General features: G+C 41.4%; 2 protein-coding genes across 4 annotated transcripts; both read left to right on the top strand.

Annotated features, from left to right (window-relative positions):
- Positions 1–956: 956 nt before the first annotated feature.
- CCL20 (C-C motif chemokine ligand 20) lies at positions 957–4,318 on the top strand. 2 transcript variants are annotated; one of them, XM_060151252.1, is made up of 4 exons: positions 957–1,035; positions 2,203–2,314; positions 3,267–3,344; positions 4,297–4,318. In XM_060151252.1, exons 1-4 carry the CDS (start codon positions 957–959, stop codon positions 4,316–4,318), a joined length of 291 nt encoding a protein of 96 aa, XP_060007235.1. The 2 variants fall into 2 exon arrangements, with proteins under 2 accessions (XP_060007235.1, XP_060007233.1); XM_060151250.1 differs by having other exon boundaries at positions 2,200–2,314.
- Positions 4,319–40,109: 35,791 nt separating this feature from the next.
- DAW1 (dynein assembly factor with WD repeats 1) lies at positions 40,110–71,466 on the top strand. Of its 2 annotated transcripts, XM_060151249.1 has the most exons (13): positions 40,132–40,176; positions 45,179–45,251; positions 47,007–47,151; positions 48,511–48,569; positions 50,887–51,009; positions 51,636–51,735; positions 55,548–55,655; positions 57,181–57,287; positions 58,197–58,299; positions 59,099–59,213; positions 66,583–66,659; positions 68,737–68,899; positions 71,087–71,466. In XM_060151249.1, the coding sequence occupies exons 1-13, from the start codon at positions 40,137–40,139 to the stop codon at positions 71,119–71,121; spliced, it is 1,248 nt and encodes a 415-aa protein (XP_060007232.1). In that variant the 5' UTR covers positions 40,132–40,136; the 3' UTR covers positions 71,122–71,466. The 2 variants fall into 2 exon arrangements, with proteins under 2 accessions (XP_060007231.1, XP_060007232.1); XM_060151248.1 differs by lacking the exon at positions 71,087–71,466 and having other exon boundaries at positions 40,110–40,176; positions 68,737–69,226.
- The last annotated feature ends 426 nt before the right edge of the window (positions 71,467–71,892 follow it).

The raw sequence follows: 71,892 nt of genomic DNA, 5'->3' as shown, positions 1-71,892 counted from the left end.
AACCATTCCCATAATAGGATAGAAAATAACTTCGTCACCCCCCCAAAACTCCCTTGTGGTGTTTCTTTATAGTCATACCCTTCCTGCAAACCCAGTTCCTAGCATACAATGATATTCTTCCTACTTTTTTCCTCTTTCTTTTTTTTCTTCTGAGGCTTTGTATTGAGTTATGTAACCACATTAGCATGAAGAGTTATGGGCAGATGAGGGTCATTTTCTGGGCTGCAATGTTGATTAGAGTCATGTAAAATGTAGAAGATTTAGAAGAGTGAGACTGAAACTAAGATAAAGCTGAAACTTGAGGCTCACTTAAGAGCTGGTATTTTCCACTAAAACTGGGGACACTACTAAGCATTGCTATATTACCTGCTCTGCATAATAGCCCAGAAATTCAAGGTCTTTGGTGACAGCTGAGCAGCAACGATGAAATTGTAAATGCCTGAGTACGCTTGGTGTCCTGCCTCATCCTCTCCCTCCCCTATTGGCTCTGGAAAGCAATCAGAGTGTAACAATAGGAGTTCTGGAATGTTCCCGAGTGGGGCTTATCTTTGTGTCATTGTTAATCCTTGTCCTCTCTTTTCAGAGACAAGAGATTAAGTTAAAACAGGACAGACATCTTTTCTGGGACTCAGGGCTGAGCTGCGTTTCCTTCTTTGCAAATTCAAAGGATTTTACAGGATTTTCCCCTTCTTAATCCTCCCTCCCCCTCCATCCTGCCCTTCACACCTTCCCAACATTAGGGAAAGGCAGGAAGTTTTCCCTGTGGTTTCTTCTTTGTGACGACATGATGGGGCAGGTTAGTCAATGGGGAAAACCCCATGTGAGAACACGCCTTCTATGTGCATTCAAATATTTGCTATAAGTAGGGCCATCCCAGACCCAGGCTGCTATCAAGCATAACAGCTCTCCCAGGCACTAGGTACCCAGCACTGAGACATCTATTCTTTGAGCTGAAAATGATGTGCAGTAGCAAGAGTTTGCTCCTGGCTGCTTTGATGTCACTGCTGCTACTCCACCTCTGCAGCAAGTCAGAAGGTAAGTGTCAATCTTTCTGCTAGCACAGGATGAAGAACTATTTTCATTTTTCTCTAAGCCTTGAGCTCATTTAGGGGTCCCCAAGGGTTGGAAGCCTGTTAGAAAATCTTCAAAAGGAAGTGATAGGGGTTGTCATCTCATTGGTGAGTGGAAGAGGGAAAGGTTACTGCTGCCTATCAGGATTTTTTCTCTGCTGTCAATCCCAGCAAATTTGGGGGGCGGTGGTGGTGGGCTCTTAGAGACCCTCGAACTCCAGAACAACCCAAAGTGCTATTCTGGGAGAGATGTAAATTGTGTAACATTACCAGTGAATGGGGCTATTTTGAAATGTAGAAAATTCTCCCATTTCCCTAGCTTTCTCATTTCCCAACTGAATAGTTTTAGCAGAGTTCAAAACTCATCCTTTAGGGGTAGATTATGGCACCTGAATTCATCCTTGCAAGGCCTTGGGGACATCACTTGCCAACTTCGGGATTACATTTATCACTTACAGCAGGTCAAAGATACAGTAGGTTGTAATTTAACTCAGGGGAGTGCCCAAGAATTGCTTTATTACTAAGAGGACATCACTTTTAGCAACAGGTGCATTCCTGAAAATACACGTGTTGAAATTTTATGAACAAAATTAAAAATTCCCATTAACTAATATTACAATTTCAAAGTGTTTTAATTGTAGCTCTTATTAACAGCTCCTATAAATCACATTTTTCTTTGTAACTTCTTGTCCTTCCCCTCCTCTCAATATTCAGTAGCCAGATAATAGATTAAAACTTGCCAATTTACTTTTTTTTCTGAATTTAGAAGGTTATTTATAAGGGTTTCTTCAAGTGGAAGGTACTCATATTCTTGAGTGACTATAGTGAATGAAATAAAATACTGTCAGTTTGTGTTTCTTACTAAAGATATTCCTTTTATGAGACTGATGTCTCATGTGCTTCTAAACTGTATAATTGAACCAAAATTTCCCAGTACACAAACTATTTTTTTTAAGAGAACTGGAAACTATGTTAAAATGGGTCTCAAAGATATTGGAGGTGTTCCTCTAAATAGTTTATTTACCATATAAATCAGATTCTAGGTTTTCCACAACTTCAGATAGTTCCACGATACCTATCACAGAATAAGTTCATTCATGTGGACTCAATATCTTTCATTTCTTTTCAGCAGCAAGCAGCTTTGACTGCTGCCTCCAATATACAGAAAAAATCCTTCATCCCAAATTTATCGTGGGGTTCACACAGCAGCTGGCCAATGAAGCTTGTGACATCAATGCAGTCATGTAAGTTATTAAGGGATTCTAATTCATTTGTCTTAGGAGTACATGAGAATTTCAAGTAGAAAAAGCTTTGCCTTTTTGGAGTTTCATTCAGAAATAACTCATGTGGCAAAAAGCTAGCTGTGTTTTAGTAGTACATTTATTCTTCAAAATTCACTTTAAATGGAACTGGAATAAGGCAAAACTTAGTTTAAAAAAAATGAACATAGTTGAGGGCAAAATCACTTTTGAAGATAAACTTATAAGCTAGTAAGATACTATCTCAGGAAAATATGAAAAACCTAAACTTTGAAATGAGCATCTTCTACCAGAAAGTGGTTGAGCTATAAGCTAAAGCTCAGAGTAGTTACACTATCTCATCTAATATTCTTTTGTGTTTTTTGCGGTACGCGGGCCTCTCACTGTTGCGGCCTCTCCCGTTGCGGAGCACAGGCTCCGGACGCGCAGGCTCAGCGGCCATGGCTCACGGGCCCAGCCGCTCCACGGCATGTGGGATCTTCCCGGACGAGGGCACGAACCCGTGTCCCCTGCATTAGCAGGCGGACTCTCAACCACTGCGCCACCAGGGAAGCCCCTCATATAATATTCTTGATTTATATAGGGTATTATATTTTCAATGAAATAAGTTATTGATCAGATGTATACATATTTCATGTAGCCACCACCAACAAAATTAAATAATTCTGGGACTTGATCTTCCTATTACTGCACAACCTTTTGTTAGATTGCAGAGAAAGTCAGGGAGAATCACTTTTATTTCTTGCATCAAACTTTCTAAGAAGAAATTTTTTTTTTGCAATTTTTTTCACCTCTGAAACAAATAGAATGTTTAGGGCGTAGAGCCACCAATTGGAATATGAAATTTCCACTGCATGTCCTGTGGAAAAAAAGAAAAAAAAACATTTAAACAATAAATGAAATTGAAACATAAATCAAATTCTCTGACTTTTTTCAGCTTATACACAAAGAGAAGATTAGCTGTGTGTGCAGATCCAAAGAAGAGTTGGGTGAAACATGTAGTGCATATCCTCAGGTATGGAATGTTTACAATCCACCAGCCTCTCTCCAGATGTTTGGGAAAGAGTGGTGTTCAGAGTGTTGCATCACAGGCTTGCTGGAATGCTTTAGCCTAAGCACTATGACGTTTTTAAAGGGTAGTGTGAATCGGACAATGAAAACAAAAAGTTCATTTTTTCAACCACTTACAGATCATTTTCATTTTTTTATTATACATTTATTTATTTGTGGCTGCGTTAGGTCTTTGTTGCTGTGCACAGGCTTTCTCTAATTGTGGTGAGCTGGGGCTACTCTTCATTGTGGTATGCGGGTTTCTCGTTGCGGTGGCTTTTCTTTTTGCAGAGCACGGGCTCTAGGGCGCAGGCTCAGTCGTTGCGGCACACGGGCTTAGTTGCTCCACGGCATGTGGGATCTTCCTGGACCAGGGCTTGAACCCGTGTCCCCTGCATTGGCAGGTGGATTCTTAACCACTGCGCCACCAGGGAAGCCCCATTTTTATTTTAATTGTTTTTAATTTAATGATCTTTCACAAGATGTATGAGATTCCTCTATGCATTTGATTCTTGTTGCAAAGATGCCTCTTATTTATATAATTTAAAGACTACATGACATTCGTTTGTTAAAAGCTAAAAAATAAACAGTTAAAAAGAGATCAATGGCTCTGCTTTACACTGATGATAATGGAGTGACATTTTATCAATGGACAGAATCATCTCACACCAGGGTGCCAGACACTGAATATGAAGACACAACCTTAGTGTTCATATCCTGTTTCTGTCCTTAGCTAGCTGGGTTATGTTGGGCAGGGTCCATCCTCTCTGAACCCTGATTTCCTCATATGGCCTCTGAGCTGCCTGGTATCCTGAGATGAGATTGGAGTGTCTGAGGCAATCTGTAGGCACCAAAGACATTCCCACACACCAGGCACCCCATCTTTGCTTATTTTTTTCTTCTTTTTCTCTTTATAGTCAAAGAGTCAAGAAGATGTAAAAATGGATACTCCCTGGACTGGAACTGGACACAGCCCAAGAACAAAAGGAACCTAGCTGAGCTGGCAGTTTCACTTACACACTGTTGCAGGTTCAGAGCTTATCTGATTTGTGTCTCATTGGACTTGTCCAATTAGTGAAGTTGATTCATATTGCATCACAGTTTGCTTTGTTAAGCATCACATTATACTCTATTTTATGTTATGTTATTTATATATGTGGTTTTGTTTGTGTTTTGCTATTTAATACTAGTTTTCTATAAGCTATTTGGTTTAGTATGCAGTATAAAGTTATACTTGGAGGAATAAGATATATGGACTTTCTTGCAAGCAGAAGGCTATTAAAAAAAAACACTTAACATTCTTCTGTTCATATAGTTCTGTTTCCTAAACTGTTGTAATTACCTTGTTAAAGAGGAAAATGATAAGAAGAATAAATATTGAACATAAAAGAACCAAAACTTGTTTGTGGATTGAGTTAAATAGCGTTTATTAAGAGGTGTATTAAGAATAGTTAAGAGTTTAGTAAATACGAAAATGTTGTGAAAATTGTATTCCCCATTTACTTCTTCCTGGTTTTTCCCTTTATCTCTACCCCTTGTGGTCCTGGACTTCATTCTATATGAATTATAATGGAAAGGTTTTTTTGAATTAAAAAAAAATTCAAAGTCATTTAAACCAAAAATTAGAAAGATTCTATCTGTGACATAGGTCAATATTTCTTGATATAAAACTTTTCAAAATAAAAAAAGTATGCCCATCTATTTTGTGACTCCAGGGACACAACAACTATTTAGAAAATTCCTTGAGCAATCACTTAGTCCATCATTCTGTCACCAGCCATGGTTCTAGGAATGGGCATCTCAGCAGAGGAACATTTCTCTACTTTATAAGTCCTCCTGAGTCATCTTTAAGCACTTTCCAAAAAGAAAATGATTATGCAGAGGGTTTATTTTTTAAAATTTATTTGTTTTATTTTTGGCTGCGTTGGGTCTTCATTGCTGCACATGGGCTTTCTCTAGTTGTGGTGAGCGGTGGCTACTCTTCATTGCGGTGCGCGGGCTTCTCATTGCGGTGGCTCTTGTTGCGGAGCACAGGCTCTAGGCACTCTGCTTCAGTAGTTGTGGCACGTGGGCTCGGTAGTTGCAGCTCATGGGCTCTAGAGCGCAGGCTCATTAGTTGTGGTACACAAGCTTAGTTGCTCCGTGGCATATGGGATCTTCCCAGACCAGGGCTAGATCCCATGTCCCCTGCATTGGCAGGATTCTTAACCACTGTGCCACCAGGGAAGTCCTATGCAGAGGGTTTTTAGAAACCGATTGCCTCAGTAACCAGAAGAGAGACAACAAATGTGTGAAACCTAGCAAGAACCCAGAAATAAGATGAAAAGACCCTGTACCAGGGTAGTTCTTGTCACAATAGTCATGTACTTAAGTTCACAGAGTGCCCAACACGGCACTCTGGACAGTCTGCTTCAGATTCCAAAAGCCACGCAGGATGAGTGGAAGAAGACACACTGATGATAGGATTTAAAATCCAGACACGCACATCCATAATGTGGGCAATGGTGGGTCATTTGGTGTAGAGCCAAACGCTCAGTAGGCTCTGAAGGCATCTCTGTACTCATAAATAACAACACTGAGCCATCAGGGAAAGTATGCTCAATATCCTGTTTGACTATTCATCAAACATGAGTTAGCACCTATTATGAGCCAGGCACCGAGCCAAGTGAAGCTGGAGACGCCAAGAAATTAAGTTAGCACTTGGTGCTCACTCTCAGGTAATTAGTGCTGAGCAGTGTGGGAAGAGAGAGGGGCTGGCTAGAAAATCAGCTATGACAACACAGGGTGGTAAGCATTTGGATAAAGGAAGGCATGGGACAGGGCATTAGTAGTGAGGGTTTCCAGAAGAAAAGAATATTCAGTTGAACCTTATTAAATAGCCGATATTCGATGCTCTTGAACTATGAAGATGGCAATTGTGTATGGTTCAGCCCTTGTTTGAGTCGAGGTATGAAGGGCCAGTAGGAGACACCCAACTGGAAAAGGAGCAGCAGGGGGTGTTTGGAAATATCTGGGGGCATATTTTAGTTGTCACAATGTCTAAAGGTGGGATACTAAGGTATTCAGTGGGCAGGAGACAGGGATGCTAAACCCACTGGAATGCACAAGATAGCCTGGCACAATGAAGAATTTTCTTACCTAGGTATCAATTATGCCACCAGTTGGGTAACACTGGATGAAGCGGGACGTATGCAAGGAGTGGCTGTAGGATGGAGCCGCTGCAGATTAAGTAAAACTGTTACCTCAACTAAGCATAGTGGTTTGAACTTGAACATGGAAACACGGGGGAACCATGGAAGAAGTCAAAGCAGGAGGAAAGGGAGGTGGGATGGAAGATGGATACAGAGATACAGAGAGAGCCGCAATGAGTAAGGTGAGAAATGGTGGGACCTCAGTTAAGGCCATGGCAAAAAGAAAGGAAGCAGAGATGGGCTTGGAATTGTTGAGACTCATTCTAGATAACCCTCCCTCTGCCACCCCTCCCCACCACCAACAGTCACCCTTTCCTGGAGCAGCACAGCCAGAGAGGACCACTGTCAAGGGCAGTGGCCCATTTGGCCGACTGCTGCTGGGTGGTCTCACCAGGTGAGCTTGCTGAGTCAGGAAAGTAGCACATTTTGTTAGTGCTCTGAATGTGTGTGAATTATTTGGGACTAGGAGTCCTAACACCTATTAGCTGAGTTTCTGGAGCCAATTTATTAATCGCAATGAGAACATTCCACTGTCAAGTGCATGGGTAAAAGCACCTGCACAAATCAGTGCGTTACCCCCAGGAGTCCAAATTGGAATCACAAAGCCAGGTTGTTAAGCCTGGGATCAGAGTGCAGCACAGAGTCTCAGCCGTACAATTGCAAGTTTAATTCGTTAGTCTCACTGCACTAACCATGTTCAAGGATTAGAGAAGTTGCTCCCAATTCGCAGCTCTTCTTTTTCTTTTTTTCATGTTGGAAAAGGTATTTTCTACTTAATTTTTTAATTAAGGTATAATTTACATACAGTAAAATGCACAAGTCTGTAAGTGTACAGCGTAGCTGAATTTTTGCATACGTACACGCCTGTGTGATGACTCTGGGCCATTCAAGATTATTCAGATGGCTCCCTCATGCCCCCGTACATCCATCCAGCCCCAGAGTAACAGCTTCAACCAACCAATGGCCATCTGGTTACATATATTCTGCCCAACTTCTCCCCACTTATATACCCTGACTTACTTTGAAGGAATTCCCCAATATCAAATTATTATATATGAATATAAATATATATTTACACATGCATACACATAGTTATATGTATTTTTTTAACAGGGACTTTTAAAAAGACACAAACAATCTCATTATCACAGATTTAAAGATCAACACTAATTCCCCAATATCACCAAATATTCAGTCAATGGTCTAATTTCCCTGTTTGTTTCAAAAAAGGGTTGTATTTATTTATTTATTACAGTTGATATGTTTGAATGAAGCTCCACATGAGGTCCACACACTGCATTTGTGTGATTTGTTTCTTTTTAAGTTTAATCTATGTTTCTTATCATTACCATCCTTCTCTTTTTCCTTTGTGATTTATGTTTTGGAGAAACCGGGAAACTTCTTCTGAGTTCCCACCTTCTGGGTTTTGGTGGTTGCATTCCCGTGGTGTTACTTAGTTTGTTCCCTGACTCCTAGTTGTAAATAGAGGCTGGGTTGGGGAATGGGACCAGACCACTTTATAAGTAGCATTGCGCCGCATGGTTATAAGGTTGCCTAAACTGAGGTTAGCCAGAGGAGTGAAAGAGGATGTAGTGAACTTGGGCCAAATTTTTCAAGGCAAGTAAAGAACTGATCAAGACCTTCGACTGACAGCCAGAAAGAGGAGAAGTAGATGGTCTAATGACACACGTGTACTTCAAAGAATGGGGAGGTGTATAGAAATGAAGAAGTGCTATCATGGAAGCACAAGAATGTTGGTTTCTACCTGCTTCTGGCTCTGTGGACATCTTCAGAGAACCATAAGGGGAGTGCTGTTGCCATAGACTCAAGTTTCAACCAAGACAAGGAGATAGGGGAGCAAAAGCTGGAAGGACAGGAAAGAATTGTTAGGAAAGGCCAGAGCTGGACATCATGGAAATGGGTTGGAGGTATGCAGCAGTATTCAGATGAAAGCATGAGAAATATGAGAAAGGACAGATGCATGCAAGTGTTTGGGTTTGGGTAGTAATCACGTCGTTAATAAAACCTAGACTAGTAAGCAGCAAGTGATATGCTAATATCGCTTGTAAGTTCATTAATGTATTATCTCATTTAAACATGAGGTAGGTACTATTTTTATGCCCATTTTGGGGACAGAGAAACTGAGGGTCAAGGAAGCTAAGGAATTTACCTAAGGTCACACAGTCTTTAGAGATATGATGGAATTAGTTGGTATCAAGTTTCTGACCAGGCGACTGGTATAAAGGTGTTTCTGTGTCAGTAAGGCAGCCCTGTGGTGTCTAATGTTCCTTGACGTTGGTTCTCTTGTTGGTTCTTTGTCATCTTTATAATCATCTGTATGCGCTGGTATTTTAGATGGTATCAGAGTGTTAGAACAGAGAACATTTTAGACTTTCTTACTTTGGTATCAAAAAGACTTAAAAAGTTTGCCTTGTCAAGGAGTAAGTTCCAGTTGTGATTTGGTTACCTTCTTCCCCAGCAGTGCTACGCACGTATCACAGGTTTTTCCTTCTGGTTAAATAATGGTTTATTGAGTGAAAGCTGTGTTCTCCACCCATTCATTCCTTCAGTCAACGGCTATTTATTGAGCACCTACTATGAGTCAGTCATCGTTCTGGTCACTGAGAATGAGCAGGACAAAGTCCGTGCTTTCATGTGATTTATGGAAGGAGAGACAGGAAAAAAACATATAACCAAATAAATGTATAATATGAAAGAAGAATAAAGGCACTTGGGGATGGGGATGGGATGTAGAACTTCTCCATATCTGTGAGGAAGCTGTCACAATTTACTTTCTCTCAGAAGCAAGGCCTGTGTCTTCCTCTTGGCTGAGCAAGGAATCTAGATAAGGTAAGAAAGACAAACGTGATTAAACCTACCCAAGAGTATACTATTAACTTTCTGTGATGAAATAAGGTCTATGGAGGACTGTTGTACTAGGCCTTGGCTTACTCTGACTTTTTCTGACTGAAAGGATAGGTCATAAATTCGAATTACTCAGACTGTAAACTATTCCTCATTGTATTGACTTTTCCACCAAGTGTCAAGATTCCAACTGGGGACTAACGTCAGGTACTTAACTATGGCCTCAGTTTGGTGATTGAATTAGCACAAAGCACCATTTATATCCACAGGCTTTGGTGATTCTGCAAATTTGTTTTCTTTCTATGGTTCTGACTTAACTGAAACAGATAAACAAGGTTGATGAATAAATCTGGTACAATGAAGTAGTTATAGAAAATGCTGCCCAAGCTCTGGCATGGTACAACACATTCTCCATTCCTCTAATTACTAGAATCTGGGCATTTTTAAAAAAATAAATTTATTTATTTTGTTTATTTACTTATTTTTAGCTGTGTTGGGTCTTCGCTTCAGCACACGGGCTTTCTCTAGTTGTGGTATGTGTGGGGGGCTACTCTTCGTTGTGGTGCGTGGGCTTCTCATTGCGGTGGTTCTCTTGCTGTGGAGCACGGCCTCTAGGCACGTGGGCTTCAGTAGTTGTGGCACCTGGGCTCAGTAGTTGTGGCTCACGGGCACTAGAACGCAGGCTCAGTAGTTGTGGCGCACAGGCTTATTTGCTCCGTGGCATGTGGGCTCATCCTAGACCAGGGCTCGAACCTGTGTCCCCTGCTTTGACAGGCAGATTCTTAACCACTGAGCCACCAGGGAATCCCAGAATCCAGGCATTTTTAATAGTCAATGGTCACACGTTTGAAAGGCTTAACATGGAAAATTTTTTCATGTTTCTTGTTCTTGCTGTCCTCCTTCTTCACTTGAATATCAGTTATCTTAACAGGAATATATTAAGGTTGTTTTTTTAACATCTTTATTGGAGTATAATTGCTTTACAATGGTGTGTTAGTTTCTGCTTTATAACAAAGTGAATAAGCTATACATACATATATATCCCCATATTTCCTCCCTCTTGCATCTCCCTCCCACCCTCCCTATCCCACCCCTCTAGATGGTCACAAAGCACTGAGCTGATCTCCCTGTGCTATGCGGCTGCTTCCTATTAGCTATCTATTTTACATTTGTTAGTATATATAAGTCCATGACACTCTCTCACATCATCCCAGCTTATACTTCTCCCTCCCTGTATTCTCAAGTCCATTCTCTACGTCTATGTCTTTACTCCTGTCCTGCCCCTAGGTTCTTCAGAACCATTTTTTATTTTTTTAGATTCCATATATATGTGTTAGCATACAGTATTTATTTTTCTCTTTCTGACTTACTTCACTCTGTATGACAGGCTCTAGGTCCATCCACCTCACTACGAATAACTCAATTTTGTTTCTTTTTATGGTTGAGTAATATTCCATTGTATATATGTGCTACATCTTCTTTATCCATTCATCTGTCGATGGACACTTAGGTTGCTTCCATGTCCTGGCTATTGTAAACAGAGCTGCGTTGAACATTGTGGTACATGACTCTTTTTGAATTATGGTTTTCTCAGGGTATATGTCCACTAGTGGGATTGCTGGGTCATATGGTAGTTCTATTTTTAGTTTTTTAAGGAACTTCCATACTGTTCTCCATAGTGGATGTATCAATTAACCCACAGCCAACATAGTTCTCAATGGTGAAAAACTGAAAGCATTTCCTCCGAGATTAGGAACAAGACAAGTTTGTCCACTCTTACCACTATTATTCAATATAGTTTTGGAAGTTTTAGCCACAGCAATCAGAGAAGAAAAAGGAATCCAAATTGGAAAAGAAGAAGTAAAGCTGTCACTGTTTGCAGATGACATGATACTATACATAGAGAATCCTAAAGGCTCTACCAGAAAACTACTAGAACTAATCAATGAATTTGGTAAAGTAGCAGGATACAAAATTAATGCACAGAAATCTCTTGCAATCCTATACACTAATGAGGAGAAATCTGAAAGAGAAATTAAGGAAACACTCCCATTTACCATTGCAATAAAAAGAATAAAATACCTAGGAATAAACCTACCTAAGGAGACAAAAGACCTGTATGCAGAAAACTGTAAGACACTGGTTAAACAAATTAAAGATGATACAAACAGATGGAGGGATATACCATGTTCTTGCATTGGAGGAATCAACACTGTGAAAATGACTATACTACCCAAAGCAATCTACAGAGTCAATGCAATCCTTATCAAACTACCAATGGCGTTTTTCACAAAATAGAACAAAAAATTTCACAATCTGTATGGAAACACAAAAGACCCCGAATAGCCAAAGCAATCTTGAGAAAGAAAAACGGAGCTGGAGGAATCAGGCTCCCAGACTTCAGACTATCCTACAAAGCTACAGTCATCAAGACAGTATGGTACTGGTACAAAAACAGAAATATAGATCAATGGAACAGGATAGAAAGCCCAGAGATAAACCCATGCACATATGGTCACCTTATTTTTGATAAAGGAGGCAAGAATATACAGTGGAGAAAAGACAGCCTCTTCAATAAATGGTGCTGGGAAAACTGGACAGCTACATGGAAAAGAATGAAATTAGAACACTCCCTAACACCATACACAAAAATAAACTCAAAATGGATTAAAGACCTAAATGTAAGGCCAGACACTATAAAACTCTTAGAGGAAAACATAGGCAGAACACTCAATGACGTCAATCAGAGCAAGATCCTTTTTGATCCACCTCCTATAGAAATGGAAATAAAAACAAAAATAAACAAATGGGACCTAATGAAACTTCAAAGCTTTTGCACAGCAAAGGAAACCATAAACAAGATGAGAAGACAACCCTCAGAATGGGAGAAAATATATGCAAATGAAACAATTGACAAAGGATTAATCTCCAAAATTTACAAGCAGCTCAACATCAAAAAACAGGAATATATTAAGTTTAAATTCACCTGAATTCCAGGTGATGAGGAAAGTGTTGGATTTAGATTCATTCAGACTCAGGTCATAACGAGTTCAGTGCTTTAGAGGCCCAAATCTGGGGAAGAAGAGAACTTCTGGATTCCTAAGGGATGAAGTCTAGAGCCTGACCCAGGTAGATACAGGATCCAAGGTGAAGGGCTGTTATGGGCTGAACTGTGTCACCCACCCCCAAAACGCATATGTTGAAGTCCTGACCTCCACTGCCTCAGGTGTGACCGTATTTGGAAATAGGGTCTTTAAGGAGGTAATTAAGGTTAAAAAAGGTCATGGGGTGGGCCTTAATCCAATATGAGTGGTGTCGTTATAGGAAGGGGACATTTGGACACAAATATGCACAGAGGAAGACCACGTAAACACACAGCAAGATGATGGCCATCTACAAGCCAAGGAAAGAGGCCTCAGAAGAGACCGTCCTGCTGGCACCTTGATCTTGGAGTTCCAGCCTCTAGGACTGCGAGAAAATTAACTTATGCTGTTCAAGCCTCCCAGCCTGCGGTATTTGTTCCAGCAGCCCTGATAGATGGATAGGGAGGCGAAAGAGAGCGAATGGAAGCTGATCCTGAGAACTTTGGGATTTATCACAGGTGTTGATAAATTCACTCAGCGTGGTGCATAAATAGGTTTTCACACAAGATCTTCAGTTCCTTAGGTGACGTCTTCGGTCACAGAAGTTTTCTCACATCTATCTCAGCCATGTTATTGGGATGGGACTACGTTCATTGCGAGGAAAAGTACTGGCAAAACTTAATAAATGAAGGTTCCCATCTGATCTGAACTACCTGGCAGTGATTGATTCAACTCTCAAGGCAGAAGCTGACACACAGTTGTTCTGTGAAAAAGGGAAGGTTATCATTGAGTCCCCCCAACTCTGACCCCAATAACAGGAGAGTCAGGAAGCTCTTTTTTCTTCATCACAGACTCCAACCGCCTGCCCTTGGTTCAATACATGTTGGATAGAGGCTCCAAATAGATAGGTCAGGTGGCATCTGTCTCCTTTAGTAAATCGAGTCTTAGGCAATTGCAGTGAATGCCTTGACCTTCCCTCACCCTGTTCGTGGCTCCCTGGATTCAGCACATCTGGTGCGGTTTCATCTGGCCTGGATTCCATTTGCGGCAGGGATTCCATCTCCTCAGCTTCCACCCTCAGGGCTCCCTGCTGCCTCTTCCAGCCACCACCTCTCTGCTCACTCATCTCTGACTTTGTCTGGGCCTGACCGGCCCTCCACTCCTCTCTGCTCCACTGGAAAAATCGGCTCACAATCTCTAAATGCAAAACCAGCCTGCAGATGAGTCAGCCCACGTGGAAATGTCAGCTGGAGTAAAGGGATGTTTTCCCTTTTACAATTATGGGGGTAAAAATATTGTCTCCTACCAAAAGTAAAAGAAACTCCGACAACAAAAAACCTAAATTGCACATTTGAACCTACAATTGAGGAAGAGGCTTTTTTTTTTTTTTTAACCCATAAAAATCACTGTGTGATAGAAATGCTATGGAGGTTAAGGGACCAACATGGGTTCTGCCTGGGACTTGCAGAAGGCATCTGAGATCAAGAAACACAGGAGCTGAGCGGTGTGTGAGGACATGTTTCAGGTGGGGAGAAGGACATATGTGCACAAACACACACTTACTTCTGTCTGCGTGTGTATGTATGCTGCAGAAGTGGCTGGAGAGGAGAGTGGAAGAGACAGTAGTCACATGAAGACAATGAGAAATCAGCAAAGGGATTCCAGCAAGGAGTGACATGGTCAGACTGAGCTGACTCCTCTCTGAGGACAGCTGCCTCTCTTCTTGCTACTGCTCCCATTTTCTTACATCTGCTTTGCTTCATTTTTAAATCCCACACAGTCCTCTAATTTCTTGATTCCTCCCTTTTCTTTCCATCTATCTTCAGGCTCCAATTATTTCCCCAGCCAGCCTAAACCCCATGATGTGCGACCAAAATAATTCTCCTGCCGACATCCTTGTCCTTTTACTTCCTTGTGCCACATCCGAGCTACAACACTGCATGTGGGGTTCAGTCCAGCCCTTCTTATTCTTAATTTGCAGATGGCTAAGCCCTGGTGGCAGAGTTCCACCACCTATAGTCTGGTGCTATTGCAAATTCATGGTTTTTGAAATCAACTGGGCTTTCACTATGACTGTCAAAGCAAGAATGGCACTGCACAAAGTTAAATAAGCAAAGATGACTTTGTTCAAGGCTATTGCAATAGGGGAGAGAGGCCAGAACTAAAGTCTGGACCTAATTCCCCTGAAACAAAGGGCAGGAGGGTTTTTCAGAGCCAGGGTAGGCTACCATAGTCCTTCTGTGTTTGCTAATTGGCTTTACCTACCACTCCCGTGACCAAAAAAAAAGTAAACTTTCTTGTATCTTCATTGCATAAAGCAGTTTTGTGACTTGGTGCAAGGTGCCCACTGGGGTTAGGCTTCCATCCTTCCCAGAGTCTGGGAGGTAGCGGCACTATTTTCTTTGATGATTATATTTCACAGGGATGGTTCCCAGGTGCTTGAGAAAGACACTCCTGAGTTGTAAAACTGGCAAAAGACTTTTAAAAATGATTTAAATTTCAAAGGGCCAGAGAAATAATTTATAATGAAAAGTTTTCTATGATAGATGCTCTAAGGAAAAGGGAGGTCAGGGACCTAGAGGGAGGAAGACAGAGGTCTAAAGTTTGGTCAGACTGGCGGAGATGGGGGAATGGTAAGGCCGTCTTAGCTTATGGCCAAGTGCTCCCTTTTAGGTGAACTCAGCAACTTCTCCTTGGTGTGGACTCCAGGCTGGGGCTTGTTTGGGAGCTGCCACAGGGGGTTTGTTCTCACTGCCCTCACCTTCTTTCTGCTGCTTTCACCACCTAAGAGATTTTCCAGCCTCTAATCTCTTCCCATGGGAACACACCTTGCATTCATTGCCATATTTATCCTCAAGAATTGAGTTTTACCATTATAATCGGGTTATACATTTCTCCTGGGTTCCCATTACCCATCAAGTCCCCAGCCTGGGATTCAGGGCCCTCCACGATCCAGTCCCTTCCTGCCTCTTGGGGTAACTTGTGTTCTACACACTGCGGGCACATTGACTTCCTTTCCATGGCTTAGGCAAACTCTGTCATTTTCTGTTTTCACATCTCTCTCTACAGCTTCATTTAGAATGCTGCCCTCATCCCCATCTAGATCAAGACCCCCTTCATGTGCTTCCTCCTTCATGGACCATTCCCAGATCAGTCCGGTCCAAGCTATGCCCTCATCCTTCTGAACATGTGTAGCATGTTGTGTCTCTCCCAGTGATGGAGTGTTCACCTTGTTCTCCCATGAACTGTACCTACCACACGTTCTTCATCTGTGCACAATGCTGGGCTCTGCTTTATGAAAAAAGCATTACATTGCTTCTACCTCTTTGAATTTTTTGCACTGCCTAACATAGGACTTTGTACCTAGAAGGTGCTCTTTGGATAACTTTGAACGGCTAGGATCTATATCAAACTCTGAGATCCTGCTAGCCTATTTATTAGATGCAGAATATATATGAAGTTGTTAACCATGAACTTACTTCTGAACAGACCCAGATGAATCTCATGTTTATTTATTTACTAATGTAAATTCTCTACCCTAAACATCAGATCAGACTCTTTCTACGATATTTAACTATCATTTAGCCACTTGGATTTACAATTTTCGGAAAACAGTGTAGTGGATACCCAAAAGCGGGATGAGAAATTAAAAGGAATTTGGGTACAGCTGTAGTCTACCTCTGTCACCAATCCATCACCAGTTGAAAGCAACACTCAGTGTCACTATCAAAGTCAGAACCTTGGAGTGTTTGGCTTTCATTCCCAATTATTTTTCAGGTTCTCAAAGGTGATATTGGAAGAAATTTGCCCCTCCACCTTTGCTTTCCAATTTGGGTTCATTGTTTACATATCCATAATCACTGGGCTCTTTCAAAATTACAGATATTTGTTATTTTTTTGTTACTTTATTTTGCTCTGTTTTCTTGTCTATCTTCAGTCAACTCTCCAACTGTTTATGTTGAGTTGGATCCACAGAAGGGGTGAAGTTAACAAGCATCTTGAGGAAAGACCCCAGTGAAAATTAAGGAGTGATTAAGTAGGGAAGTGAACATAAATTGGCATTTATTTGAAAAGAATCCCGAATGCTATGTTAAATACAGTGCTCTTTGCTCAGCCAACAACTGAGTAAAAGACCAACATCAGGGCCTCTGGAGTCACTTTTTTTCAATGTCATAGTTTTTAAGCTGTGCCTCCTACTCTAAAACAGGTCCCTGTTTTAGAACAATTATCTTTAAGATTACTTCTAATCTTGTATCCAGCAATTCCATGGTTCTGGGAGATACTACTTTGAGCTCCTGTTCTGGCGTATTACTATATAGAATGTGCTTTAAGCTGATAAAAATATTCTTAAAGAGTTTAGTAGTATATCACATACCATTAAAGTTTAATATACATTCTGTAAAGTAAAATGTGGATTTTTCAAGTCACAATGTAACGTGGGCATTTCCTTTATCGCATAATTTTGGAAGAAGTTATTTCATTGTGAAGTGGCTTTTCTTAATAGAGAGTTTCTGCTAGGTTGGTAAATTACTGCAGACGATAACGTAATCTGCAGGAGAGGAAGACTGGGAAATATCAAAATGTCAGCATTGAGATTCCTGCATCACATGGCAGATTAGGTCTCATGACCTCTACAAGCCTTTAAACCTTAAAATCCTATGTACCTGTCTGTGGACTTCCATGCTAGGCAGGTTGCATCATAATCACCTGGGGGAGATTTAAAAAATATATCGTAGGCTCTACCTAGGAAGATTTTTTTTTTTTTTTTTTTGTGGTACGTGGGCCTCTCACGGTTGTGGCCTCTCCCGTTGCGGACCACAGGTTCTGGACGCGCAGGCTCAGTGGCCATGGCTCACGGGCCCAGCCGCTCCGCGGCATGTGGGATCTTCCCGGACTGGGATACGAACCTGTGTCCCCTGCATTGGCAGGCGGACTCTCAAGCACTGCGCCACCAGGGAAGCCCGGGAGCATCTTTTAAAAGCCAGTCAACTCGATAGCTCCGGGCATACAGAGATGAAGATGCCCATCCCTGCCCATTGGATGGGCCAAATTTAGAGAGGCTGTGGAGCAAAAGGAATTCCTGTAGACTGCGAGTTGGAATGTAAATGGTTACCACCTCTTTGGAAAACAGCTTGGCATTTTTTACAAAACCCGAACATAAGCACACACTGTGACTCAGCAGTGCTATCCCATTCATACCCTGGAGATATGTGGGCACACATGTGCCAAGATTCTTGTACAAGAATGTTCTCAGCAGCACTGTTTATAGTAGCTCCAAACTGGTTCATCAACTTTAGAATGGATAAACCGTGGAATATCGCATGCAATGGAGATCTAAACGCAGCAAGAGCTTAGAATTTTTAAAAAATTTTTTTATTTTATATTGGAGTGTACTTGATTCACAATGTTGTGTTAGTTTCAGATGTACAGCGAAGTGATTCAGTTATACATATACATATATCTATTCTTTTTCAGATTCTTTCCCCATTTAGGTTATTACAGAATATTGAGTAGAGTTCCCTGTGCTATACAGTAGGTCCTTGTTGATTATTTATTTTATATATAGTAGTGTATATATGTTAATCCCAAGCTCCTAATTTATCCCTTGCCCCGACCTTTCCCCTTTGGTAACAGTAAGTTTGTTTTCTAAGTCTGTGAGTCTGATTCTGCTTTGTAAATAAGTTCATTTGTATCATTTTTTTAAAGACTCCATATATAAGTGATATCATATGATATTTGTCTTTCTCTGTCTGACTTACTTCACTTAGTATGATAATCTCTAGGTCCATCCATGTTGCTGCAAACGGCATTATTTCATTCTTTTTTTATTGAATAGCCTAGACTTTTGGACATACCATTGAGTGAAATAAAAAGGACAAGAGAGAGCGATATATAGGATCTATCTACAGATGATCCCATTTTTATAAAATTCAGAAACAGGAAAAAATTCAACCTTACTGTTTAGGAATGCATGCAAAAGTGGTAAAACTAAAGAAAAGTGAGGAAATGGTTAGCATAAAGGCAAAGAGTACACTTATTTTCAGGAGAGAGTAAGGAGAATGTGACCAAAATAGGGCACTGTGGGCTTTTGGGGAGTCTAACCTGGGTGGAGGTTCTGTGAATTTTTATAAATATTTGTTCAGTACACTATACATTTGTTTTATGCATTCCTTTCATATGTTGTTATATCTGACTTGTTTTTTTAAGGTTAAATTTACAATTCTGCTTTGAATTTTGATTGAGGTTAAACCTATGAGGTGAGAAGGTGATACAAATGGGAGAACTGTGGCATTCTATAATGATGGGATTGCTTTTCTTTAATTTATTTTATTTTTATTTACGTATCTATTTATTTTTATTGAGTATAGCTGCTTTACAATGTTGTGTTAGTTTCTGCTGTACGGCAAAGTGAATCAGCCACACGTATACATACATCCTCTCTTCCTTGGATTCCTTCCCATTTAGGTCACCACAGAGCATTGAGGAGAGTTCCCTGTGCTATACAGTCGGTTCTCATTAGTTATCTATTTTATACATAGTAGTGTATATATGTGAATCCCAATTTCCCAATCCATCCCACGCCCTCCTTCTCCCCTGAGGACATTTCTTTTTTTTTTTTTTTTCTTTTTATGAAACCAAAACAGGAAGACCTAAAGAAAAGAAGAGGAATAAGGAAAACTTAGAAGGGAAAACTGAGGCACAAATAGAAAGGAGAAGAGAGAGTAGGGAATGAGTCAGGAGGAAGACAGAGAGAAAGATATTAAAGACATAAAAACTAAAAATATAGGCAAGAGCTAGAGTGAAAAAAGGGAAGAAGGAAACAAAGAAGATCTGAGAAGATGGGTTGTTAAGACCATATCCCTCTCAGGTGAAGGAAGGGGGAAAATAAATGAAAGAGAAGCGAGAAACAAAGTTTTAACACAAAAAACAAAAGAGAAATTGATCAGAAATGTCTAATGGGAATGTGAAAATTAAAAGTTCACAAGGCAAGAATAAAATGAGACTTATTTTTCAAAGAACAATATCTATAGAAAACCAAGAAGGCCCAAAGATCAACAAAACCAAGTAATGGAAAAACCTTTAGAAAAGAAACAAGAAAGGCATAAGAGGAAAAAAACAATCCTAATAGTTCAATCATATAAAGATGTTAAGGGAAATAATCGGGTGAAAGGAGCAAAAAATTTTTAATTTATGATGCAAGTGAAAATGTAGAAGAAGAAAAAAGGGTAAAAACTGTTAGATTTTCTAAATTTCAGGTCTCTTTGCATTTACTCTAATAAAAGTAAAAGCAAACTGGAAGGAAAAGATGAAAAACACCACAAAGCCATCCCTTTTGAGTCGCTCCAAGTCATTAAAACAGGGGAAAATCAACGATTGCAGGAAGGAATGGGCAACCTGGTGAAAGCTGGGAGAAGGATGGGAATATAAAAGTAGAGGGATGTCAAAATCATGAGTTCACTTTTCCTTGGGGGTGCGACACTCCCTCAGCTGGAAAGTCAAGTTCCACTCAAGCTTAAGGGAGCAGTTAGGCAGTGACTTCATGAAAATCTTCCTCTGCTCTGGGGTAATTTGTGCCTTTCATGATTTAACTCAGTCTACCACATCTTGACCTAGTTGAAAACTGGGTCAGACCATTTTTTTAAACGGAAGCCTAAAAACCACCCTCCTTTAAACAAATTCATATTTTGCACTATTTTCTATGTTCAGTTTCTTAGTTCTATCTTTTTGGAAATGTTAACAAAAGCTGCTTGAGCCAGCTGAAGGCCCTGGCCTCTAAGTCCAGAAAGGACTGAAAAGAAACCTGGGATTTCATAAAATATTCAACAGTAGGAAGACTTACTCACAGCCCCTCTTTGTATGGCCCTGGGTGTTAATTTATATGACACTTGGCTCATTTTAGCCCTGACATTTCTCTTTTTCTGAGCAATTATGGAGGTCCAGTTGAGTTTCATTTTGGCTCAAAGATTTATATGAGGTGCTGAAGGAAGACAGTGTGGCAGGAGTTGGGAAGTGTGGAGTGAGTCATAAGTGGGGCTGCGGAAATAGGTTAGGGGCCGGGATTCCTACGCAATGTAAACGTGTTTGGGAGGATTATAAAAAGAGTGGTACTGTGCACAGATTAGCATTTTGAAGCAGATTAGGAAGGGGCTAGAGTGGCTGGCGGAGTGACATGGGAGAAATTGTCCTGAGTGTACAGCTAGTATGTGATGCTGTTCATCGGTGAGCAGACTTTCATCCTGGCCTGAACCATAAAAGCCCCTTAGAGAATGATTATCCATGCTCTTTTTGCCATCTGGCTGGTTGGAATGGATATGATCCTCAAGGAAGTTTGCCAGGTAAAATAGAGGATACCCAGTTAATTTTGAATTTCAGATAAGCAACACACTTTTTTAAGCATTATTATGTCTCATGCAATATTTGGAGCATACTTATACTAAAAGTATTATGTGCGCTTTATCTGATATTCAAAATTAATGGGGTGTCCTGTATTTTCATTGGCTAAATCTGGCAATTGTATCCTGAAGGCAGTCTTGGCAACCACAAGTAGAAGAAGATACAGTCAAAAGATGGAAAAAGCCTGGGTCCCTGAATCAAATGCATCTCTGAATCTAAGCCTACATGACAACTGCAGAGGAGGGCTACCTAGATTTTAGGACTTCCAACCTCCAGAACTATAAGAGAAAAACGTTTGTGCTTTAAGCCAGGAAGGCGGTGGTAATTTGTTACTGTGACCACAGTAAGAAAATACATAGTCTAATACTTTGGAATTACTGAACCTCTTTTCATCTCTTTTTTTTCCTTTTTCTTCTTCTTTGTGTACCCCATAGACACAAAGAATGTCAGAAATGGAAAGGACATTGGAGATAATCAAAATCAATTTGCTTGTTTTCAGAGGAGGGAACCGAGGACAAAATCACCATTTAATCCACTTGCATAGTAACTCTCAGCATTTTTTCCCTAGATGCTATCTACATCTATCTACTCTCTTATATTTCTCTTCCTCTTTCTTCTCCTCATCTAATTATCTCCCTCTTCCCAATTCTTTCTAGTCTTCCTATTTCCAGCCCCCTTCCTTTTCTCCATCAGTTATCCAAACTCCATCCATCCAACTTTCCATCCTTCTATCCATCCATCCATCCATCCATCCATCCAACATTCTCTTCCCTGCTTTGTTCATTATTCCAAAGAAACACTTTTCAAATTCATGAATCCCTGCTTCCCCCAAATACTTAGTCATTTTGATGTGTTACTAGTTATAGATCCATCTGAGTAAAGAAATTTCCTTTTTATAAACGCAGTATCTTTACTTTGGTTGTTGAGTTTTCATAGGCAAGAAACATCTGGGGCACTTGTTAAGATGCCAATATTTTGGAGACACTCTATTTTGTATACATGTATTTGTATACTGTTTAAGTACTTCATATATTTGTATATTGTTTAAATACAGAAGGTCCATGACTTAATGATGGTTGACTTGAGAGTTTTCGACTTTACAATGGTGCGATACGCATTCAGTGGAGACTGTACTTCGAATGGAATTTTGGTCTTTTCCTGGGCTAGTGAAATGTGTGGTACAGTCCTCTCTCGTGATGCTGGGCAGTGGCAGTGAGTCTCAGCTCCCCACCAGCCATGCGATCATGGGGGGAAACAACCAACACACTTACAGCCTTTCTGGACCCAGACTACCAATTTGCTTTTCACTTTCAGTACTTTCAGTATTGCATAAACTGCATGAGATATTCAACACTTTATTATAAAATAGGCTCTGTGTTGGACAACTTTGCCCACCTCTAGGCTAATGTAAGTGTTCTGAGCACGTTTAAGGTAGGCAAGGCTAAGTTATGATGTTTGGTAGGTTAGGTGTATTAAAAGAATTTTTGACTTCTGGTATTTTCAAATGAGTTTATTGGGACATAACCCCATCATAAGTTGAGGAAGATCTGTACTTTGAAAAGCACTTTGCAGAGGCTACCTTTTTCAAAGACTCTGGGATTTCACAGATCACTTTTGAAAAAGGTGTGTGTTGGGGGGAGGGGTGGGAAGGGATAAGTTGGGAGATTGGAATTGACATATACACACTACTATATATAAAATAGATAATAAGAACCTACTGTATAGCACAGGGAACTCTACTCAATATTCTGTAATGGTCTATGTGGGAAAAGAGTCTAAAAAAATTGAGAGTGGATATATGTATTATATATGAATATACATTCAGATGTATAGCATAGTGAATCAGTTATACATACACGTATATGTATAACATTCACTATGCTAACACAACATTGTAAATCAACTATACTCCAAAAAGATTTTTAGAAAAAGGTGTGGGAGATGCACAGTGAAGGGAGGTTGATGAACGGAGTTACCAATCCATTGTTTTTCAAAGCAAAGTCATTAAAAGCAACGAGCAAATACACCATCATTTCATTAAAGGAAGGATATTTTCACATCTTAAGCATGGGAAGAACAATTTCAGAATAATGGGAAATTCATCTTAAGAAGCATAGGAAGTAAAGTTATGTTGATACCTAAATGTCTTTTTTAAAAAAAGGAATATATTAAAGAATTTAGATAGATAAAAATAAATAGCTACATGACAGTTTATCTTACTTTATTTTAGTGTACTTTGTTTTATACAGGCTTGTCAATTTGCACATCTATATTTTGTGTGGTGTGAAATGAAGTGACAATATCCTACTTCTTCTTGGATTTAACCTTTATCGGTTATTGTTGAAAATCTGTTCTCACATGCAAATATTGACAGAAATAGACACAACTTTCTTAAGGTTATTTTACTCAATCTAAAATGTTTGGGATAAATATAAAGAAGGGACCTCGTGGTGCCAACCATTTCTCCCGGCTTTCTCACTCTCAGTGACAGAACCTGCCCTGGTTGGTGATTTTCCTGATTGAGAAGGAAAGAGCCAGAGGCTTCAGGGCTCTGCCCTTCCTGGTAGCACTTCCTTGCAGGGCTGGCCCCACCGGGAGCTGAGTGAGAGCATCTGGGTCCAGATGAGAGGAGTCTGGACTGGGGAAAACGTCATCCCTGACAGATACCACAGCTCAGACTACTGTCTGGGAGCCAACTTTTCTTCATCACCTTTGGAAAGGTGATGAAAACTTGCTGGCCAGTGGTTTTCCAAAGCACATCAGAATCACCTGTATAGCTTTAGAAGCGTAGAGGTACTTGGTCCCACTTGAAACCTATGGGATCAGAATTTCTGGGAGTGATGTCTTGGTGTATACACACACACACACACACACACACACACACACACACACACACACACACGCACGCACACACACATATAAAACCGCACAAGTGATCTGATGCCCACCCTCATTAAGAAACTTGCTATGCATTACTGATTCTCACCCACGGACGCCCATTCTACTTATTTGGGGAGCAATTCCTGGGCCCTACCCCAGGCTACGTATACCAGAATATCTGATAGAGGAGGGACAGCCTGGGCATTAGTCGTCTTTAAAAACTTTGCAGATGATTCTAGTGTGTAACCAAGGTTGAGAATTTCAGGAAAAAAATTGTTTGTATCCATATAATTTTGCATACCATTGCAGGAGTCCGCTATTAGGGAATCTTGCCGTTGACGCTTTGGAGCCAAGAGTCAGCCCCTCCTTGGCGCGACTTTGTAAATCTCACGGGCTTTCTTGGGAAGCAGACGCAGGGTAAGCTTGTAATAGTAGCTAATGCTCCCGAGTGCCTGGCCTTGCTCTGGGGGTTTACATGTATTGCTGTGTCTCACGAGGATACCAGCAAGTTGGCACCATTATTCTCCTGACTTTCCAGGAGGAGGAATGGAAGCGAACTCGGTTGCCTGGATTCATGCAGCTGGGTCTTGACGCAGCCTAGCTCAGCATCCGTCCGCTTTGCCTTAATGCTGTGCAGGAGGAAGCCGTTTGGCTGGGAAAGGGTTTGGAGGCAGATTATTAAGGAGGGCAGCTAACGTAGAGGCTTGTGACAGGCTGGCAGCTGGAGTGAGTCCAGAAAGACCCTTGCAAATGGCAGACGCTGAAGGAAGAGAACACTGAGAACATCCCTGGTGGGAAGGAGAATTGGTGAGTGAAGGGAGCTGAGACAGCTGAAAACAAACGTCCTTGTCCTGTTTCAACAACTTCCCAGAGCTTTGTATCCAGAGAAGGGGAGGGAAACTGCTCCTCATGTGAGGCGTGTAAACTGTAAACTGCTCTTCAGTGGTGAGCTTTTCCTATCCCCATGTGGTGCCCAAAGGAAAGTCATTTGAATTGAAGGTACAGCATGAGGTTTGTGGTCTCTAGAACGAGGGACATAACAGTCCCTTTCCTTTGCGCTACTCAGACCACACCAAGAGGATGAGCCATACTTTGAAAAGAAGAAGAGAAAAATGTTTTCAGAGGGCAGGGTCATCATGAAGAGGGGACTGGAGAGTGGTGTGAGGAAGCAGTGGGGTTGCACGGTGGTCACGTACGGCCAGCTTCTGCTGGACTTTCCTATGGAAGACGACTTCGATTTGCTGGGTCCAGTCTCAAGGGCTGAACTGGTGGTGGACACAGGCTGAGAATTTATCCTATTAGAAGAAAGTTCACCCTAACTGCCCCTGTATTCTTTATTACCAGAAGGAACCAAGATAGGCTGTACAACGACTAGAGAGGGGGGGTACCTGTCAATGTCTTTGCAACTGACCTTCTGTTGTTCTGCGATGATTCGCCATCCTCATTCAATGACTGAACAGGGCTTATTGTCCTTGGGCTAGGCACGAGGGATACAATGGTTCACACACACACTAGGAAAGCAGGGGAGGAAGAGAAATAAACAGCTTCACTCCTACACTTATGATCACTTGCTCCCAAAACCTAGAATTGGAATTCAGATTATTTAGCACTGTTTCCTATTATATTTTAGACCTACCATCTCTCTCTCTCTCTCTCTCTCTCTCGCTCTCTCTCTCTCTCTCCCCCTGGCTTTGTTCAAATGCCTTATATTTTTCTCTTCCTCTTTGTCTGCTTTTCTTTTTTCTTTATTTTTTTAACATATTTATTGGAGTATAATTGCTTTACAATGGTGTGTTAGTTTCTGCTTTATAACAAAGTGAATCAGCTATACATATACATATATCCCCATATCTCTTCCCTCTTGCGTCTCCCTCCCTCCCACCCTCCCTATCCCACCCCTCTAGGTGGTCACAAAGCACCGAGCTGATCTCCCTGTGCTATGCGGCTGCTTCCCACTAGCTATCTATTTTACATCTGGTAGTGTATATAAGTCCATGCCACTCTCTCACTTTGTCCCAGTTTACCCTTCCCCTTCCTTGTGTCCTCAAGTCCATTCGCTACATCTGCATCTTTATTCCTGTCCTGCCCCTAGGTTCTTCAGAACCATTTTTTTTTTTTTAGATTCCATATATATGTGTTAGCATACGGTATTTGTTTTTCTCTTTCTGACTTACTTCACTCTGTATGACAGACTCTAGGTCCATCCACCTCACTACAAATAACTCAATTTCGTTTCCTTTTATGGCTGAGTAATATTCCACTGTATATATGTGCCACATCTTCTTTATCCATTCATCTGTCGATGGACACTTAGGTTGCTTCCATGTCCTGGCTATTGTGAATAGAGCTGCAATGAACATTGTGGTACATGACTCTTTTTGAATTATGGTTTTCTCAGGGTATATGCCTAGTAGTGGAATTGCTGAGTCATATGGTAGTTCTATTTTTAGTTTTTTAAGGAACCTCCGTACTGTTCACCATAGTGGCTGTATCAATTTTCTTTGTCTTCTTTTTTTTGTTTTTGTTTTTGTTTTTTGCGGTACGCAGGCCTCTCACTGTTGTGGCCTCTCCCGTTGCGGAGCACAGGCTCCGGACGCGCAGGCTCAGTGGCCATGGCTCACGGGCCCAGCCGCTCCGCGGCATGTGGGATCTTCCCGGACCGGGGCACGAACCCGTGTCCCCTGCATCGGCAGGTGGACTCTCAACCACTGCGCCACCAGGGAAGCCCCTCTTTTCCCCCTCTTTAACCATCTGTCTTAGTTATTCTTTTTCTCTTTTGTCCACCATTCTTCCCTTTACCTCCTTCATATCCCCCATTAATAAACAGGTGGAATTATTACATTTATTAAACAATATCTAAGTACTATACTTACATAGATATATACCTAAATATCAGTTCATTGTTTCAGTATTCCTGGTTATATTAGAAGAGTCAAATGAATGTAGTCTGCAAATATTTAAGTATGACACACAACTTTAATTAGGTTCATGAAGTATTTTAATAAAAGAGACAATAAGTTCCTTCTCTCCTCCAAACCAGTTCTCAAACGTGAACTTCCTCCCTTCACCTTGAGCATGGGAAGTACTGAGCAGTTTATAACAGAAGATTTATCACGCATTGTATATTTTGTTCCCTGATAGTGAATAGCTTTCTTGTTCTGCTCTGGATTATCAGATACAAAACATTTATAGAACAATAGCCTGAGCAAGACAGTCAGCCCTGAAAGCTAAATTCACTTTATTGTTTCAGAAGTGGTGGTTTCCATTGTGAAGAAACACAGTTTGAATTTTTATTCTTTTCACCTCTGTAGGTTTAAGTCATGGGTGAATTCTGAGAACAAGCAATTCAAACAGTTCTGCTTTAGCATGAAAGTGAAGAGCACGTAACAACATATTTTAGGAACTTTGCCCTGGAAAATACTAAAAAAATAGATCACTCTAGGCTATTGCTAGGTATTAAGTAGCACCTTCCTGCTCCAAGAGAGGAGTAAGTCAAGGTGTTAGAGGAATCGGGGCAGCGGGGGTGTGGGCTGCAGCAAAACACAGCCCTACTCCTTATAAAACACTTAACTAGCACATCTGGTTAGAGAGCGATGTGGTCCAACGTCTTAACATGTTATTGGCCCTAGTTTCTAATGGCGTCTTTTGTCCAGATAACTTTCTACTTCTAAAAAGAAATAAAAAGAAAAAAAGAAATCAGATCCTTGTTGGAGTGATGTTTTCCCTGGCTTTATGCCCAGTTAGATACTATCATAGATGCTTTTCTTTTCCTTCCTGAAATGTTGCCCATTTTTTACTCATCGTATCTGGGGGAAAAGATATGACCAGTTGCCAAACTGCCAAACAGATCTGTCAGTTGTTAGGGGATGAGGAACCAAGCTTTGGTGTGTGTGCCAGGTACTGTACTAAGTGGTTTACACTCATGATCTCCCTTACGTCTCACGGTAGTTTTCCCAGGGAGGGGTTATCATTATACCCACGGGATGCTGAGAAGGTCAGGAAATTGCCCACATTCCCATAGGATGCGGTAGCTGAGTAGGGCTTCAAACTCCCATCTTTCTGACTCTGTCTCCAAACTTTCTATCATAGCTGAGAACATAGCCCAAGACTGGGTTTAAGCACTTCTTTCTCCATTCTTTTTTACAGACCGCTAGGGTGGCAAGGTCCTCTGAGAAACCTGAGGTAGAAAGATGCCTGGGAAATGTAGTCTCGGGTTTCTCAGCTCCAGCTTGCAGTAAGTCCTCATACCACCAATACAAGGGGATTGGAATTTCTTGAGTTGAGGAATATTTTCCCATTGTCTGCCTAATTTAGCAGGAGTTCCATTTCCCCTTGATGCACTTGCTGGAGCCAATATCCAATTCTTGCCATAGATGACATCTTTGGCTATTGGTGATACCCATGAATTCCCTTCTTCCCTCACAAACTTTCAAATCGCAACAACTGCAGCAAAAAATGTGCCCATTATTGTAATGAAACCATCCCTTGTGCAGATGAGAATACGTTCAACTTCCCCCCAAAGCAGAGACTCCAAATGTTATCACATGCAGCATTCACCTCTGGGTGTCAGTCTTTCCCCCTTTAGTTTAACCACAGTATTGGTTGCTATACTATAACATGTGGGGAAAACTAAGCCCCATGTAGAACAGTAGAAAAAAAGGAGAGAAAAGATAAAAATACGACATAAAATGGAGAGAAGGAATATGTTAGCTACAACAATGTACCTTTTTTGCAACTGATCATGAGTATTTGTTACTTGTATCTTTCTTACTCCTCTGCCTGTTCTATGTTGCCTTTGTCTTCAGCCAGCCCCTCATCAGGTTAGGGTTCTTTATTCAGTGGGTAACCCAAACCTTCACTCCTGAAGGGTATGAATCATGGAGGTCCTTGTTACATTGGTTCTCATGGTCTTCCATGGATTTTTACCACTTGACGTGGCATGAAGTGGGGTCCCCATAGAATTTCTTGGTTTGAGGAATATTTTCCCATTGCCTGCCTAATTTAGCAGGAGTTCCATTTCTCCTTGATAACTGATCTAATCTCCCCAGTAAATGTGGTCACCCTCCTTTCTTACCTGTTTATCCAGGGACACAGGAATCTGAAATGGCCAAAGGGCAGCTCTTAGCTATGGAAACATGGTTGTGTCTAATGGAACAATTTTATCCCAGGAATTCAGACATCTAAATCAGCAAAACCACACTTGAAAAGATGATAATCAACTTTTGTGAGTGAATTAGTAGGTGGAATATTAAGAGTTGCCACTCTAATTCCCATCCTTTAGATCCCAGAACAATGGATTCTAGCTATGGGAAAATCAGTACCCAGTATGTCTGCTGGTTCAGGGCAAATAACCACATCAGGGGCAAACGCCACAATCTCACCTGGTACTGCTTTCCACCTGGCCCTGGAACTAAGTGCTCTGTAGGCCAGTGGCTTCCAGGTGGTCAGGTTATGGTAAGAAGAGCTGAGAACTCTTTGACCACCTTAATTCTTTTCTTTTTTAAAAAGGGAAATACTAGTCAACTTATTTGTCTGTTTATTTATTTATTTATTTTTAATTTTTTCTGGCTGCAACACGCAGCTTGCAGAATCTTAGTTCCCCAACCAGAGATTGAACCCCAGGCCCACGGCAGTGAAAGCGCGAGTCCTAACCACTGGACGGCCAGGGAATTCTGACCGCCTTAATTCTTGAGCACGTACATGGTGCTGTGCTCAGTAGCAACATTGTTTGGCTATCGTGATGATGCATGTCTTAGTCTGTTTGTGCTACTGTAACAAAATACCACAGACTGGGCAGCTTATAAACAACAGAAATGTATTCCTTACGGAGCTGGAGGGTGGAAGTGTGAGACTAGAGTGCCAACATGGTTGAGTGAGGGCCCCCTTCCAGCTTTTTGCTGTGTCCTCACATGGGAGGAGGGGCTAGGGAGCTCTCTCTCTGACTTCCTTTTAAAGGACATTAATCTCACTCGTAAGGGCTCACTCTCATGACCTAATCACCTCCCAAAGTTTCCACCTCTTAATACCATCACACTTGGCATTAGGATTTCAACAGATGCATTTTGGGAGGACACACATATTCAACCTACAGCAATGCATGAGGCAGACAGTGTGGCAGGAGGGAGCGTGGTAGGCAGAGAGGGAGAATTCTTATCCAGCATCAGGGTCTTTTTCACTGAGGGCAAGTTTCTGTCCTCTCCATCCTACCAGTAAGAGAAAAGAGAACTGAGTGAGCCAAGATGTCAGCTCTGCCAAAGTGGCCAAGTAAGAGTTTCGGAAACAAAAGGACTTATCAGCTGATTAAATATGAGAAAAAAGAGAACAGGAAGTCTCTGCAAAGGAGATGGTTTGGGACAAGGATGCTGTTACGTAGGCTGTGTTGGAGATGGCAATGTGGGACTAAAACATGAGAAAGAGAGAAATAGATCAGAAATGCAGGAGGAAGCAAAAGAAGCTTTGAGAAGGAAGCCTCAACATGGTCAGAGAAAGAGAAGTGAGAGACAAAAGATGTGGAGCCCCACCTATAGCAGATCAGCCGAGATAGTCAGCTATACCTTCCCAGAATTACCCACAATTATTGCTACACTGAGATGCTGGGAAGGAGATTTAAGTCCTGGGAAAAAAGATAACAACAGCAATGACAGCAAGAATAATAGCACCATAAAAAAAGAAAAGAAAAGAATAATAGCACCATAAAAAAAAAGAATAATAGCACCATAAAAAAAAAGAATAATAGCACCATAAAAAAAAGAAGAATAGCACCATAAAAAAAAAAGAATAGCACCATAGGTCTCACAAGTTTTTATTTTCAAAAGTGTTTTTGTATATATTCCCATGGAAAACGAAACAAAATAAGAGCAGTTTGATTCTCTTTCTGTTTTAAAATATTACTTCTTAGCAACCGTGTATTCAATTCAATAGGCGCATGTGAAGTCAAAATCTTGGTTGACAGGCAGCCATGCTCTCACGGTCATGGAGTCTGTTAGACACTGTACCATGAGCCCTGCAGGGACTGTGGCTCTTGAGTTGACACAGACTCATCTTGGGAAAGCAGTATTATAAGCAGTTCTTTATTCACGATAAAAGTGCTACATTCGTAAAAAAGAGAGGCAGGAGAAAATATAATTTTAGTGTTTTTTTAAATAAACATTTTAGACTAAAAGGCAAGCAAAAGAGTTGGTCAAATAAAAGAACTACTTATAAAGGCCAGAAACAGGGAGAAGGAATCTCAAACTATCGTATCCTCTCAGAACTCAGTTTCTCATCTGTAAAATGGGCATCGTCCTTACTTCATAGAGGTTTTGTGAAGATTAAATCAGGTAATAATTTGCGTGATACACTTAACCCAGTTCCTGGCATAAAATAGGCACTCGGTAAATGTTAACTATTATTGTTGCCATTGCTAACATATTTGCATGTCATTAGCATGGCTATTCAAATTACACGTTTTGACTTCTTATAGCTATGCCGCCTAAAATTATCATTATTTTATTATACATTCAAAAATTATGTTTTTTTGTCACTCTCAAGTATATTAAATTATGATTAAGAATACCGCAGTGACACATAAGGAAAGTTAAATGCAATAGAAAACAACAACAAAAAAATCTACCTCACCAATCTTGAATATGCTCTCAAAACAAAAAGAACACTTTCAAATTACAAAACCTCAACAAATAAATAAAAAATTGTAAAAAGATAAAAGAAATAAGAATCTGTCTTCTGGACTGTTTTGGTATATCCAGGGAATGACTCTCAAGACAGGTTTCGTGAAGACAGGAGAAAGGTGTGTTCTCGGCACACACCTTACCCTCTGGTTGGACCCTGGCTCTGAACTTTGAAAGGAGACAAGCGAAACTGCTCATCTATAACATATGTACACTGCTGCCCCCTGCTGCCAATGGGTTGCTTAGCTGCTAAATAACCATAACAGGATTGTAAAAAATCCCTCAAAGTGATATTTTATTTTGAACAGATGGTTAGATATATCGCACATGTAAGTATTCCAGAGTTAGATAATTCAGTTATAGAGGCAGATAGCTGCAGCATGAGGTTTAAAAACATTTAGGTGCCTACCAATTTAAAGAGGTACACAGTGCACTTCATTGAATCTCTGCAAGAGTCCCATGAGGCGGATACTATTACTATCCCCACTGTAAGTGAAAAAACTGGGGTTTGAAAAGCTACTCAGCTAATAAGTGGCAGAACTGCCATTCAGTCTTCAAAATCCTCTGACTCCTATTTGCCTCCTTTCTAGGCCACGAAGTCTCCCTGAAGAGAACAGTGTCACCAACTATGTTCAAAGAAAGTGTGACTCTTGGCAAGTCTAACTGAACCGTGTGGCATGCTATCTTGCCCCACTTTCTTCTGCATTGAAAAGGAGCTTGCACACAAATGCACTACAGTAGAGAACGCGCCACGTAGGGAGGTTTAGAGGGGTCAAGGCTTTTGTGTGAGCTCGGCTGTAAGGACCAACAATCCCCTGGGCATGAGTGGAGGACTGCAGGCAGTCTGGACAGCCCACGAAGCCCTGCCAGGGACCATGAGTTGGGGGGAAACCTGGCCCATGCTCATCTTGGGTCTGCCAGCTGTGGGAGTGCCCCTTTAAGCCTGGCCTTAGAGGCTCAGGACTGGTGAAGAGATACCTTTATAAACCTCCAAGCCAGAGGTGACACCTTGTTATAATTTGTCCAAAGGCATGGCTTTTGCTGGTGCTGGCACTAAATAAAGCTCTGCTGGATGTGTTTACCTGCTTGCCAATAATTCACAAGACTAACAGAGGCCTTTTTCTCAGGCAGGCAGAGGGCAGCAGCAAACTGACTGTAAACCAGTCCCACCCCTTAACGCCCAGCACCACTCTCACCAGCATATTTAGAAAATGACCCTTTCATCTAGGTAAAGAGAGGAAGAATGGAGAGAGTTCCTTATGGTGAGAGGTGGGGGGGTGAGAGAGGAGCGTCTTTGGAGTTTCGGTAGCCAAGCAGAATAATACCAAGCTTCCCTGAAATGACACTGGAATCCTACAAGCAAGGAGCTTTCACGAATCACAGAAATGGGTGGAAATCGGGTAGAAATGGCCTCTCGATGCAGACTGGAGAGAGCCCCCCAGCTTCTCCTGGTCAATCTGGTGATTTTAGATAACTGAAAGTTTGCAGGACCCCTTAGTGATGCGTGGAAATTAACAAAGAGCTAGAGAGACTTCTAGGTCCCCTGGCCTAGAGGAGGAAATACAAAGGTGATATGCAGTGGGCGGTCCAGCTGGGGCCCAAAGCAGGACATAGTTACATCTCGGCAATTGGCTTCACCAGGGTGGCAGGGGGCACACTGACAAGCAGGGGGAGGGTTATAAAGGCAACTAGGAGCCCAGGACCAGGGATAACCAAGACTGAGGATTTCAGGCCTTTTCTCCATCAATCCATAAAATGTGGCTATTGCGCAAGACCCCTCACTAGTTTAGAATAAACTCCATTGGAGGAAGAAAAAACAACAGCTCCGAAGGTAACATTGTTTTAAACATGAAATGATTGAGGAATTACTGGGGTCACATGAATTTACCTGAGAGTGTCCCGATGCAGCCTTCTGAATGGGGGCTTAAGGCAGGAATTGCCTGGTAGGAATAATTCAGAGTCTGTGTTGTGAAACCTTTCCTTACCACACACTGTTGTATTGAATTGAATTGAGCCTGTGGAGAAGGTGATTCTAGCCTGGTAAGATTTCAGAACAGAGGAAGTGGGAGGCTTATCAGGTGGAAAGAATGACAAGAATAAAAGCTCAGAGCATGAATAAGCTAGTCGTGGTATGCTGAAGCTGCGTGGAATGAAAGAGAGTGATTTACAAGTGAGTAACCAAGGGTTGGAAGGACAACTGACTTTCTTAAAGGTAGGTCATTGATGTGAAGGCCAGGGTTGGAACTTCTATCTTCCAACTAGCAATCCACTGTTGTTCACCTTTCCACATTTATTCTCTTCTAAAAACACAGACAGCACAAAATCATGGAATCGTAGCATCCTAAGGGAAATCAGACCTCTCTTATCTAGCCCTGTCTCTCAGCTAATTTAGCACTGTGTTCTACAATAATTCTGGCAGCTGGACAAACTGCCTCAGCTAGAACACTTCCCGTGCTGGGAAATTCTCAGTACTTTTGGACACATTACTGGACCCCCTGGTACAAAATTCTTTATATTGAGCTGAAATCTGCCTTTGCGCATCCGGCTCTTTTAGCCCTACCCTCCACGTGCACTTAATCAGCTCATTCCTCTTCCAAATGCATCCTCCAGATTCTTGAGCATCAAGCATTAATGGAGGACCTACTATGTGCCAGACATGGAAGGTAGCATCATGCCCACCGCAGGTCTCCTTGTTCATGTTCCGGACATTCTCAGGTCCTTTAACATCTGTTGTTCATTGTTCTGTTCAGTCCAAGCCTGGACTATCTCCAGACTTGTTAAGGTATAGAACCCTCTCCATGCTTCTATTGAATCCCCACCAGCCATTTCTTTAAGAAGACAAACTACTTTAAGAAAGTAGTTAGTCTTAAGAAACGTAAGCTAGTTTTAATATTTATACCAACTATACTAATACTAATTAACATAAGTCGTAAGGTACACCTGTTGTTAACTATCATACAAAGGACTCCAAGTTGAATGTAAGTGATTATCAGAATAATTGTCGACCCAAATGATCAGGTCCAATAAGAACACTATGGACACACCCTTTCCCCAGTTTGAAACATTGTAGGATAATAAATGCTTATTGTTAGCATTACCATCCTTGATACTTAAGGAGTGTTCTTGATTGAGCCAGACTCAGCGAGAACAGCTCTATTATTCGATACTGTGATCATTCCTATCTTTCCGGTGATGAAACTGGAGCTATAGAGTTTACAGACCTTGCCCAAGAGCACGCGGCTGGTAGACGGCAGAGCCAGGCTTCCAGTCAGGCAGTCTGCTCTAAGGAATTACAAGTGGCAAATCTATGTCAATCAGCCCTGCTGGTGCGATCTGCGTGTCTCACTAGTAGCCTTTCTGTGAATGTAAATGTGGTCTCACCTAGAGATGTGCCCCCTCTCCAAAAACGCAATAGTTTCAAACCCACCTGAAGTCTGATTCTTTCTATGAATGAGTCCCCTGAAATAGTTTTTCAGAATTAGATCCCTTGTACTTGGAACATGCCTGGGACTCATAGGTCCTCAACACATACTGATTGAATGATTCAGTCAGTAGACCTTGGCCCACCAGTTTTCTGGTCCCAGGTAAGGTCAGAGGCTTTGTGAGCCCTTCAGTGGGATGGAGGCAGGATGGGAAGAAAATAAAAAGGGATGTGTCATCAGTGTGTCTCTGCCCTGGTGCACCTCCTTGCTTGGGGGCTTGCTGGGGCAGGTAACTGGAACCCCTCCTGCACCACCCGTCCTTTGTCAGTGCTGAATCTGGATCCCCCAGACCGCCTCCCGCCTCCCTCCCGTCATCCTTCTCCCCCTGCTTCTCTCCCTCTCCCATGCGTAGGGATCCTCTTCTCTCCCCATCTTCCCTCCCAGGAGCCTTCTTCTCCCACCCTAGTCTGATGTCCATTGGTCTCTCTCAGTGCACTGGAGCACCTGAAACACAAGTATGCAAAGAATTCCAGTCTCTTCCCATGTTGTTTCTGGGTCTTCTTCACATCATCTGAGCAACCAGTTTACTGTCCCTGACAATCAGGGAAGACTGTTCAGAATACACAAAGGGCCTAATTGCAGGGAGAGGGTATCCAATTTCAATCAAGCCTGGCCAAGCCAATGGAACCTATTACACTAGTGCAGTGGCTTTCAAACTTCATCATTCATCAGCATCACCAGGAAAACTTATCCAAACATGAACTGCTGAGCCTCACTACCAGCACTTCTGATTCTGTAGGCGGTGTGAGGTAGGGCAGGAATTTGCATTTCTAGCGAGTTCCCAGGTAATGCTACTGCTGCTGGTCTGGGGACACACTGTGAGAACTGAAGTTCAGCATGGCTTCCATGCATTGGACTGAAGTGATTTGGGTGAATAACATTAATGCTAACTTTTCAGTTTCTGATTGGTCAAGGCAGGTGTCAGTGGGAAGAAACCCAGGGTCAATATTACATTCATACGTACAAATCCATATGAATTGCAACATTCAGATCAACACAGGATACCATGAATTGATTAAAAGTATTTTACAACTTTTAGGGAGGTCTCTAAAAGCCCTGTGAGAAAGTCCTACCAAGTGCTCTACACACCGGGATATGCTCCCATCACCAGGATAATGTAGGAGTTTTGTTTTTGCAAAATTTTGTACATCATTTGAGACTAATGGCCCTCCCCTGGGGGTGATTTAAAGTGCAACAGTTATTTCCTCAGGCTGAGAGATTCATGCAGGAGCTTCCAGGAATGAGTAGATGGTGAGTCAATTAAGCACAGCTTTAACCCCTTCTTCTGCCAAGGCCACAAGAGAAATCTGCCTGCGCTCAGGACCTTTGATGACTTCTCTTTGGATCACCACCTCATTTGCATATAACCCTACTGCCTTCCTAGAAAGGGGGATGGGGACATATTCGGTACCAGGATTCTGGGCTGTTAAGTCAGAATACTAGGAGTCTTATTAGCAGAGAGGTCCTTGGGAGAAATTGTGAGAAGAACTTTGGAAACTGAATGGACAGTCAGGGTGCTTGGACATCCAGATAAATGACATTCAAGCAAAGATGGAGGTGAGGGCTGCGGTGGGCATGGGCTATGGGAAGAATGGACGTCATTTCCAAGGAACTGTGCTCTGAGCTCTGGATATCATGGGACGGGGGATGATTAGGAGGTTCTCTAACCTCTTACGTGGGAGAACTTTGCTTATGCTCCTTGAGCAAAGGGAGAGATGTCAAAAGCTGCAGAGCTGGAATTTTTTTTTAAAAAGCAAAGGACAACACTTAAAAGTTTGGTTCGAGGAAGTAGGGAAAATCTTTCACCTGAAACAGGAAGAAAAGAGCCACTTAGGGAGGACAGGAACTCGTGGAAATGGAGGGAGTGGTGAAGGGTAGACAACAATGATGGAGGCTTTGGGTCCTATAACTAGAGGAAGATGGAGGTGGAATTAGGGGTGAAACAGGGAGTGTACTTGAACTTGGACTCTCTTAACAGAACAAAAGTGGAGCCAAATAGTTCTGTGATTGCCACTGATATCCCAGAATGTTCTGAAGCTGGCTTGGCCTGTGGGAAACAAAGGCCTCTTTTTATTTTGCAATAATTTCAAATTTATGGAGAAGTTACAAGAGTACTCAAGGAATACCCCAAAAGGAACCCTTCGCCTAGATTCAACATTTTGCTCATTGGCTCTATCAACACACGTCTATAAGTTTTCAAAACCATTTGAGAGTTGATTGCAGGTATCATACCCCTTTATCCCTAAATAAGTCAGTGGGTTTTTCCTAAGAACAAGGACATTCTCTTACATAACCACAGTACAATGATCAAATTAGGAAATAATATTGATATAATATTAATAAAATATACTCCAAACCCCAATCCCTATTCAAATTTCATCCAGTGGTTCCAATCATGTCCTTTATAACTATTTTTTTTCTGGTCTAGGATCCAGGGTCACTCAGTGCATTTAGTTGTTCAACTTCTTTAGTGTGCATGAATCTGGAGTAGTTTTTCAGTCTACCTTTTTCTTTCTTGACCTTGACAGTTATTTTGTACAATTTCTTCAGTTTTTGGTTGTTCTGATGTTTCCTCATGATTAGAGGCAGGCAATGCATCGTGGGCAGAAATTCCAGAGAATTGCTCTGTCCTTTGCAGTGCATTGTAATGGAGATACAGATGTCAGTTTGTCCCAATATTGGTGACGTTAGCTTTGATCAAGTGGTTAAATGGTGTCTACCAGATTTCTCTAAAGTTATTATTTTTCCAAAGGCCTCATTTTAAATGGCACAAGCATAAGCAATAACATGGGTGAACGAAATCTACTGGAGAACCCCTAATTTCTACAGATGAGCTCTTTGCCTTTCCCTACTTAAACCCTTTCCAGAGTCTTAATCATGAGGGGAAAGTTTGAGCTAGAAGGTGTCTTAGATTTCATCTGGTTCCCCGCTTCCCAAGTGTCGGATGCTTACTGCTGGTGGGATGCGGGGACTTTTATGTGCTGTCCGTTTGTATTAGGTTTAATTGTATCACTTAGCAGCAGAGGCTTTCTAATTTCAATATCTCTCCAACATTCCAAGTACATGAAGTAAAAAGGTTCAGTTGTGTGCTAGCTTGTCTTGAAAATTTCAAATAGTTGCTAATTTTTCCCTTTAAAAAAGAAAGAAAGAAAGGAAAGGCCTTTTTTTTGCAGTCTGGCAGGCAATAGCATAAAGTATTTCAATAGTATTTTTTTTAACATCTTTATTGGAGTATAATTGCTTTACAGTGGTGTGTTAGTTTCTGCTTTATAACAAAGTGAATCAGTTATACATATACATATGTTCCCATATCTCTTCCCTCTTGCGTCTCCCTCCCACCCTCCCTATCCCACCCCTCTAGGTGGTCACAAAGCACCGAGCTGATCTCCCTGTGCTATGCGGCTGCTTCCCACTAGCTAGCTATTTTACGTCTGGTAGTGTATATATATATGTCCATGCCACTCTCTCACTTTGTCACAGTTTATCCTTCCCCCTCTCCATATCCTCAAGTCCATTCTCTAGTAGGTCTGTGTCTTTATTCCCGTCTTACCCCTAGGCTCTTCATGACCTTTTTTTTTTTTCCTTAGATTCCATATATGTGTTAGCATACAGTGTTTGTTTTTCTCTTTCTGACTTACTTCACTCTGTATGACAGACTCTAGGTCCTTCCACCTCACTACAAATAACTCAATTTCGTTTCTTTTTATGGCTGAGTAATATTCCATTGTATATATGTGCCGCATCTTCTTTATCCATTCATCCGATGATGGACACTTAGGTTTCTTCCGTGTCCTGGCTATTGTAAATAGAGCTGCAATGAACATTGTGGTACATGACTCTTTTTGAATTATGGTTTTCTCAGGGTATATGCCCAGTAGTGGGATTGCTGGGTTGTATGGTAGTTCTATTTTTAGTTTTTTAATGAACCTCCATACTGTTCTCCATAGTGGCTGTATCAATTTACATTCCCACCAGCAGGGCAAGAGTGTTCCCTTTTCTCCACCCCCTCTCCAGCATTTATTGTTTCTAGATTTTTTGATGATGGCCATTCTGACCGGTGTGATTCAATAGTATTTTTAAAAATTGAATTTATTTTTATAGTTACCTGCTGCTCCTCATTAAGAATTATACAAAATTTTAATTCACAGTATTGACAACAGTTTTCTTTTAAATTACCTTAAAAAATGTGAAGTGGAACAAGTGAGCCAGTTCAGAGAAATTGTAAGAACTTAAAGAAAACCCTTAGGTATGCAGCTGATAAGGCGCTGTGGCCCAAGGCTATGAACGTAACTCAGGAATTGCTTAAATTTGGGAAATTCTAATTTAGGGATTTAGGCCAAATTCCTTAAAGGAAATTGACAATCTGGTTAGCTGACTCTTCCCGTCCACAGTCTTCCTGATGGAAACTCAACATGCCAGGCAAAGAACCCATGCTGGCAAGAAACAGAACAAGTCAAAAGAAGGCCTCCAAAGCCTTAAACCCAGAGTTAGGAGCATAGGTGCAGCCTCCATAGGTGGAGGCTTCCAGGTATAGGCTTCTGACACGTCTGCCTTCCCACCTGCTTCTATGTGACCTTCGGTGGACTGTGAGTATACCGGATAGAGCGCTTGGCGCAGTGCATGGCACTGGAAATGTAGGCGAGGTCATTTTTCTTTTGTGAGGACAGGGACAGGGCATGAGGGGCAGAGAACAGTAACCGAGCGCGGGATATTTCTCCCACCCTTCAGTATTGGAAACCCAATGGGTTAAAGTGCGTGTGGCCCAGACTGTAGCTGAGGCCCTTGGTCCTCGGCCGCGCCTAGCCCCTTGTGAGGTCTCCCTTACTGAAGACACGAGTGGCCCTCGTCCCACCCACCCCAGACATCAAAGGGTGTAGATTCCGGTGGCCGCGGCGCGGGCAGGAGCGCACTCCTTGAGCGGCTCCCGGAACCCGGCGCCCGCCCTCGGGAACCCCGAGGCAGATGTAGGTGGGGGGGAGGGCAGGGCGCGCTCTGCGCCCGAGCATATCCCGGACCCCCTCCCCCCCGCCAGCCCCGGGACGCCTGAGCTTCAGGATGCACCCCAAGATCTTGGGCTCTAGGCCCCGAGTCCCGGGAGCTTTCTGCGGCGCGCGCGCATGCGCGCCGGCGCCTTCCGCTGTTTGGCCGTTTCCATGACGACCAAGTCAGTCGGCTGGTGGTTCCCCGGCGAGAGAATGAAGCTCAAGGGCCTCCTGCTCCGGTACTACCCGCCAGGTACAGGCCGGGCCCCGCTCTGCCCTCTTGTGAGAACCTGCACTAGGAGGGTCTGGGGCAGAGGAGTGTGCGGGAACCCGAGAGGTGGGGTCCAGAACGAGTGATCCCTGTGGGACGGGAAGCCTGGTGCTTCCTAACTTGGGCCCCTCACTGCTTCGGATGCTGGACTCTGTTCCTCAAAAGTTTTAAAAAGACTCTTTCAGGTTTTTTTTGTTTGTTTGTTTGTTTGTTTTTTGCGGTACTTGGGCCTCTCACCGGCGTGGCCTCTCCCGTTGCGGAGCACAGGCTCCGGACGCGCAGGCCCAGCGGCCATGGCTCACGGGCCCAGCCACTCCGCGGCTCACGGGCCCAGCCGCTCCGAGGTATGTGGGTTCCTCCCGGACGGGGGCACGAACCCGCGTCCCCTGCTTTGGCAGGCGGACTCTCAACCACTGCGCCACCCGGGAAGCCCTCAGGAAGTCTTTAAACTTTTAAATTGCTGAGTCATAATGCTTTCTGGTTACTTAGGAATGAAGTGAACGGGGAGGGATAGGGGGTGATTAGTGGTGGAATATTGGTTTCTGGAAGGGAAGACACCGACAAGGACCACATTGATTTCTTTTTTTTTTCTCTGCGGTACGCGGGCCTCTCACCGCTGTGGTCTCTCCCGTTGCGGAGCACAGGCTCCGGATGCGCAGGCCCAGCGGCTATGGTTCATGGGCCCAGCCGCTCCGCGGCATGTGGGATCTTCCCGGACCGGGGCACGAACCCGTGTCCCCCGCATTGGCAGGCGGACTCTCAACCACTGCGCCACCAGGGAAGCCCTCAGGAAGTCTTTAAACTTTTAAATTGCTGAGTCATAATGCTTTCTGGTTACTTAGGAATGAAGTGAACGGGGAGGGATAGGGGGTGATTAGTGGTGGAATATTGGTTTCTGGAAGGGAAGACACCGACAAGGACCACATTGATTTCTTCTTTTTTTTTTTTTTTTTTTTTTTGCGGTACGCGGGCCTCTCACTGCCGTGGCCTCTCCCGTTGCGGAGCACAAGCTCCGGACGCACGGGCCCAGCCGCTCCGCGGCATGTGGGTTCCTCCTGGACGGGGGCACGAACCCGCGTCCCCTGCTTTGGCAGGCGGACTCAACCACTGCGCCACCCAGGAAGCCCTCAGGAAGTCTTTAAACTTTTAAATTGCTGAGTCATAATGCTTTCTGGTTACTTAGGAATGAAGTGAACGAGGAGGGATAGGAGGTGATTAGTGGTGGAATATTGGTTTCTGGAAGGGAAGACACCGACAAGGACCACATTGATTTTTATTTTAAACGCACCAGAATGACTAAGTCAAGGTGTGTTGAGTATAAAAAGAAAAATGCATACTTAATAAGCATATTACCTTAGTGACTGAATTCCAGACTGTACGTATCAATCAATCAGCACATTTACTCAAGGTCTACTCTGAACACACTTTGTGCTCCTTGTCATGGGACTTTGCGGTACGCGGGCCTCTCACTGTTGTGGCCTCTCCCGTTGCGGAGCACAGGCTCCAGACGCGCAGGCTCAGGGGCCATGGCTCACGGGCCCAGCCGCTCCGCGGCATGTGGGATCTTCCCGGACCGGGGCACGAACCCGCGTCCTTTGCTTCGGCAAGTGAACTCTCAACCACTGCGCCACCAGGGAAGCCCCTAAATACAGTGTTTTGACAGTTTCCTGTTCTCTCTTGATCCGAAATGCTGCTGGAATCATGTCTATTACGTCAAATTATAGTCTGTTGCAGTGATTCTCAAAGTGTAAGGGGACTCTTGGGGCCCTCAGATCCTTTCATTGGGGGTCTCAATGTCAAATCTCTTTTTGTAATAACACTAAGGTATCATTTTCTTTTTTTCACGGTGTAGATATTTGCCCTAGTGGTGCAAAAGCAATGGCAGGTGAAACTGCTGGTGCCTGACTACAAATCAAGCAGTGGCACCGAACTCTAACAATGGCCATTGTATTCCTCACTGACACACTTGCAATAGGATAAACAGACAAACACACAAACACCCAGAAGCCCTTAGTTTTACTTAAGAATGTCCTTGGTGAAGCAATAACACTTATTAACGTAGTGAAATACTGACATGTGGGTACGTGTTTTCTGGGTGATGAAGTAGAAAGTTCTCCTGAGGTGCTTCTGCTGCAAAGTGATGTACGATCCTTATCTTGAGGAATGTGCTTGTGCACGTGTTTGAGCTGAAAGATGAACTAGCTATTTTTTTCATGGAACACCGTTTTTACGTGAAAGACAGAAATAAACATGGTTTTCAGACTTGTATGTATGGCAGACATTTTCTTGAAAATGAACAAAGTGAATCTGAAATTTTCAAGCAAAACTGTCAATATTTCTTGCCAGTGATAAAATTTGAGCTTTCAGAGCGAAAATTAGAACACCAGGAAATTTGTATCTAACATCATAAGCTTAACAGCTTACCAACAGTAAAAGAGTTTTCTGATGATAGATATTGGTATTAACAAATGTGATTTTTTGGATATTGTATGATGAAATATGCGCACATTTAGAACTCAGTAAACTAACATTTTTCAAATATCTGACGCATGATGTTGTAAATCACACGTGGTAAAAGAAATTGAAAGCGTGAGATAGACCAATGGGTTTTAATGTAACCGGGTCTGAAGAGTTCATTGATGTGGTTTCAGACTCGGAATTGCAACCAGTCTTTATAAAAACTACCATTTGTTGAGTTTTAAAGTAGTATCGAAGAAGAATATCCAAGATTACACAAAAAACTGATTGAAATATTCCTCCATTTTCCAACTACATATCTGTGTATGACCCAGATTTTTTCTTATATTATATCTAAAACAACCTATAGCAACAGCTTAAATGCAGAAGCAGAGATGAGAATCCAGCCGTCTTTAGTTAAGCTAGATATTAAAGAGATCTGCAAAAGTGTAAAACAATGCTACTTTTCTTACATTTTTTGGGTGAGGGGAATAAATATAGTTATTTCAATAAAATATGCTGTTTATATTAACATGCTATGAGTTTATTATTGCTATTTTACAACAATTTAGTAAATATATTTTTAAAATTTCAAGTTTAATGTGGAAAGTATTAGAAAACCCCCAATTCCCAATAATTAAAAACGTGTAAATTAGTCCTGAGGCCAAAACATTTCAAGTCCGCTGGTCCATATCCATAGAGGTGGTATGATAGAGGCTCTGTTCACATTTTTTTCAGTGTATTATCTCTCTGTTGTTCAGCTTGAATATATTCTGTTGATTAGTCTTCAAGTTCACGGATTCTATGCTTTGTCATCTCTGCTCTACTACTGAGCCTATTCAGCATGTTTTCCATTTTGGTTACTGTATTTTTCATAATACCATAATTCCCATTTGATTTATTTCAATAACTTCTATTTATTTTCTGAGATTTTTCATTTATTTGTTTCAAGTGAATCTGTAAACGACTGCTGAAGCATTTTTTTTTTTTTTTTTTTTTTCTGGCCGCGCCGTGTGGCGTGTGGGATCTTAGTTCCCTGACCAGGGATTGAACCCGCGCCCGCTGCATTGGAAGTGTGGAGTCTTAACCACTGGAAAGCCAGGGAAGCCCCTGAAGCATTTTTATGATACCTCCTTTAAAATCCTTGTCATTAGTTCCAGTATCTGATTCAACTCCATATTGGCATTTATTGATTGTCTTTCTCTGGTTCTTATTGTGAAGAGTGACTTTTTTTTTTTTTTTTTTTTTGCGGTACGCCGGCCTCTCACTGCCGTGGCCTCTCCCGTTGTGGAGCACAGGCTCCGGACGCGCAGGGTCAGTGGCCATGGCTCACGGGCCCAGCCGCTCCGCGGCATGTGGGATCTTCCCGGACTGGGGCACGAACCCGCGTCCCCTGCATCGGCAGGCGGACTCTCAACCACTGCGCCACCAGGGAAGCCCTGAGTGACTGTTTATTGTATCCTGGAGACTCTTGATCCCACCTACATCTATTTTGGCATGCCGTCACCATGTTTAGGTTTAGTACATAGGTTCTGGTCTGCTTCTGTGGGCTTTAATTACAGTGATACTTTAGTTTTCTGAGCCTTTGCCATGTTATTCTGGTCTAATTTGTTTTTCTCGTGTAAGACTCCTGCTTTGCTTTGTCTTAGCAAGACTCCTGCTCAGTCTTCTCTGGTGCCACCTGCAGGGGCAGAAGGTATGTCCCCAGTGTGCCTGTTCTCACTGTGTGACCTTCTGGGGGTGGGGGACAAGCCCCTGGGCCTGGTTGTGCCACTGGTTGAAAGGCAGGGAGACGCTGCTTTGGTGCTTTGCTGTGGTATGGGGTCTGGGAGGTCCTGGGACTTCGCTGATGCTGCTGTAGGCAGATCAGATGGCCCCCTCAGACAGCAGCTGAGGAGCAGGGATTGTGAAGGTCTGCGGCTTTGCTGCTCCAGCTGTTGCAGGCAGATGAGACTGCACTGGGGCCCAGCTTTGCAGTGGGGACTGGGACAGCCCAGGGCTTCCACTGGTGGGTGGGACTGCCTGCAGGGGCCCCCGTGGTGGAGCAGTTCAGGGTTCCTCATCAGTACTTTGTCTGACTTCTCTTTTCCTTGTCCGTTGGCCACAGAAAGCAAGCTTTTTTGTTGTTTTTTGATGTTTTGATATCTGTGCTTTTCGGTGGTTTCGGGCTGCCAGTCCTTTTGGTCCCCACTGTTGGGATACATGTGAAATGAAAAGAAAACCCAGGGAACTCACCGTGTTGTCATTCCTCAAATCCTGAGGCCCCTATCCATCCACCTTTTTCTATCCAACTTTCAATTATTTTAGCATTGCCTGCTGAATGATTTCAAGTGTATTTAGAGGACAGACCAAGGAAAAGTGGGTCTACACCATCTTGTTTTGAAATCAGACATCACTGCATCACTGCATATGTTTTATGTAGAAAAATGGAAAACCAAAAATGAAAAAATTATGTCAAAGTAGGTTAACTTTTGGCATAGGCTGTGATCATAAGTGTTTTATAACTTAATATTTGTTTATTTCTTAGGAATTATGTTGGAATATGAAGAAAGTGGACAACTAAAGACCAAATCCATAGATCTGCTCGATCTCCATACCAGGTAAGTTAGCTATATAATGCAATATGTATTTCATATCCAAAATTGTGATAGGGAGACCCTGACATAGGATGGTGTGTGGATGAGCTGCGTAAGCTACAGACAATGCATTACTAATTAAATTGTTCCGGGGTTTATTATTTCCTGTTTGTTTTGTTGAATTTTATTTGAATGTCTTGCTGAATGAGGAGGAAGTAGAAAAAGGATCATCAATCTTTCTTCTTCTTCTTCCCAAACCAACCATATTTAAAAAGAAAAAAAATAAACCTTTTAGTTTGGAAATCTGTTTTGATTCATAACATTTGTTGGAAACCTTTCCAAGAGGCATTATTATCTTTTTAATTCTTATGTAAGTATAACTGTTTTGACAACTGAGTTTTTCAAAGTCATCATTGTGAAACATCTCTGATTCATTTCCATTCCAAATATTCACTTTTATTCTGAAAGACTGTGTTTCTTGAGAGCTGGGACCGTACCTCTGACACTCCCAGGACTCAACCTATGGTAGGTAATAAATGTTAGTTGAATGAATGGTCTCCTAGCTCAGTGCCTTGCACAAAACTGGAGCTCAGCCTGTGTTTATCTGTGAACAGAAGGAGGATGCTTATCAGATTTCACATTTCTGGGAAGCAGATGCTGAAACAGAAGTAGGTGGGTACAAGGTTACTGGGAAGTGACACCTGGGACAGATCAGAGGATGAGGCGCGTCTGGGCAGGAGGAGACATCAACCTTGATGATGATGCAGGTTTGACAAGAGTCTCTCCAGCCCGTGGGGGAGCTCGGAACAAAGCTTGCGGGTTTGAGGACCCCCTTACGGGGCAGAAGTGGCCAGGCTCTTGCGCGGCCCCCTTGCCTAGCCAGCGGCCAAGGGCTGTGGGTAAGAGCAAGCCGTGGGCTCAGACACTTCAGCTGCAGCTGGAGGCTGTCAGCCAACTACCACCTCCTTCACGGCAGCTGGGCCCCGAGTCCTTTCTCGATACGCATTTCTGACATGTTTTGCAAAATGACCCTATTTGGGATGTTTTGTGGTATACAGACATTAATATTTGTCTTGAATTAATATTATTCTGGACTAGCAAAATTTACCATACTTGCTGTAGATTATTTGAATACTGGGGAAAACTTGAACCTGTACTTTTCACACCAGTTCTCTTTCAGGGACATAATGTTATAGCCCATAAGAAATCTAATAATAACAATAATAGTAATTCTTTGAATGTTTGTTTTTGGTTAGGTACTTTCTCCTTCCCTAAAAATATTGCATACCTAACCTTTCTGAGCCTCAGTTTCTTCATCACTAAAATAGTTGTGAAAACGCGTTAAATTAGAGGGTTGTTATAGGATTAAATGACAGAACATATGTAAGGTGCAAAGTATAGTAGGAGTGGGCACATTTAATATATGTTCATTTAAAAGAAACAGGAAAAAAATAAAGAAAAAGAGCTCTTGTTCAGAAGCAGTATGCACTTGGCGTTCTTAGGTAAGCAATGAGAATCTTTGTACACCTTCCTCAGGAGAAATCTCAGTTCATGGAAAGGCATTGGAGAGAACCCAAGCAGCTGTCATCTGTGACACAGTGCTCTTCAGTGATTTCTGTGGTTTTTTTTTCCCCCAGAAATCTCTTGGTAAAAATGATGGTGTTGTTGACATTTTATAAATCTTATGCTTCATAAAGCTATATAATCCTTTATGTAATAAATGTATATGCAATTTTTGACAAAGACAAAAATAACTTTTTTATTCTTGGTGAATTTCAGTACAGATGTCAATGCCTTAGTACAAGAGATACAGAAAGCAGAACCTCTAATCACAGCTTCACGAGCAAACCAGGTCAAACTTTTAATACAGAGGTTACAAAATAAGCTCGGACAGTACAGCAACCACAAATTCTATCTTTTTAAGGTAATGTCTGTTTTAAAGATACTAAGTAGAACTTCAATGAATTAATTGGTGTTCTATTAATCTGAGGTAAAGTACAAATCGTGTTTTCTCTTTTCCTCAGTTCCTCACACATTTTTGCTAAGTCTTAATAAATGTTCGTTGAATGAATGAATGAAATTCAAAAATTTACTTCTTAACAGGTTCAATAAAGATTTGTACTAGTAACTTTAACTTTTCTTTATAATGATAAATCTAAAGGATAATCTAAGTTATTGAATAATTAAAATTTTTTCCAGTTAGAGTAATATTAAGACATGTTTCATGGTGGATCAATATTTCAAATTTTCTGCTTCCATGTGAACTAAACTATATTTTAGCAAATTATTTATTGACATGGATTGCATAATTTAATTCAATGAAAATATGCTTATTTTCCTGTAGTAGTTTGGTGACTAAAACAAATGTCATTTATTCAAGAACAGCTTTTATTTTTTTCTTTATTATTTAACAAAATTTAATGATTTATTCTACATTGCTTTATATTACACTGATTTTATTTGTTATGACTTAAGTAGACTTATTATTAAATACTCAGCTTATTTTGTCTGATGCAAAATATTCAGGCAATCTGTATTCATCTGTTCCATTCACGAGAGGATGGTTATTCTTGTAATAGTTCTTTGTCCAGTAGGTGGCACTATTTAACTTCAAATATGAGCTCTATAACGCATGACCTTGTAATTTATCCACCAAAGGGAACATTTTTGATAGTGAAAGAGGACACTATTAATAGTTACACTCTGGCAGTACACATAACTGGGACCGTCCCAGTCTAGCCAATCACTCTGTCCATAAACAGACGATACAATTTAAGTATATTCATTCAATAAATATTAAGCGTCCCCTATGTGCTAGACAATGTAGGGATGGAAAGATAAATAACACAACGTATCCTGACTCTGAAGGAGCTTTAAGATTCAAAAAGTAATGCTACATTGTAAATCTGTATTTGAAACATATTTAGTTTATTTTCTATATACACACTGTTTATGCATATATACAAAACCATGTGCAATATGTGAAAGAAAATATAAATTAGTGCTATTTGGTATTTTATAGCCATAATCTATCTAAAGGTAAATTGATGGAAAACACAGATCCTATTATGTTTCTGTAATTAGTTGTAACCACCAAATGTGTTAGTAGTCTTAATAATAGAAGGTCCAATGTAGTTTTCTCATTTGTTCAGATATTTGATATTGTCCATTTATTATGTATAATTAAGACACATTTGAGTGTCTTCATTGGTTTGCAGTTAAAATGAATGAACTGAAAAATTTTGTTTGAGTTTAAAATAAGTGGTGTTTTCTTTCATTGAAGGTTCTCAGAGCACATATACTGCCATTGACTAACGTTGCACTTAATAAATCAGGCTCATGGTAAGGTTCTCTGTTTATTTAAAACAGTTTATTAGACTTTATTTTTTAGAGCAGTTTTAGGTTCACAGCAAAACTGAGCAGAAGGTACAGAGGTTTCCTATAAAGCGTCTGCCTTGTGCCCCTGCACACAGCTTCCCTCACCATCAGCGTCCCCCACCAAGACCTGCATCTGTTACAGTTGTAGCCGATATTGATAGCGACACATCATTATCACGAAAAGTTCATAGTTTACATTAGGGTTGACTCTTGGTTTTGTACATTCTGCAGGTTGGCAAATGTATAATGACATATACCCACTGTTGTGGGATCACACAGAGCAGTTTCACTGCCCTAAAATCCTCTGTGCTCTGGTTCTTTATTTCTATGTGTAAGTCTCTGTCTATTTCTGTTCTTTATTTCTAATTTTTAATAATCAAGGGATAAAAGTTTTAAAATAACAGTATACATGTAAGGAATACAACAGGATGATTTGATATACATATACATAGTGAAATGATAACTACAGTCAAGTTAATTAACATCTCCATAGTTACCATCTTTTGTGTGTGTGATGAGGGCACCTGACATCTATTCTTTCAGCATATTTCCGGCATTCAATACAGTATTATTAACTGTAGTCATCATGCCTGTACGTTAGATCTCTAGGCTTATTCATTCTGTGTAACTGCAACTTTGTACCCTTTGACCAATGTCTTCCCATTTCTCCTCCCCAGTCCCTGGTAACTGCTGTTCTGCTCTCTGCTTCTGTGAGTTCAACTTTGTTGTTGTTTAGATTGCACATATAAGTGAGATCATATGGTATTTGTCCTTCTGTGTCTGCCTTATTTCGCTTAGCATCATGTCCTTCAGGTTCATCCATGCAGTAGCAAATGGCAGGATGTCCTTCTTTCTCATGGCCGAATGATATTTCATTGTAAACATATATATGCACCATATTTTCTTCACCTATTCATCCTTTGACAGATATTCAGGTTATTTCCATATCTTGGCTATAGTGAACAATGCTGCAGTGAACATAGGAGTGCAGGTATCGCTATGAGATCCTGATTTTGTTTCCTTTGGATATATACCCAGAAATGAGATTGCTGGATCATATGGTAGTTCTATTTTTATTTTTTTTTGGTAACCACCATCCTCTGTTGCATAATGACCATACCAATTTACATTCCCCAAGAAGCTAGGAGGAAAATGCCTAGAAGAGAACCACAGATATACTGCCTTGTCAGCCTTGCTGTTTAGTTGGGTGCAGATCAGAATTTGTTTCACCTTTTATCATAACCACTTGTCATTAAGACTGGCTTTTCAATTTTGTGCTTTTTGTTCTGTGCTTGGGAAATATTTTTCCTAATGGAGTATTTAAGGAATAACTAAGATACTCTTAATTTAAGCTATTAGAGGTCAGTATATTGATACTAACGATTCCTATAGTAGAATAGTCACGTTAAAGGATTGTTAAATATTAAACAAATATTTATTGAACACTTAGTGTGTCAGTCATGTTCCAGGGCCTAGGGATGATGGTGGTAAACCAGGCGGGTAGAAGAACTAGCATGTATGAAAGAAACAATACAGTTCTTCAGAGACTAGTGGGAAGGGGAATATGGCTGATCAGGGTGTGCTCTCGGGAGAAGTTGAGGTCCCAGGTGTAGCCAGGACTGCTGGCCTTGCGGACCACAAGCAAAGTTTGAATTTTCCTCTAGATCACTGGGAAGCCATCTGAGGAAGGTTAAACAAAATAAATCCAATTTTGGTTAGGGAAATAGATTTGTAAGGGACATGTGTGAGTCAAGCCCTATTAGAAGGTGGTTTTATTTGTTTGGGCAAGAGATGGAGACAATGGAGCTGGTGAGAAGGGATGTACTAGGGATGTATTCTGAGACTGGGCTGATAGAATTTACTGATAGATTGTGTGTGGGATGTGAGGGAAAGAGAGGCATCAAAGGTGATGCTAAGACTTTATGGTCTGACCAACGGGAAGAATGATGTTATTTGTTGAGATATATTAGAGTTTCAGAAAATGTTACTGATTATTAACATTATTTAATGATATAACTATTTATATTGTAAGAATGATTATTGGAAGGATTACTCTTTATTTTATTTAGTAACTAGTAACTCCTTTTTGGGTTTGGGTTAAAATTGGAAAGTTTCCAGGTCAAAGGTTAGATATTGCTCCCAATTTGTTTGTTCTGCCTTCACAACTTCCATTGTAAAAAGCAAGGTAAATGGGGTTATAATTTTGCAGGCAAAAGCAATGAGGTCTTTATTAACACATTGCTAGTTTCACCTTGTGGTGTATTTATATTGCTTGTGTTAGCTTTATCACAGGAAGCTATGATCGGACATGCAAACTCTGGGACACTGCCTCTGGAGAGGAACTTCACACCCTGGAGGGTCACAGGAATGTGGTTTATGCCGTAGCATTCAACAATCCTTATGGGTAAAAAGACATTCACTTGTTCAGTTATTCCTTATTAATCCATTCATTCTTTTATTCATGTCTCCCTCTATCTATTGGGGAAGGAAAAGAGGAAGACAAAGAACTAAAAGTTATTGAGTGCCTGACATGTGCTTTGAAAACCTCTTAAATACCTTCTTCAGTGCTTAAAGGAGCTTTGGGATAGGTATTGCTGGTTTCATATAACGTATATAAAGTTCAGATACCCTTCCCAGGTTCACACAGTAGTAAAGAGGTGAGTAAGGGTTCAGGCTTTTGCAGGGCTGACTCTCTGCCCTTGGGAGCTCTCTGACAGCAAGTTCCTGCTGATGTTTATAGCACTGGGCTGAACATGTAAACTGATACTATTCAAAAATTAGAACTCTATTTTGTTATAGAGTTCACTGAAGTAGATATAAGATTGCTTGTTGTTTCATTTTATTTTTAAAAAATTTTTATTCTATATTGGAGTATAGTTGATTTACTGGATAGGTTATTATTTTAAAAGTGAAATAAACTTCTGAGTAGATAGAGATCCATGTATTAATATCTCTTCTCTTAATTCAGTATATCAAATACTGTGGTTGAATTTGCTTCCAAATTCCATATATATTCTTTTTAAATCTTAGTGACAAAATTGCCACTGGATCCTTTGATAAGACTTGTAAACTATGGAGTGTAGAAACCGGAAACTGTTACCATACCTTTAGGGGTCATACAGCAGAAATAGTGAGTATATTTATTTTATTATATTTTTATGTTGTCATTCTTTTTGTTTTGTTTTACTTTCCTCTTTTTTCAGTAGAACTTATTTTTTAGAGCAGTTTTAGGTTGACAGGAAAATTGAGTAAAAAGTACAAAGATTTCTCACCTTCCCCCTCCGCGGCATGCTCCGTCATCAGCATCCCCATCAGGGTGGTACGTATATTACAACTGATGAACTTACACCGGCACATCACATCATTGTTATTTCTTTTTAGAATTCCATTGTAAAAGCAGTGGCTGTACCTTTATAATTAATTTTAAAGCCTATCTGATATTTTCAGTTTCTATGTATCATGTATGGTGGTATTGATATAATTTATAAACTACTCTAGTCTTAATATCTTGCCGATGCTGTAAAAGCCCCGTATCCTGCTTTGACTAAGTAGGCAAACAATGGGATAAGTATATGAACACAATATCCAACCTGACTTTTCCTCTTTCACTGACTTGTCTTTAGAGGACTGACGTGATGAGGGTTGACAAAGTTCTTAAAGTAGCTTTTAAAATAACTTTTTTATATCATGTAAGATATCTAAGCTGATTGTTTTCTGGATATAATTAGAACTCAAATTTGCATAAATAGTTTGATACTCGAAATGGCTCTCACTATTGGGAAGCCCTTGTCCTTGGCCAATTCTGTGTTACATCTTATAACAATTAGTGAGATAATTGGCACCCTATAGAACAAGTGATAGCTTTTAAAAATAAACAGTCTACTTATTTTAGGAATAAAAATTTATTTATATTCATCCTTCAAATTCATCGTATGTTCATCCAACAAGAGCTCACGCTATGTTCAAGGTACTTTGCTAAACACTGGGGATACTGCAGTTAGAAATTGTAACTGACCCTTTAGTGGCACTCAACATGCCTGAAGCACCGTCCTAAGCCCTTTACATATATTAGCTTAGTTGTTTCTCATAACAGCCGTAAGGGGTAGATATTTCCCCATTTTACAGTTAAGGATGCTGAGGTATAGAGAGCTTAAGTAATTTGTCCAGGGTCATGAGAAAGACAGAATCCTCATTCTCCTAGTGTGGCCATGTTTTCATACTCCCTTGGAATTTTGAAAAGGTTTCTTTATTTATAGTTCCTAGGAAGACGTTTCGTATTTTTCGTAGTCAACAACATCAATCCAATGAATGTTTACTAAGCATTGACTGTGTGAAGCCCTGGCCTATGTGTGTGGGGTACCAAACAGAATCGGATGTAGTTCTTGGTCCCCCAGGGATTTTGCAGTCTTGTAGAGGGAGTAGAGGTGTCCATGGATAAGTTTAGAGATGTGTTGTAGGTGGGCCAGAAGTTGGCGGGGAGTTCAGTGAGGGCACAGAGGGAGTGGCCAAGCCTCTGTGGCCAGGACTGGTATTCAGGAAAGACTCTGCAGAGAGGTGGCAGGTGCGTTCCAGGCAGAGGGAGCTGCAGCAGCAAACGCCCAGAGGAGGTGTGTAATCGTGGTTTGTGCTTAGAACTCAAGTGGCTCTGAGCATCCAGGGCAGCGCTTCCCAGCCTTCCGCGCACAGAAGGTGCTCATACGGAGATGCACACGCTGGGAAGAGCCGCTCCCACAGTTGGAGGTGACTGGCGGGGATCTCTGGTGCTGCCCAGCTGTCTGGGCTAAACGTGCCAGTGCCTGGCACACCTGTAACCCTGCAAAGCCACATCCCAGCCTTTGCGTGATTGAAGTGAGGGAGGCAGGGGAGGCCTTCTTGTAGATTTCTAAAGGGTCTTAAATGCTATGCTAAGGAATGGGGACTTCATCCTGGAGATATTGCCATGCTGTTGAGACTTTTCAGCTGGGAAGGGGCATGCATGGTCAGCTTTGCATTTTGGGAAGGTCATTCTTTTGCCATTGTGAAGGAGAAATGGGCAGCGGATAATATCAGAAATATGGGCCAGTGGGGATCTTGTAGCCACCCAAGCAAAGATGACAAAGCTCTGTTGTGAGGCTGGTGAGGCGAATGTGAGAGCGGTCAGGGGTGGAAGGAGGAGGACTGGGTCACCAAGTAGACACGAGGCATGAAGCAAACAAAGCGTTTAGGGTGGTTCCCTGATTTCAGACTCAGGCAGCTGGCAGCGCCATTCACCAAGTCTGTACATAAGAGAGAAGCAGGATTCTTTGTGTGATTTGCATGTCTTAGACAGAGTGATTAAGGTCTCCCTGTGTGATGGCCAAACAGAGGCATCCATTTGGCAGTTGGCTCTTTGGGGCCGAACCGAGCAGTGAGATCTGGGCAAAAGATGTGGATGTGTGAGTCACCGGCATCTGGGTGGCAGTAGAAACCACCGAACAATTGAAATTTCCCAAAGGGAAAGGTAGACTGTAGGGAGAAAACTGGTGGGATCTTGGGAAGATGGAGAAGAGAAAAATTTAAAAGATACAATAAAGGAGACAAGAAGTTAGAGAAGAAAAGCAGAGCACTATCAAAGCAGTCAAGAAGGAAGAAAATATCGAGAACCTCAGGAATGTTAAGTGAGATGGTCAAGACCAACAAGCCTCTCAACTGCACATTGAGTTCCAGTAGAGTTGAAGAGTGGAAGATGGGCAGTGAGTGATGGTAGGCTATTTTTCCAAGGAATTTGGTTGTAAAGGGGAAATAAAGGTAGTTAAAAAATGGATATGTTGAGTCAAGGGAGGATTTGTTTTCATGTGGGAAGAGCTCAAGCATACTTATAGGCCACTGGAAAGGATCTAGCTCCTTCTAGAGGGAAGGAAAAGTTGGTGGACTCATCTCTCCTAGGTGTACAGGGAACATAGTGTCTTAAAATGGCAAAGTGATCCCTCTGAATCTGAGACTGGAGGAAAGGAAAGTGAGGCCCAGGGGAGGAAGTTCTCAACTGATAGGTAAGTTTTTTCAGGGAAGTATTAGGAGGCCAGGTTATCTGCTGAGGAGGAATGAGGATGGGAGTGGAGGCAAAAATGGGGAATGGGAGAATATATTGAATCCGAGGCGTGTTAGACAAAATAGGGAAAGCTACTGAGGCCACAGCTGAGGACAGAAGACATGAATGAACATCACTAGTATCTGCTATACTGTTTTCTTCAACTGCCTTGGTTGAGGGTAGGGCAGGCAAATGAGAGATAAAATCCCAGATTGATACAAGTTTTTAGGAGTTATATGAAGAGTGCAGGTGAAAAGACAGGGACTTGGAGTTTTAGGATGCTGGCAGGAGTGATGCTTCCAGGTGTCATTTGAATGGGGGATAATGGGCCAGGAGAAAAGAGAGGGGTTTACATGAAATGGAAGGTATCCTTTGGGGAGGTTGGAGGGGAGGCTTGGTAAGGAAGAGAGAAGGTAGAAGTATTGGGAAATTGTAACTAGAGACTGGTGTATTGGTAGTGAATCTTCTAGAAAAGGTGACATCAAGGTAAGGGTGTTGCCGTGGGAGTGATCCCTGGTTGGGCAACTAAGGTCCCACATGCCCCGTGTCGTGGCCGAAAAAAAAAAAGATGGGAGCCAGATAGCATGAATCTCAAAGGAGCTGGGCTTTGCTTTTGTTCTTGTTCTTCTGTGGTCTGGAAGTGACTAAGGGGAGCCAGTGCCTCTCCAAGCCTGAGCTGCGTGATGTGGGAGAACAGCAGCCTCTTCTCAAGAGGAGAATGCTTCAGGATCCACCTGCAGATAAATGGCTACTCGTATCTGGTATTTTGCTGCATAATCTGTACAAAGAATTAGGCTGAATCTGCTGAGAGAGTCACATCTCCAAGCTTTTCTATATTAGAATTAACAATTTAAAACTCTATCTTTCTAACATCTCTCTCGTTTCATGTAATTCAGGTGTGTTTATCGTTTAATCCTCAAAGCACATTGGTGGCTACTGGAAGTATGGACACAACGGCCAAACTGTGGGACATTCAGAATGGAGAGGAAGTGTTCACTCTCACAGTATGTTACTAATGTTAATAACATCAAGAGTTTTACATTTTCATTAGCTATTCCTTTGGGTATGCCTTTTACTTGTGGGGTTTTTTTTTAATAAATAAATAAATTAATTAATTTTTATTTTTGGCTGTGTTGGGTCTTCGTTGCTGCGCGCGGGCTTTCTCTAGTTGTGGCGAGCGATGGCTACTCTTCGTTGCGGTGCACAGGCTTCTCATTGCAGTGGCTTCTTTTGTTGCAGAGCACGGGTTCTAGGCGCGCGGGCTTCAGTAGTTGTGGCACGCGGGCTTCTGTAGTTGTGGCGCACGGGCTTAGTTGCTCCGCGGCATGTGGGATCTTCCCAGACCAGGGATCAAACCCGTGTCCCCTGCATTGGCAGGCAGATTCTTAACCAGTGCACCACCAGGGAAGTCCCTTGTGTTTGTTTTTATTTGTATATTTATTACAAAATGAACTCTAAGTTAGAAGATGTTTTTGAGCGATTGGTTTTCAGACTGTAGTAGAAGAGTGTTTCAGCTGGTTTACTGACTATTCCCAAAGACTTAAATGGATGTGCTGGGGAAGCCCAGATGGGCTTTTTATTTTGACTAACTTCAGTCTGTAAGCCGTACCAACTATTGCTTAAAACCTATGGTCACCTACCCGGCTAAAAGCAAAGGAGATGGAGGCTGGGGCCTTTGGGAAGAGGCAGAAGTGGAGGAACCTGCCAGAAGATTTCTTAAAGAAACTCCCTTCTTTTCTAACCTCCAGCCTTAGAAGCCTCTGGTATTACAAAGTCTGAAGTATAAGGGGCAAGGGGCAGGAAGTGACAAGGCCAAAGGGCACTGCCCGCAGAGTGGATGCTGATGGTGTGTCTTGGCAGGGGCCCCTGTCTGTCGCCACCACATGTCCGTCCAGAACCATCCTATGACTGCTACCCTCCACTTCTTCCCGCCTCAGCGAAAACTACCAAGCAAAAAAGTGTGATGCTCTGTGGCAATCAGTGGGGACAATTGGATGGGAAATCACATTATTTTATTCTTTCAGATTATAAATGGGTTTAAAAAATAGGATCCACTTTCTAGGAGAACTTTTTCTAGAAGTTCTCCTTCTAGAAAAAGTTAAAATGGACTAGAAAAAAAGAGGAAAATCAGTGTTCTTAACTAACACCAAGAGTTTTTCTTTCTTAAATCAGAGAGCCTCGTTTTATTCATGCAAGTATACTTTTCCTGATCTTCGTACTCATCACTTCTGTGGGTCATGCTTCTTCACTGCCTCTTCTTTCAGATAAATGCCTAAGAGCGTTGGAAGGTGCGTGTCCTGCTCTACACGTGTCCTTTATTAAAATTAAATGGAGCTGAACGTTAAAATTCTGAGCACATAAACGTATTTCAGCTTGTTTGCAGTCTCTCCCTATCCAGCCAGCCACTGATCTCTCTTCTCCCTATAGAGCTTTGCCTTTTTTAGCATTTTCTTTTAGACTATTATGTTATGCATTTGTAGAAATCGTTTCATCTACAGGTATGCATGATGATATCTGGTCTTTTTCTAGGGACACTCAGCTGAAATCATCTCTTTGTCCTTTAACACCTCAGGAAACAGAATCATCACGGGGTCTTTCGATCATACAGTTACAGTGTGGGATGCTGATACTGGAAGGTATTCTTGATTTTTAAGAATTTTTTTTAACCTGCATCAGAAGATTAAGAAGATAGTCTTTGTTATTTATCAGCTTAATGTTAAATCTATTCTTTACCTTGGATTCCATAGGAATAGGGACACATTGAAAGCAAATTAATTCATTCTTTAATGATTTTTCTGATCCACCAAAAATATATGCTTCCTTGGAATTCTGAGGAAATAATGCCAAACAGTAACATAAAAGGAGAATGTTAACAATAGCCTGGTTACACAGCTATTATTTATTCCATGTACTATGTAATCAGATTTCAATGGCTTGTCATTATGGTAGGCATGGGTATCATGAATAAATAAAATCATGGCTAATGACCCAGATTTAATTTTGTCCAAGAACTTCAACTTCCTTCCTAATTATTTTTGGTTCTAGTTGCTAAGAAGTTAACTAAGTTAGCCTACTTTCGTTGGAAAACTCCACTCTTGGACTTGTCTGCGTTTTGATAGAGGGACCAATTATCAGGGGTACCGATCAACATGGTTGCAACAAGAAATGAGAGGGAAGGAAGGGTTCTCAGACCACTGATGGGTAGTTTCTGAACAACCAAGGGGTCCACCTATCTGGTGTAAAAATAGTTCTAGAACTTCAGATTACCTTTATTATTTTTTATCCATGCCTTTCTGAAGTGTTGTCTTAAGTAATGTTGTTATCTTGGGTTGTTAAAAGTTTAAGTATATTTTTTGCTGAAATGAAATTAGTAGCCTAGTTGACTCTTTTTGGAGCTACAGTTAAGCCATCTTTGATTGGTCATCATAGATATTATTTTGTGAAAAGTAAAATTCAGACTCTTACACCAATGGCTTGAGATCATTCTTTGTACACATTCTTGACTGAGGAATCTTTCGCCAGTCTGAACCATTTCCATTTTGTAGGAAGGTGTACACCTTAATCGGGCATTGTGCTGAGATCAGCAGTGCCTTATTCAACTGGGATTGCTCTCTGATATTAACTGGCTCTATGGACAGAACCTGCATGGTGAGCTCAAGAAATATCTTTGCTCTGTAATTCTTATGTCTGTACTTTATACAGTGTCAGGTATTCATTGCAACATTAACAAATTTTAAAGGTGCTATAAAATTAAGACATTAATTTATCAACAATTGGTAATTTTTAAATTTCAAGTTTCTGATCCTCCAAGTTTGAAGAAATTATGATGTAAAATAGTTTTAGTTGATTTAAATGTGTTGAAAGATCTTATTATTTTAAAAGGCGCGTTATTTTTGTTTAATGCCCCTCTATTCCTTTATTAAACTTCGATTAGAGTGAACTTCACGAAGTCTCAACACAATGCCTCCCTGCCTTTACGTTTCTGTTGCTAAGAGCGTATGTTCTAGAATTATTATTAGATATATAAGTTATACACCAAATGTATTATAATCTTAATGTGCTTTTCATTTTCTAGCATTGTAGTTTTAGATCAAGCTCTTTACCATTTGATGCCCTTTGCATGAAAAGAGGATGCTTCCATTCCAATCAGAGAAGCATGCACTTGGGGATTTTTTTCCTAATATAGTGGCAGATTTGTCTACCTGTTCTAAATGTCTGTCCTTGGTCTTCTCTGTGTCCAAAGTGTGCCTTGTTAGATGGTTGGCTGTGGTCTCCGGTCACGAATCAAGGTAAAATGAACAAACATGTGAAAATTATACACATGATTTCGGCACAGTTAATTTAGCCAGCCATAAACATGTCGTAAAGACTACTTCTGGCCACCTTTGCACTTTAGATAGGAAGTCATAGTCTTTGTCATCTTCTTCTTTTTTAAAAAAAATTTCAGCTGTGGGATGCTACAGATGGAAAATGTGTGGCGACATTGACAGGCCATGGTGATGAAATACTAGACAGCTGTTTTGATTACACTGGAAAGCTTATTGCAACGGCTTCGGCTGATGGTAGGTAATCTGTCGGTACATTTAATTTATGGAGAGATTTATGTTTTGTTTGATAAACACGTGTGATTCTACACTGTAGGTCATCTCCCTGGTGACCAGCTATGATAGAAACTACATGTGCCTCATCTCTATGATGTACGTCAGTACACTAGGTCTCTATCATATTCTTGATAATCACATGTGATATTATAGAATGTCTGCATCACCTCCTTGACAGCCACATATGATGTTAAACTAGATCTTCATCTCCTTGATAACTATATATATTGGTGTATCTTGGGTCATCTCCCCCTAATGGTCATGCATTATGCTACACTATGTTGTTCTCATCAGCTTGACTGCCACTGATGGTTCTATGATAAATCTGCATTGTCTCCTTTATAACATGCGCTGCTCTAACATGTCCAGTGAATCATCATGATGAACATATATAATGAGCTATACATCACTTTCCTGAATGTCACTTAGGATTCTACACCATGTCTGTCTGATCTTATTGGTAACCGCGGTCTGATGCCACACTGTCTAATCGTCTACTTGACAGCACTGTATAGTTGTATACTTTGCATCATTTTCTTGACAATAACAAATGAAGTTATGCTATATCTACATCCCTTTAAAGTAAATATGTATGTTGTTATGCTATTGTTTATCGCACTGATGACACTATATGATGCCATAGTATGTCTGTGTTGTCACCTTTACAACCACATATGATGCAGTGCTATATATGCAAAGTCTGTTTGGCAGGCACATGTGATGCTATATTATGACTGCATTATCTCTTTTTTTTTAACATCTTTATTGGAGTATAATTTCTTTACAATGGTGTGTTAGTTTCTGCTTTATAACAAAGTGAATCAGCTATACATATACATATATCCCCATATCTCTTCCCTCTTGCATCTCCCTCCCACCCTCCCTATCCCGTCCCTCTAGGAGGTCACAAAGCACCGAGCTGATCTCCCTGTGCTATGCGGCTGCTTCCCACTAGCTATCTATTTTACATTTGATAGTGTATATATATCCATGCCACTCTGTCACTTTGTCCCAGCTTACCCTTCCCCCTCCCCGTCTCCTCAAGTCCATTCTCTGCATCTGTGTCTTTATTCCTGTCCTGCCCCTAGGCTCTTCAGAACCTTTTTTTTTTTTTAGATTCCATATATATGTGTTAGCATACGGTATTTGCTTTTCTTTTTCTGACTTACTTCACTCTGTATGACAGACTCTAGGTGCGTTATCTCTTTGATAACTATGTATGATATTTAAAATAAGATTTTTCTCTGATAATCCCGTATTATGAATGTCTGTGTGCATGTAATCTCCTTGAAAACTAAAGGTGATGCTATACCATGTCTATGTCATTTCCTTCACAAGCATGTGGAGTGCTTCCCTATTCTGCATTATCTCCTAGACAACTGTGTGTGATGATATAGCTTGTTTCATATCCATGATGGCCATGTATGGTGCTGCAATATATCCGTGTCACCTGCTGATAACCACATATGTTGTTACACTCTGTATGTGCCACCTCCCTGTAGTCCACAGATGACTATACACTATGTCTCCATTATCTGCTTGCTGGGATGTATTATTGTACAATGTTACACTATGTCTTTTCATCTTCTTGAGAACCACACATCATGCTATACTATGGCTGCATTATCTCTTTGATATCCTCACACAGTGCACACTGTGTCTGCATCAACATTCCGACTACCATGTATGATCTTGCATTACATCTGGATCATCTTATCAATGGTCATGTGTCATGCGACACTATGTCTATCTCCTTGATTCTAAACTATGTCCATGTCATCTTCTCATCAACAATGTAAGACACTATGCTGTGTCTAGGTCATCTCCCTGATGAACACATACGATACTACACTCTATCTTCATCATCTTTCTGATGACCACATTTGATCCTAGACTTTGCGCCATCTCCCTCATGACCATGCTTGACGCCAGCCTATGTCTACATCATCTCTGTGATAACCACACATGACACTATGTCTGTGTCACCTCCTGTGAATGCATGTCATGCTGCTGTATGACTGTGTCATTTCCCTGACAACATGAGCAAGCCTCCACTCTGTCTAAGTCACCTCTCTGATAATCACATATGATGCTACACATATGTTTAATTCTCTTAATGACCATATGTGACTTTACATCGTGCTTGTGTAAATTCCTTAACAGCCCTTTAAGAGATTCTGGCAAAAATGGAATGCTTTTCCCAGGCATGATTTGTTCACTTGTTCTTTGCCTATATTTGCTCCTGGTGACTAACATACTTTTAAGTAGTTACTTTGTGTTATAATCAGTTGTAGAATTTTGCCAGTGATTCATTTTAATTACAGTCTTTATTATTGTCTCTCTTTTCAAAATTATATTTGCATGCTCATTCTCTTACTCACTAGGACTTTTCAAACATGGTCCTTTAATCATACATACATGTCCTTTTTACATCCTGGAATATAAACACCCTGAATCTGGAGAATTTTATTTTTTAAACTATTTACTTTCTCATCTTCTCACAGATCTTTCCTTTTAAAAATCATCCCTTAACTATAATTAATCTGCCCTTTTCATTTTAAATATCATTCTCATTTATACAAAAAATCTATTCACTAAATATATATGGAGTACCTACTTTGTGCCAGGAATAGTTTTAGGAGCATAGGATATATCAATGAACAAAAGAGATGGGAATCTCTTTCCTCCTGGAGCTAAGTTGTAGACAGGGGGACAATAAATGATACTGTGCATGTGTTTTATATAGAATATTAGATTATATAGAATGCCAGGAGTTGGTCAGTGCTATGAGGGAAGAAACAAGCAGGGACAAGGAATCAGGATGCTGACGGATGGATGAGAATGATATATAAGCTTGATTCTTTTAGTTTTGTCCTTTCTATCATCTGTTATTTTCCCTAGCAGTGATTCTTTCCTTGTTCGGTAACACATTACTTCCAAAAAACTCTTTTTCTTTTCTTTGTTTTGTAAACCTTTTCTCCTTCTGTCCCTCCTAAGTCTTGATGTTTAGAGCAATTTTTTTTTTTTATTTATCTCTGGTCTTTGCTCCTCATTCCCTTCTTAAAATTAGATCTCATTCAACAGAGTTAGTTGCCTGTGCAGCTACAATCTGTTTTTTTATATTTATCACCTTTTTCATTTTCACTGGAATTACTCTCAAGGCTGAAATTTTTGGTGTCTTATTCATATTTCTATCTTATAAAAAACTACAATTTCAGGCTATATTATTTTTATGTTTTCTGAAGTTTAAAAATGCTTTTGTAAAATGTAATGTACTAATCTATACTGGATCTCTTTGTCTTATTAACAAATTCTTTTAAAAAATTTTTTCTCTATTTAAAAAAATTTTTTAAAGATTTTATTTTTTTATTAGTTATCTATTTTATACATATTAGTGTACATAGGACAATCCCAATCTCCCAGTTCATCCCACCACCACCTCCCCACCAACCCCACTCTCCCCCCTTAGTGTCCATACGTTTGTTCTCTACGTCTGTGTCTCTATTTCTGCCCTGCAAACCAGTTGATCTGTACTATTTGTCTAGATTCCACATATATGCGTTAATATACGATATTTGTTTTTCTCTTTCTGACTTACTTCACTCTGTATGACAGTCTCTAAGTCCTCCCGTGTCTCTACAAATGACCCATATTTCATTCCTTTTTATGGCTGAGTAATATTCCATTGTATATATGTACTACATCTTCTTTATCCATTCATCTGTCGATGGGCATTTGGGTTGCTTCCATGACCTGGCTATTGTAAATAGTGCTGCAGTGACCATTGGGGTGCATGTGTCTTTTTGAATTATGCCTTTCTCTGGGTATATGCCCAGTAGTGGGATTGCTGGGTCCTATGGTAATTCTATTTTTAGTTTTTTAAGGAACCTCCATACTGTCCTCCATAGTGGCTGTATCAATTTACATTCCCACCAACAGTGCAAGAGGGTTCCCTTTTCTCCACACCCTCTCCAGCATTTGTTGTTTGTAGATTTCGGATGATGCCCATTTTAAATGGTGTGAGGTGATGCCTCATTGTAGTTTTGATTTGCATTTCTCTAATAATTACTGATGTTGAGCATCCTTTCATGTGTTTGTTGGCAATCTGTATATCTTCTTTGGAGAAATGTCTATTTAGGTCTTCTGCCCATGTTTTGATTGGATTGTTTGTTTTTTTGTAATATTGAGCTGTATGTGCTGTTTATATGTTTTGGAGATTAATCCTTTGTCCCTTGATTCGTTTGCAAATATTTTCTCCCATTCTGAGGGTTTTCTTTTCATCTTGTTTATAGAGTTTCCTTTGCTGTGCAAAAGCTTTGAAGTTTCATTAGGTCCCATTTGTTTATTTTTGTTTTTATTTCCATTACTCTAGAAGGTGGGTCAAAAAAGATCTTGCTGTGATTTCTGTCAAAGAGTGTTCTTCCTATGTTTTCCTATGTATGTTATTTGTCATTTTTCCCTTGTTGCTTTTAATAATTTTTCTTTGCCTTTAATTTTTGTCAGTTTGATTACTGTGTCTCGGCATGTTTCTCCTTGGGTTTATCCTGCCTGGGACTCTCTGTGCTTCCTGGACTTGGGTGACTCTTTCCTTTCCCATGTTAAGGAAGTTTTCAATTATAATCTCTTCAAATATTTTCTCGGGTCCTTCTCTCTCTCTTCTCCTTCTGGGACCCCTGTAATGTGAATGTTGTTGCATTTAATGTTGTCCCAGAGGTCGCTTAGGCTGTCTTCGTTTCTTTTCATTCTTTTTTCTTTATTATTCTGTTCCGTGGCTATGAATTCCTGCATTCTGTCTTCCAGGTCACTTATCTGTTCTTCTGCCTCCGTTATTCTGCTATTGATTCCTTCTAGTATATTTTTCATTTCAGTTATTGTATTGTTCATCTCTGCTTGTTTGTTCTTTAATTCTTCTAGATCTTTGTTAAACATTTCTTGCATCTTCTCGATCTTTGCCTCCTTTCTTTTCCTGAGGTCCTGGATCATCTTCACTATCATTCTTCTCAATTCTTTTTCAGAAGGTTGCCTGTCTCCACTTCATTTAGTTGTTTTTCTGGGGTTTTATCTTGTTCGTTCATCTGGTACATAGTCCTCTGCCTTTTCATTTTGTCTATCTTTCTGTGAATGTGGTTTTTGTTCCACAGGCTGCAGGATTGTAGTTCTTACTTCTGCTGTGTGCCCTCTGGTGGATGAGGCTGTCTAAGAAGCTTGTGCAAGTTTCCTGATGGGAGGGACTGGTGGTGGGTAGAGCTGACTGTTGCTCTGGTGGGCAGAGCTCAGTAAAACTTTAATCCACTTGTCTGCTCATGGGTGGGGCTGGGTTCCCTCCCTCTTGGTTGTTGGGCATGAGGCGACCCGATGCTGGAGACTACCAGGCTCTTGGTTGGGGCTAATGGCGGACTCTGGGAGGGCTCATGCCAAGGAGCACTTCCCAGAACTTCTTCTGCCAGTGTCCTTGTCCCTGCAGTGAGCCACAGCCACCCCACGCTTCTGCAGGAGACCCTCCAACACTAGCAGGTAGGTCTGGTTCAGTCTCCTATGGGGTCACTGCTCCTTCTCCCAGGTCCTCATGCACACACTACTTTGTGTGTGCCCTCCAAGAGTGGAGTCTCTGTTTCCCCCAGTCCTGTCGAAGTTCTGTAATCAAATTCTGCTAACCTTCAAAGTCTGATTCTCTGGGAATTCCTCCTCCTGTTGTCAGACCCGCAGCTTGGGAAGCCTGATGTGGGGCTCAGAATCATCACTATAGTGGGTGGACTTCTGTTGTATAATTGTTCTCCAGTTTGTGAGTCACCCTCCCAGCAGTTATGGGATTTGATTTTATTGGAATTGCGCCCCTCTTACCATCTCATTGCAGCTTCTACTTTGTCTTTGGATGTCGGGTGTCTTTTTTGGTGAGTTTCAGTGTCTTCCTCTTGATGATAGTTCAGCAGTTAGTTGTGATTCCGGTGCCCTTGCAAGAGGAAGTGAGCACACGTCCTTCTACTCCGCTATCTTGAACCAATCTCTCTTATTAACAAACTCTTAAAACAGTTGGATCACTTTTCTTTAAGGCTTTTGAAATGTCCAGCCAAGTTGCAAGTTTTATATTTTAATCATATTAATTCTAACATAGCAGTTTTGTCTACAATTTTTGTTTTGTCTACAGTTTTTGTCTGACAATTCCCTATCCTTGCTAATTTTACCTTGATGTAATCTATAATTTGTGGTGAGACAGCATCCTTCACCTGGGCAGATAAATTTTAATTTTTTTTCTGACAGCAATTTTACTACTTCTGTTTTTCTCCTTCTATGCTTATTTAACTCCTCTATTCCTGTTTTTTTGTTTTAAAATACATTTATTTATTTATTTATTTTTGGCTGCGTTGGGTCTTCGTTGCTGTGTGGGCTTTCCCTAGTTGCGGCGAGCAGGGGCTACTCTCTGTTGCAGTGCACAGGCTTCTCATTGTGGTGGCTTCTCTTATTGTGGAGCACGGGCTCTAGGCGCACAGGCCTCAGTAGTTGTGGCACGCGGGCTCAGTAGTTGTGGCTCACGGGCTGTAGAGCACAGGCTCAGTAGTTGTGCTCATGGGCTTAGTTGCTCCGCAGCATGTGGAATCTTCCCGGACCAGGGATTGAACCTGTGTCCCCTGCATTGGCAGGCAGATTCTCAACCACTGTGCCATCAGGGAAGCCCCAACTCCTCTATTCCTTAATTCTGAGGAAATGTATCTACTATTGTACTTCATGTATCCATCCATCCACCCATCCATCTACCCTCCATCCATCCATCCATCCTACATCTATTTATTGTGTTTACTATGAGTTTGGCACTTCTGGGCATTGGGGACCCGATAGGGAACAAACCATTTTCTTAGCCTTTTCTGTTGAAAGGGGTTTCTTAGTGCCTGTTCTTCATTCATTGAGTAGTGAACGCTGTTCCTTCTCAGGAAGGCCTCTCGATCTTCTGCAACCCTAGACTCATATTTGGTGTATGATGTTAGTCTTGCTGTTTATTTCATCCTCAGCCTCTCAGAACTTGTTTTAATTCCCCTTTTTTCTCTTAAAAACTTTATTCTTTTTGGATTCCTGTCTCCCCATTCCCATCTACCTTGGAACCCAGTATCTCTTCTAATAAGCTTGGGGCTAGAGAGACTCCTTTTCACTCTCTTCTCCTGCAGTGGAACCAGCTTGCATTTTAAGTATTAAGTGGCTGGTTCTCACCGCAGGCAAGAAGACAAACTTAGCACAGAGTGTGTGTGTCAGAGGGATAGATATTTAGATAATTCAGGGCATGTGGTCAAAGTTCTGTGTTTCAGATGAATTTATATATATCTCAACTCCTCTCAAAAAGGAACAGCAAGAGTTTTCAGTGCAGCCACGAGAAAATGCATTACCAAATTGGAAGGCCATGTAGGTGAAATTTCAAAGGTGAGTTGCTTTCTCATTTGGAGCAATTTATTTATTTTCAAAAAAATAGGCAGCTGGCTTAGTATAAATAGGTCTATTGGCACTGATGGTACCAAAGTTTGGCCAGTTATCTCACATTTTCTAGAAATCAGTTACCTAAAGACTTTATTTTTAAAAGTGTCCTGAAACTCAGCATAATAAATGATTTCTAAAACCTTTTACAAAGTATAAAACAGCATTCTCCTCAGCCATGAGCAAAAGATTCTGTTAGCTAAAAATACTTATTAAAGCTATTAAGAAGCTAATAAAGTATTTTTCCTGGTTCTAGTAAACACACAAGTTTATATTACGCAAAAGACACGCTGCACAGCAAATATCAAGTGTCCTGTAGATTAGATGCAATTGAGGAAGTATTTCCTGGAAATATTTAACACTTAACGAAGTTAAAAATGACCTATTTTGAAACTTGAAAGCTGTAGTTTAGGATTTTATATCAGCTCCTCCCAAAAGCTTATGCACAGAGCAGGGCCATCCAATCAGGGACCTGAGGTTAGATGTGTCCTCAGAATATTGTATTGAAGGCTGGGACTGGTGACTCTCACCCCCTAGTTTGGCCCAATTCTTTGGTCTCATACCTGAGATCGATTTCTCGTTCCTTGTAAACTATCAGCTTGATGGTTTCAAGTCTCTGCAGGCTCCTGCTGGAGCCCGGGGCCGCCCACTGCTGTGCTGTCTCCCCATCTCCTGCCTTTGCACCTGCTGCTGGTGGCCACTGCCCCCTTGCCCATCAGGGTTGGTCTCTGAGACTGTGCAGGACACATCTTCTTCACAGGCTGGGAGGCCTTGGGGACTGGCAGGAAGAGGGATGGGATGTGTGACCGTGGGAGACAGGCCACAGAGGGAGCCCAGGCCATGTTGCTGAGAGTCTGGTGTGTCACACTCAATAAGCGCACGTTTGTGTGTGTGTGTGTGTGTGTGTGTGTGTGTGAATAGGGTTCTCAAACTATATTACTGCATTTTATGCTTGCTAAGTATATATTACCTACTGAATTGCCATCCAGTGATGGCATTTCTATGGGGTGCCAAGCTAAGGTATTCATTCATTCATTCGTTCATTCACTTAGCAAATACTTTTTTTTTTTTTTTTTTTTTTTTTGCGGTATGTGGGCCTCTCACTGTTGTGGCCTCTCCCGTTGCGGACCACAGGCTCCGGACGCGCAGTCTCAGCGGCCATGGCTCAAGGGCCCAGCTGCTCTGCGGCACATGGGATCTTCCCGGACCAGGGCACGAACCCGTGTCCCCTGCATCGGCAGGCGGACTCTCAACCACTGAGCCACCAGGGAAGCCCAGCAAATACTTTTTGAAAGCTCCCACTGTGCTAGGCATTATGCTAGGCCCTAGTGACACTGTGATGAAAAAAGCCATGGCCTTGGGACTTGCCCTCATCAACCCTTCAGTTACAGAGGAAGTGGCCCAAATTGTCATCTTCTGATGCTTTAGAAAAGGTTATAAGCATGATGTCCAGAGGAACCAAGGACTAACACTTTTCTCTGCTGCTCAGATACCATGTGACGATGCCTAGCATGTAGGGGCTCTCAGGACACATTGATGGAAAGTTCTGTGCTTTAAGTAGCAGCAGACAGAAAGTCCTCCCTTAGTGGCCCTGACATTCTGTACCACAGATTGAGGGACGATCCCTATGCTTGTGATGACAGAAAGTTGGTTTGCAGCGGTGACATCGAGGTGTGGGTATGACCACACCAGGGCTCTGCCTCTTGGTTTGCGTGGGGAGATTGGCATCAGGAGCCTTTGGAAAGAAGCTGGGTGGGGAACACTCAAAGTATGACAGAGCTTTGGTTTTTATCCTTAGAACCGTGTGTGACGGGTGGGCAATCAAACTTTACTGTCTAGATTTTAATTTTCATGTATTAGTCCCTGCAATATTTTTCCCATCCTGAAGGAACTGTTCTATGTAAGAATAAATACCAGGCTGAGAAGGTGACAGGTACTTAGTAATGTCCCCTTTCTGCTGATTAAAAATATAGTGGGAATCAAATTACACAAACCTGTGGTCACTTTTCTTCTTTCTTGCTTATAGATTTCTTTCAACCCCCAAGGGAACCGTCTTCTCACTGGCAGCTCTGACAAAACAGCTAGAATCTGGGATGTTCAGACGGGTCAGTGCTTCCAGGTTCTTGAGGGACACACAGATGAAATCTTTTCATGTGCTTTCAACTATAAAGGTGACATAATCATTACAGGTAGGGGAGAAATAAACACCATCGACTTAGTTTTCCTTTCAAATTGGCTGTTAGAGTTACGAAGCTGGATACCAAAAGGAGACACCCCCATCCCCACCAGGGTTCCTAGCTCATCTTGGTGCCTTTTATGTCCTTTATTTCATTTTAGTTGCATTGCAGAACCACAGGAGTGAGCTCTGCCACTGACTGTAAGGCTTTATGAATTCTCAGTTTCAGTTGCTCCAGGCGAAGTAAGAATTCAGTAGCCTGCCTTCTTCTGTTTACTACATTTCCCCAGGCACAGTCCATCAGATAGTCAATACTCAGTTGACGGCAGTAAATGTTAGTAACTAAAACAAGTCAGGACCTGAGTTCTTCACAGTGGGATTTATAGCCCATTAGAGATTTGTTCTTTGAGTGAAATTGTTTTCTCCTTGGATGTCCCCTCGTGACACATTAATATTGGGGGAAAAGAACACATATTGAGCAATTTTTCAATGATTAATGATTTATTGTGAATAAATTATATTAGCGATATTTTATAAGAACTGGATTGAGATCAGGTTAATTTAGATTGTGGAAAGGGGAAAAAAATGACAAGAATATGGCACTACGTTAGTGCACTGCCTCTGGAGGAAACCTTGGCAGGGAGTGGGATGCTACAGTGGTGTTGGGTAGGGATGCCCTCAGAGGGCACAGAGGAGCGAATCTGCCTAACTCTTAGTGATTCTCACTGTGTCCAGAAGATTTTCACATTGCTTAACTAGTCTAGTAAGTGAAATGTCACATATACAAAGTTGGCTTTATATTTTGGCTGATTAGGTAGCTTCCTAATCATATAACTTTAGAGGTGCTGAGAATAATCTCCCCTTTGCCCTGAAATACCACCCCTTTCCACCTAATTATGGATAATTTCTAAAATTGCAGATTACTTCCTTTGGGCTTACAGTTAGCGAGTGTTACTAAAACGTAGGTACTCCTAAGACAAGGCCATAATAAAGAATGTTGGATCCTTTCTCACAATGAGGAAGGAGGTGGGAGATTGTGACAGGAAGCACAGGAGGTGAGGGCCAGGCTTTCCTAGTCTACACCGTTCATGTTAAGCCGGGTCAGCTATGCAGTACCTCTTCCCCTCAACCACAGAAGACCCTGAGAGTTAGGGAAGGAATATGTGTTGATTGTGCCTTGTTTTAGTGGTGGCCTTCAAATGCCTGAGCTCTTTTAAGATATTATCGATTTATTTAGTATTTCCCAAAGCACCAACATGCTAAATACTGACCCACTAGATGCCAGCGCTTATGAGAATGGGGGTGACACGTCTGCCTGGCCTTCAGCAGAGCACTGGGTTTGAACTGATCTGCCCTATTTCTTGTCAGACCCCGGTGTGATTACATGCATTTTTTAGTGGACTGCCTGAGGGTTTAGAGTCACTAAATGGAAAGAAACTGTCCGGTGTGGTCATGACGCATTTAAAAATACTAGGTGCCTTTGCGGGGAATGTGCGGTGTTCACAGGCTTTCCCGATCCGTGCAGCCCTCACACTTCCTCTATCGATGGTACCTGCCTGGCTGCTGAGGTTGAGAGAAGCAGCAGCGCCCAGCACTGCTCCGTACCAGGGCCGTCATTCCCACAGACAGAATGTGAATGGCGTCCCTGGGGGAGGAGTTGTATCAAGGCTGCTTTGGAAGAGTGTCGATCATAGTCGTGGGGCGGGCGGGAGGATGCAAATTTCACATTCTGACCGACGATGAGAAAAATCTGTTGACATTTTGAGACGTTCCAAAGTGGGATGGGCTGCCCCCTCATAAGCTAGTCACTCAAACCTGGAGATGTTCAAAGTCACCATATTTCCACCTGGTGGCCATGTGTGAAGGTGGGGTGGGGAGATAAGCAGAGGGACGGCCGATGGGGCTGCATTCTCCGGTCCTCTCCAATTCTCAGATGCCGTGAATCTCGCGGGGGTGCGTAGGTAGAATGTGAACTTGCCCAATTTATGACTGACATGGAAAAATGCAAAAAAAAAAAAAAAAAAAAGATTCCCACCCCCAAACGCCTGAGCTGCTGAGGGGCTCTGCAGCTGGGCACCGAGGCTCTAGCACATTAAACATACTGATCATCGACAGTGACCCAGAAAATGTCAACCTGTAAAAACAGAGAGTTAAGTGAGTAAAATAAAGAAAACTAACTTTGTGAAATTTGCTTTATTAGGTAGCAAGGATAATACCTGTAGGATATGGCGCTGATTGAAGAAAGCCAGCCCATGAGGAAACTTGCCGCTTGGCATCACAGCCAGACAGCAAGCTGTTGTGATAGTTCACGTTTTCTCTTTGTCCACAAGTCAACCTTTCATACACTGTCGTTAGCTTCACAGATACGACCATTAAAGCTGATGGACTTATATCATTACTTGATATTATTTGGTAGAGATGACAGGAACAAGCATACTGTGTGGCAAATGTCACTGGTTATTTCAGTTTTCTTTCTTGATAGCATCACGATACTGATAAATGAAACAAGAGTAATGTAACAACGTGTCTCCTAGATTCTACTTTGAAGCCTATTATTATAATTTCTGTTGAATAAAGTTTTTGGAGAAAATGTTTTGTGAATTTTTGTGAATTTTTTGTGCATATCTATGTTTACAATGTATGTTTTCTTCCTTGTGACGAGAACTTTTAACATCTACTCTTTCAGCGGCTTTCAAATATGCAGTACAGTTTTATTAACTATAGTCACCATGCTGTGCATTACAAACTTAATTATTTTATAACTGGAATTTTATACCTTTTGACCCCCTTCACCCGTTGTGCCTCTGTTCTCCATATGAGTTCAGTGTTTTCTGTTTGTTCGTTGGTTTAGATCCCATATATAAGTGAGATCACATGGCATGTATCTTTCTCTGTCTGACATTTAATTTTAGTCTAATGCCCTCAAGCCTCATCCATGTGGTGGCAAATGACAAGATTTTTTTCTTTTTTATGGCTGAGTAGTATTCCATTTTGTGTGTGGCAGAC

This window comes from Lagenorhynchus albirostris, chromosome 6 (assembly GCF_949774975.1).
Source record: "Lagenorhynchus albirostris chromosome 6, mLagAlb1.1, whole genome shotgun sequence".
In the NCBI taxonomy this organism is placed as follows: Eukaryota; Metazoa; Chordata; class Mammalia; order Artiodactyla; family Delphinidae; genus Lagenorhynchus; species Lagenorhynchus albirostris.
This window is presented reverse-complemented; position numbering and strand designations above follow the sequence as displayed.

Coding starts and splice junctions, on each gene's coding strand:
- CCL20 (XM_060151250.1), top strand. CDS start 957: ATGATGTGCAGTAGCAAGAGTTTGCTCCTGGCTGCTTTGATGTCACTG. Junction 1,036..2,199: donor CCTCTGCAGCAAGTCAGAAG/GTAAGTGTCAAT, acceptor ATTTCTTTTCAG/CAGCAAGCAGCTTTGACTGC. Junction 2,315..3,266: donor TGTGACATCAATGCAGTCAT/GTAAGTTATTAA, acceptor GACTTTTTTCAG/CTTATACACAAAGAGAAGAT.
- DAW1 (XM_060151248.1), top strand. CDS start 40,137: ATGAAGCTCAAGGGCCTCCTGCTCCGGTACTACCCGCCAG. Junction 51,736..55,547: donor GGGGTCATACAGCAGAAATA/GTGAGTATATTT, acceptor CATGTAATTCAG/GTGTGTTTATCGTTTAATCC. Junction 57,288..58,196: donor TGGGATGCTGATACTGGAAG/GTATTCTTGATT, acceptor TCCATTTTGTAG/GAAGGTGTACACCTTAATCG.